The sequence below is a fragment of the Phaseolus vulgaris genome, chromosome 3 (genome assembly GCF_051622355.1).
Source record: "Phaseolus vulgaris cultivar YP4 chromosome 3, ASM5162235v1, whole genome shotgun sequence".
NCBI classification, from domain to species: Eukaryota; Viridiplantae; Streptophyta; class Magnoliopsida; order Fabales; family Fabaceae; genus Phaseolus; species Phaseolus vulgaris.
Window position 1 is genome coordinate 4,684,455 of NC_143500.1, and position 60,725 is coordinate 4,745,179.

At 30.9% G+C, this 60,725-nt stretch overlaps 4 protein-coding genes across 6 annotated transcripts; 1 reads left to right on the forward strand and 3 right to left on the reverse strand.

Moving 5' to 3' along the window:
- Positions 1-6,978: 6,978 nt before the first annotated feature.
- On the reverse strand, positions 6,979-7,696 carry LOC137806240 (small polypeptide DEVIL 6). The gene has a single exon (XM_068606244.2). It carries the CDS (start codon positions 7,391-7,393, stop codon positions 7,250-7,252), a length of 144 nt encoding a protein of 47 aa, XP_068462345.2. The 5' UTR covers positions 7,394-7,696; the 3' UTR covers positions 6,979-7,249.
- Positions 7,697-17,329: 9,633 nt separating this feature from the next.
- Positions 17,330-22,673, reverse strand: STN7 (Serine/Threonine kinase domain protein). Of its 2 annotated transcripts, XM_068606245.2 has the most exons (10): positions 22,033-22,673; positions 21,860-21,946; positions 21,029-21,148; positions 20,778-20,879; positions 20,116-20,284; positions 19,938-20,031; positions 18,993-19,086; positions 18,843-18,899; positions 18,072-18,485; positions 17,330-17,649 (listed from the first exon to the last, which is right to left on the reverse strand). In XM_068606245.2, exons 1-10 carry the CDS (start codon positions 22,471-22,473, stop codon positions 17,488-17,490), a joined length of 1,740 nt encoding a protein of 579 aa, XP_068462346.2. In that variant the 5' UTR covers positions 22,474-22,673; the 3' UTR covers positions 17,330-17,487. The 2 variants fall into 2 exon arrangements, with proteins under 2 accessions (XP_068462346.2, XP_090156619.1); XM_090300493.1 differs by lacking the exon at positions 22,033-22,673 and having other exon boundaries at positions 21,029-21,144; positions 21,860-21,944.
- A 2,743-nt stretch (positions 22,674-25,416) lies between these two features.
- Positions 25,417-27,451, reverse strand: GATL3 (galacturonosyltransferase-like 3). Its single transcript, XM_068606250.2, has one exon. It carries the CDS (start codon positions 27,092-27,094, stop codon positions 25,919-25,921), a length of 1,176 nt encoding a protein of 391 aa, XP_068462351.1. The 5' UTR covers positions 27,095-27,451; the 3' UTR covers positions 25,417-25,918.
- A 3,599-nt stretch (positions 27,452-31,050) lies between these two features.
- LOC137806242 (Di-glucose binding protein with Leucine-rich repeat domain-containing protein) lies at positions 31,051-44,169 on the forward strand. 2 transcript variants are annotated; one of them, XR_016519479.1, is made up of 9 exons: positions 31,051-31,575; positions 31,664-32,728; positions 33,290-33,440; positions 33,993-34,056; positions 35,830-35,898; positions 37,731-37,802; positions 38,344-38,421; positions 39,047-39,252; positions 43,646-44,169. XR_016519479.1 is itself a non-coding variant. In XM_068606246.2 (9 exons), exons 1-9 carry the CDS (start codon positions 31,482-31,484, stop codon positions 43,750-43,752), a joined length of 1,914 nt encoding a protein of 637 aa, XP_068462347.2. In that variant the 5' UTR covers positions 31,070-31,481; the 3' UTR covers positions 43,753-44,169. The 2 variants fall into 2 exon arrangements, 1 of the variants encoding a protein (XP_068462347.2); XM_068606246.2 differs by having other exon boundaries at positions 31,070-31,575; positions 33,993-34,064.
- Positions 44,170-60,725: the final 16,556 nt, after the last annotated feature.

Consider the following 60,725-nt stretch of genomic DNA (forward strand, 5'->3'; position numbering starts at 1 on the left):
TAATTTTAATTTTTTATGTCAAAGAGTTACATTTGGATAATAATAAATAATACTGTCTTTTGATCAATTTCATAACTTAATTAAGTATTATATCCTTATAAAAAAAATTGAATTTTTACACGAGTTAATGAGTTAGGTGTGTTGTTTATTGACAGTTTTAACTGTCCTTGTTTCTGTCAATAAGTTAATTTATTAAAGTTGATTTTACTCGTTTTTAAATTAATTTTAGAAAATATGTATTCAATATTTATTGGTGGTTGTAATAGTTAGCAAAATTATGAATTTTTTAAAATAGCAGCATCTGAATTCGTCATAAATGTTAACTTTTCCTAATTGTTCTATGTAACATCATTTTTAATTGTCATCATGATATTTAAAAAAGAAGCAAACTTTGTCCCATAGATACATACAATCAAAGAGAAAGAAAAAGGTTATTGGTTAACATGATCATTGGGTAAGGATCTACATCCAATCTTTAAGTCATTTTAGATGGAAATGATGCTTCATAATCTATTTATCTTATTTTTCATTAATCTGAGTTTGGATGATTGGAGGTGGTTATCGAGACGATCTACCTATAACATCAACTCTTGATGTTTGGAAGTTACGAATGAATGAGGGAGGCTCCACCTATAGAAAATACTCGCACGCTCAGTCAGTGGGACCATAAAATATGAGTGTAGTAAGTATTGATAGAATATGAATTGTTTTAGTTTTTGGGGGTCATCCTCTCTTTATAGAGTTTTTTGGCTGATATCCTCCCACTTATCTTTTATCCTCATAATAATATTTTATTTAATCTTCATGTGTTAGTTAAGAGCTTATATGCAAAGAATAAAAACTATCACACCAAAATTGAGTAACAAAATGTTATCAATTAATATATCTTTAATCTTTCTGTGTTAGCTATTTCAGCATAATATTATGTTAAAAGAATAAAAACGAACATAATATAATTAAGCAACTATATTTTATCCACTAATATATCTTTAAATTTTTTGTATTCTCGCAAAATCAAAAAACGTTTCCATGATATCTCGGGTAATTTCTAGGAGAGATACAAGGGACGTATGTAGGTTTTATAAAAAAACCCGCTCTTACATCGACCATGATTTTGAATTGAGATATCAGGTATCGACTATGTGATTGATTAAGATCACGTCAGTTCCTAATCCAATTAAGGTCACATCAACACATATTCGATTTGGCTAGGACGATACACATATATGAATATAGTTACCTGAGATAGAAGAATCAAACTTTTCACCTAGAAAAATATTGATTTGGTGTTTTGTCTGATTTGTTGGATCAAGTGCTTACAACTAGGCTAAAAGCTATAATTTATAGTTAACATGCAACTCTTTCTACTTAAAAGCATAATGACACAAGTGTCACGATTCAATTGTGACTTGGTCCACCTGTCTTATGCCACAAGATAATCAATGCAACCTGTAATAATCTCATCCTCAACAGTTGTCTCATCAGGAATCAGACTCTTTGACTGTGACTCAGTCTACTTGACCAATTGTGCAACCTACAACAATCTCCCTTTAAAAAATTGCTCCTATGGGAATCAAACTTGTGACTTTGGCTTTTATACCAATTGTTGGATCGAGCGCTTTAGGGTTGGTAAAGCAGGGCAGGCTCTACAAGCCGACCAACGACCCACTGAGAAAAAATGCGATGCAGGCTGCCTATTTCAACCTGCTGACCCGCTTTCTCGCCCACATAACCCGCAACCCGCACATGTCAAGTGTGGGACGGAGCGGGTTGGCCCGCATAACCCGCATATTTTAAAAAAATCTTTGTGCACTCCCATAATTTTTTCTTGCAACCTTATATTCTCAAAAATTCTAAAATTATCCATTCTAAATTCTATAATTTGGAATATAAATTTGTATTATGAATTGTTCAATCTAGAATATTGTACAATTCGAAATAAAAAATTTAACTTCCAAATTCTATAACTCGGGAAGTCTCTATATTCCACATTCTAGAATTAAAAAATAACATTCAATGAAAAATGTCAAAGGGTAATTTGAGTATTTTTTGAAGTATGGGGTGCAAGAAGAAAGACATGCAGATGCAGGAAGAAATTACTTTCAATCCTTAATTCAGAACAACTTCACGAAGTTTGATAATGGTTTTTTAATATTTAATATTTTTTTTGTCTTTTTGAAATGCATAAATTGTTTAGGTTTCAATACTCATCAAATGCTAAATGCAGTAGTCAAACCTTAATATTTTTATAATAAAATTTAAATATAGTATTATATATATTTATATATTATTTTTCAAATTAGAATAATAATCATGTGTTTATGTGTATTACCTTAAAAAGTTAATATATTTAATGAAATATTTATTAGTATGATTGAAATTCAAATTTCATTGAAAAAAAACATCTTATTATTCATGTATCGAGAGAATAATATTGTGAGATCACTTACTTAATTCATCTCAATAAGAAAAAATAACTTAATAAACAAAAAATAAATTTATTCAAAATTTATATTTATTTATTTTTCATTAATTTAAAAATGTATATTTTTTATGTGAGCTGGCCCACAGACTGACCCACATGCGGGATGGGCCAATTAAATTAACCCACACTTTCTATGTGGGAGGGACCAACTCGACCTGCATTGCCATCCCTAGAGTGCTTACCATAAGGTCAAATGTTTCTTTCTTTGTTTCATCCATTACTCCATTAATCAATCGATTGTATTCATATCTTGTGATTTCAATGAAAAGTTTCTAGGGAAAATGGGTATGATGTTGATGCTTGGTTGATTTTGGGTATCTTGTTTTGTTCTTTGAGTTCTGGTTTTGTTCTTGAAGTTTTCTATAGTTTTTTTTTTAAAGATTGCCTAGTATTAAACATGTTTTTAGAAGATTTGAGACTCATCATTTATATGCAAGTGTTATAATCCCATATTCTTTTGCTTGTTCATTGGATAATTTTTGTCCAGAATAAAAAAAAATTAAAACAAACCAACTCTCGGATATTCTAATTATTATTATGGAGACAATAAAATTTCAAAGAAATTAAAATATACAAGTTTAAAAAAGTTAGAAGAAAATTCTCTTGAAAAATGGTTACTCTCATTAGTTTGTCCTAATTTCTTGATTCATTTGTCTAATTGTCGAATTGTATCATTCAATTTTCTAATTTTTTTTAGTGTTTGTTGTTCACATAAATTTTGATCCTATTATATTTGTTGTGGTTTTGATGAATTCGTCTCATAGTATTATTCAATTTTTGTGTGATTTTTCTATTTTTGGATAGAGTTACAGTTCAATAATAAGATCTAAGAGAGTTGAATTCTTGTATTGTTTGTATAATAAATTATTGATATACCGATAGAAAATCATGGACAACTTTGCATCCGTTGGTAATTATTGACGAATTTGATCAACGAATCATTTATAACTAAGTCCAAACCAATATTTGTCAATAATATAATTATGTGAAACAATATTTATCTAGGCGTTAATATTATCTATTAGTAAAATTCGTCAGTAAATTCCACAATATTAATGTAATTATAATAATAATATTAACTAAGATAATAATAATAATAATTTTTTTATAATAATAATGCTAATAAATTTATTTTATATGTATATATAAAAAAAATTAAAATATTAATTTAATAAATAGATCTAATAATGATAATAATAATAAGGATAATAATATTAAAAATAATTATGAATAAAAATTATAATAATAATATTAAAATAATTTATGATAATTGTAATGTTAATAATTACATTTTATATTAATATATATTAAAGTAAAAATATTAATTTAATAATTAATAATAATAATTATAATAATAATTACGATAATAAAAATTATGATAATAAATATAATAGTGAATATAATAATAATAATATCGATAAAATTAATAATAACAAAAAGAATAATAATACAAATAGTATTAATCAGACCTTTTATCGCTAAATTTATCAATAAACATATTACCGATTGCTATTACTTTAAATTTTATATAAAAAAAATTTAAAAAAAAATAAAACATAATTCAATAATTAATTTTTTTCTCAATTAGAAATCAAAATAATTTGTCATGAAAATTATTTTTAACTTTTAGTCCTTCCAACAAAATTTTATCGGTGCATGAAATATAAGGAATAAAAGATTTTTTTTTAAAACCATATTGACTAAAAATATCAATATAAAATGGAACAATGTTTTATAACAATTTTTACAACTTAATCTTTCTCATTCGTATAATTTATTACATACCATAGTAATGGATAGGAAGACACAAAGGTGATGTTTTATTAAATTATTGTAAGAATGATCTTCTAAATTTGGAATACCAAAAACAAACCTACTCTAAATTTGACAAATTAAAAATACAACTAAATCATTAAATTTTGCAAGTAAAAAAAAGCACAATGAAAGAGTTTGAGATAATTTTTTACCAAATTTGTGTCTAATTATTATTAAAAAAAACTCTGTTACACATACAATCTCCATTAACAAAAGGGTGAGTAAAACTTAACTGAGATTCTTTTTTCTTAAAAGTTAAATAGATGAAAACAAATTGTAGTTGAAAAAAAAAAGTTCATTGAAAGTGATTCATGACAAAACATAATTGTTGAATGAATTGAAGTATATTTTGCACTAATATCATGTGAGCTGAAAGAAGAAAATGAAGACAGCTCAATCCTTGACCTTATGTGCATTATATAAATGATTAGATTTTTTTCTAGTGGTCATGATCCTCTCCCATGAGGATGCAGTATGGTGTACAACAATGCACACGTGAAAGTGGGGGTGGAACCAGATGACTCAGAGAGCCCCACAACACAGATTTGACCACAAAAGCATTTCAATTTGTTTCTTTCTTCTCTGAACCAATTTGCTGCTGTCTGCAGTTTCCAAATTTCTTAATCACCAATAACTCTCAAAACAAATCAATGTTTAACCATTCTCATTTCTAACATAAAGGTTGATGATACATGTGTTGTTAGGTTAAGGACAACATCTTTGTTTCAATCCTACATCGAGTAAAGATTAGGATATTTCATTCTTTGTTTCAAATCTTACATCGACTGGAGATTAGGATATTTCATTCTTTGTTTCAGATTCTACATCGACTAGAGATTAGGATATTTCATTCTTTATAACTGAATGCAAACCTCATCTTATAAGTCGGTTTTATGAAATTAAGTTAAGTTTAAAGTTCACTTTTTAACGTGATATCAAAGTCATTCAGAACCTGTCATAACGAGAGTTTGTTAGGTTTATCGTACCACCGGATCCATTTCTTTAACCATTCTCAACTCACATTCCTATTATTAACAAGATTGCATGACAACAATATCTCAGCAGCATCCCTCATTCTACCTTCCTACTGCTCTTGCTTTGGTTGAGCACATTCCATGTCTCCCTATATCTAACCATCAATTTTTCTACACTTAAAGAAAACAAATGTAGAAACATACCAAGTAATTGTTTTAATTAAGAACCTTATCTAACTATCAATTATTACTCATTTGGTTGCTACCAAATGTCTTTATGTAATCTCCTTACATGGGTTGACCCACTTTATGGATTCTTACAAGGGTTTGGTGTGAGAACATTTTTAATTCATAACTGCCCTTTGATCCTATTTTAAATACTTTGTATTAAAGTTAGTGTTAGATTAATAAAGAGGTTTCTGATTTTAAAAGTTGGCTTTAGTTCTTATATCTGTATGTTTTAGTTCCTTACAGTTAGAAACTAAACTCATCATAATCTGCATTTTTTCAACTTCTAGTTTCTACATGTGCAGTTTTATCCATTTTAATACTTATGTTTTATGATAAAAATTGAAATTAATTAAAAATTAGTAGTTTAAGTTTTGGAATAATCTAAGGGCTGAATGATTAGAGCAGTTATTAAGAGAATGACCCCACAAAGAACCATTTTATCATTTCATTTTGGTCTAAGCTGCAAGCACTTTATGGATATTACACTGTAATCCCTAAACTGTAGTGTCAATGAATGGCTAGCAGTTTTCACAGTCATCAGCAAAATCTTCACTTCAAATGATTAATGGATCAAATCATTCTTCCATTATTTCTTATTTCTCTCTAAAATTATGTAACTTTTTATATAAATAGTCTTATTTTAGCATCTAAGATCATTTTACATCATAGCTTTTGCAATAAAAGTGAAAGGAAACAAAACTTTACTTCTACCAAAAGACTTGTTTACCCCAAAGTCATTCATGAGCCAAAACTCTTCTGTTCATACAGTTTTACTAAGCATTTAGGTTAGGACTAGAGACAAGTTTGTCAGACAATTTGCTTTGAAATATACACACATATATATATATATGTATATATGTATATGTATATGTACAACATGCTGCAGTTGTGCGTGAGTGCAGTAAAAAGCACTGGGGTAATTCAAACACAATTATTTTTCCTTTATATTTATTTTGGTTGAATATTCAAAAGAGCTAATCTGCATTGGTGTTCTACACTTCATTCTCAGGAAATTTGCCAGGGAATCTAAGAAAACTAACAATGTTAAAAGACTTATTCTGGTTTTGGAAGATACGTAGCACTTGCTAGTTGCAACCATAACAAGATAGCAAATAAAAAATTCCCTTTTGTGATATTCTTAATAAAACCAGAAAAAGTCTATAACAGATTCAGTCTAGAAAGGTGTTTTGGGGGGGACTGGATTTTTAATTATCCATCCCTGAGTTAACTACCATAAGTATGTAGTAGTATTTTGCTAGATTCTTAAAATGCAGAGTGAGTTCATCAGATAAACTTATAGCTTTCATGAATGCTTTTAGTCCATGATTCTCATGGTTATACTACAGAAAACAAGGAAGAAGGCCAGGGGAAGAAAAGATGAAGTTATTGAATGTTTAAGGAATTTGGAAGACATGAACTTAATGGCTATTCCATTCCAAGTTAATCAATGCAAAGAAGAAAGAGTAAGATGGGTTTTTGAGATGTGATTTTGTTGACATAGCTTTCATTATAATCCATGCTATTCCGATATACATATATAGCCCAGCCATGTAGGCCAGCAACCCATAGTACAAAACTTGTTATACTCTCTCCCATGATATCTCGCCGATTCTATTTACACTCCACCATGAATCAGAAGGAGAAAGAAAAGAAAGAGAAAAAGAAAACAAGAAAAGAAACATAGAAAGAACCATGCTTTTTTCCATGGGAAGAAAAGCATGGTTGGAGTTGAAGTGTTGAAAAACTAGTCATGCCAACAAAGGAGCATGACAACACATCTTCTAATAATGTATAGCCTTGCCCTTTGCTCTCTGAGGACTCCTCCAAGTCCTCTGTTTGATGATATCCTTCTCTTTGATCCGGCCATGGAAGAACTATCCATCTTCATTTCTTCAATGAACTCTCTTTCTTTGCTTGCTCCAAGAAATGAAAATGAGGTTCTTGAGCTTTCTGAGCTTGAGTTTGAAGTTGTGTAACTTTTGTTGTGTCTGAGACTTGGTTGAGAAGTGGTGTTAGGAGGGGTTCTTAAAGAGGTCTCAGGGTGTGGTCCTAACACGCCTTGGTCTAGGAAAGGGCCAGCGATGAGGCATGAAAGGGTGTGCAGTGCCTCCAAACCCACCAGACAGATACCAATTGGACCCCACCTCACCACTTTGGAATTGATAAAACAAAACAGGCAATTCAGCCAAGCTTCTCTTTCTTGCATTGCCATGTCTCACTCTATATTCCTATGTGTAGGCAGGCACTACCCACCACCATAATGGGTCTCCCATTACAAAAATAAGGTATCACAAACCTCCCCTCAATTTCTGCATGCTAGATTATTTGTCTTCTTGTTCATCAGGACATCACCATTATCTCTTTATATTTTATAATGCTTCTGTCTTTTGTTTTCTTCTGTTTCTCTTTGGTTGGATCCACATAATCAGGGAAATGACTGGTGGATAGGGAGTTGGTTTAGTTGAATCCTACATAACAATTCATAACAGAAATAACCATTTCAGACTGCTTTCACTTACCTTCTTAATCAACTCTCATGAAAACTGCATGTACATGTAGGGTTAGGTGCTACAATTATCAGCATCAAAGTCTGCACTTCCTTGCTTAAAATAAAACTATGTCTATCCAATGGTACATACAAAGTCCTGAAATTCTGCACATATCAGGTGATAACTCAGGAAACAAGAAACCAAATTTGATGAGCCTAACACCATAATAAGGAAACTTGTTGGTTTCCTTGACTAGTGGAAAGAGGGTGTACTAAGATAATCCAATTCTAACCCTTTTTAATTTGATTGTTAGGTTCAGCTCTTGCAGTTACAGAATCTAAAGTTCAACCCCATCATTGATTACTTGAAAAATTCCACTCTTCTGATCCACTGCAGGTGCTACCTAGCTAGATCTAAATACACAGAACCTTTTGACTCATAGGGTTATAATACACTGATGCACACAGATACTTGAAAAATGGTAACGGACCCATATATTGTACCTATCTAAATACCGATATATGCGTTTGTACTGAAGTTTACTGTCTGATCATTAGAACTCTCACAGTGCTTTTTCCTTTGGATAATAAAAGGGATGATTATCATGACTTGAACATGACATATTTAGATTTAAATTTGACTATGATTATCCTTAATCAGTAAACTTTTCATGAGATTAAAGATCAGAAATAATACCATATGACAACCACAAATCGATGTAAATATCACTGCTACATAATAATGTGCATATTATTATGCAAACACTATGCTACATAGTGAGAGATGTAGAAATTTGAAGTTTAAGTTCAAATTTTGAATTTAAAGAATTGTGGTTGGAGATGTTTGATGACATTACTTTAAAATCAGAAGGAAAAGGCTGCAAAATTGATCTGTGAACCAGCTAAACATGCGACATGATTCTGACAGTTTATGAGGAGACAGCAAGAATATGGGAGCAACAATGAAATTTTTTGCAGAAGTATTTGAATCATAAGATGTTTTACACATGATGATCATAGTCCAAGGTTCTCTTTCTCTTTCACACTGCCACTTCTCAGCAGAAAACTCAAAATACTATAAGAAGAAAGAAAGAGAATGAGAATTGAAAATCCCTTGCCCCAAAAGGAAAATAAAATAAGGCAAAGTGGGTTTGCAACATCACATAGGGGGCATGAAAAAAGTAGGGAAGCCTGAGGACGTAAGTTTCAAGCCTTTGACTGAGATTCCATAACATGGAAGCATTAGAATAATAAGGCACACAAAATTTTGTGTTAAAGAAATCAAAATTTGTGTGAGTGATTAGTTAAATTATTGATAATTTGAAGTAGACTTAGGTAAAGAAATCTGCATGCTCTGCCTCGTGCTCTTCCCAACCCACTTTGGATTCCAACCTGTGTTTCAATGCATTGTTTATGCAGTTTTAAGCACTTGATATCGAATTAGGGGCTTGTCAGTGATTTTGTTCTTGCTTTTTTTTTCAGCCTCTTCATGTGATGATGAGACAACAAAGACACAGTGAAATACTCAAATCAAGTATTTTATTTTATTTAGATGTAGTAACAGGGATCATTTTGATTTGTTTATTCTACTCTATATGTTTGCTTTAGCCAGAATTATTATGTTTGACTTATTAAGTTTGAGGATTTTTTAAGAAAATATATTTAATTGTGTAAATATTTTTTAAGTATTAATTTGTTAATTAATGGTTTTAAATAAATATATTAAATTATTTAATTATCATTAATAATTGAAATTTGATTTGTGAGTCTTTCTTGTTTATTTACTTTTTTATTTTGTGTTATTTAAACAATATAATATAAAAATTATAATGATGTAAATCACATTCCTTTTAATTTAATCAATTAATTTTAATATTTTATACATGATATAAAATAATATGATGAAATACTAACCATTATTTTTGACAATTTTCATCAAAAGATTGAGAAAACAAAAAATACAGAAGAAATCGGAGATAAAGAAACTTCAATCTATCTTGATTAATGCCACAATTAAGAGAAATTGATGAGTTAAAAAAATTCATCATTTTGAATTGGAAATTCAATTATAAGAATCAAAATTCTGATGAAGAACTTAGAGAGAATTCTACTTTAAGAATTCATTCAAATTCTAAAATAAATAATTCTAAGTAAAAAAAAATTAAATGGTATGATGAAATTTATACTCACTCATATGTGGAATTATTAATAATGTTCATCCAAGCTTCTTAAAAATTAATTTCTACAAAACTAAAATATTACTTATAAAAGAACTCAAAACTAAAATAATCCAAAACAAAAATGTGTCTAAATTGGTATTTGAATGAGAGACAAATCTCTTACTAGTAATGCCCTCAAAAATCTTTCTTCATGATCAAAAGACTAATATGTAAAATACAACAAACAATTTCAAAATAAATTGTCTAGTCAGAATCAAACCAAGAGAAAAAACATACTCAAAAGCAATACAAAAGTCTCTTAATGTCTATACTATTTTTATTAAATTAAAAAAAAACATTAAAAACATATGCATTTATTGTCAAGCTTGTTTCTTCTTTTATATCATTTTCTTCTTGCAATTGTTTTTTTTTTTTGTAATTACTTCTTTATGCAACTCTTTTCTAGGAAACAAAATAAATTGAAATAAATGAAGAGATCTTAATTTTGCAACCCCCTTTACGGATTTTTTTACCAATCATTTTATGAGAGGATATTGTGTAACTCTTTTTCTTGTTTTTTTTTTCTAATATTTTTTTCTTCTTTTTCTTTTCTTTCTTTTTCTTTCTTTAACTTTTTCTTTTGTTTTTCTTTTTCTAGCATTTCTATATTCTCTAATTTTTGCAATGTTTTATTTTCTATATCTTTCAAGTATTTATAATGATTCTTGAAGTTTTGATCGATCATCGGCCTTAGATTTAAATTAGGACATTGATGAGTCTTATGTTTATGACTTTCCCATTTGTAGCATCTAATAAAACTTGTTATGATCTTTGAACTTGGTTTTTCTTTATGTTTGTGCTCCCTTCTATTATCATAATTGTACTGACCGGAAACTGAATGACCATCGAAGGTATCGGCACCCAGGTTGAACCGACTGACCTGGACAAAATCATTAAGTTTGAACAAAAGGTTAACCGAACCAAACAGTGATTAAGTATTAGGTAATACACTTTTAATTATGATCCAAAACCCTAATCTGAATCATTAATAAAGTGCCCATAATAATCATATCAATAGTCACGAGTTTTGAGAAAAAGGTACATCATCATCACCCATTAATTGCACAAAGTACCGAATACCGAGATCTCACCTAAGCGTCGGAGTGTCTTTTGCAGGTATCATCCGGACCGGGAGTTTGCGAAGGAAAGGAGGCTTGTGAAAGGAGAAGGAGGTTGTTCAATGAAGTAATGATGGGTAGAAGGTGACTGACCGATGGAGAAGGAGATAATAGTCTCTCAGTCTCAACCATTCGAGAATAATAATTTTTTCTTGTACGACCTTATTATTCTTGAAAGAAGTCTATGAATATATTCTTCAAAAGTCAAACTCATGTTTATAGGAAAAGCTACTTAACAACAAAAAAAACTAATACAAAAACAAAATGAAATAATTAGCAATGTAATATAAAAAATAAGATAGACTTCACCACTCATTAAGTGATTACATTCAATTCCCTCGTTTATCACTTTTTTAACTACTAGACACTCTCACTCAAATTCTTCTTTAGTTCCTTAGAAGAACATTCCATCAACCCATAAAGAAGTTTACATTCTAACTGAAAAAAATAATAAATCAAGGATCAACTCAAGAAGGTCACCGAAATGAAAAACTATAAAACAACACCAAGTAATTTTAGAGACAACTAAAAAACACAAAATAAGAAAACTAAGAATATGACAAAGAAAAAACCACTTTAAAAACAAGATTAATAAAAAAATAGAATCACTATTAGAAAATTAAAAAACAAAACTAACCAAGTAAGTTAAACAATTAAAAAAATCAATTTATAAGAACTGAATCAAGACTACTAAAACTAATGAAACTTATTTGATCATCGGCAGATAATTCAATTAAAAATAAATCTAAGTCTCCAAAAATAAATATATAACATGCACAATATATATTTTTTAATTTGTGTTTTTCGTTTCTCAAGACTTAAACTCAAATTTAAATAAATTCGCAAAACATAAATGCTAAAACTTAGCTCCTAGTTCCTAGTTTTATAATATTAAAATTTGATCTCAAACAATCAAGATCCTTTAATAGTATATCTTACAAAACTATATCTCACAAATAGAATCAAGAAAATTAAGAATTCAAAGGGAACTAATAAACAAATGACTCAAATCAAAATTACGATACGAAGAAAATATATAAAAACAAACAAGAATTTTAATTCTTCTCAAGAATTCAGATTAAATTTGGTATGGACATAACAATTGAAGAACTCGATTGATCTTACTGCCTTTGCGTGGCAAAATTCATTCACGAATAATATCTAAAAGTCTTGCCTTAATTGCAACAATTCACGTTTGCACGGTTTAGTGATCCATGGCTGAATCATAGAATTAGAAGTAATTCGTCAAACAATTTATGTCAGTGAAGCTTCAATCAATCATATTAAAGGATATGGATATCAGAGTTATAAAAGAAGAATCTTAATATTAATTGGGTGTTTTTTCTTTTTATAGAAGATAATAATTTTGTGTTTTTTTTAAAGTTTTTTTTTTTTATAGTGGTGAATAACTTTTATTTTTTCTTATGATTCTAGTATTTAATTATTGATTTTTTTTCCTCTTTAGTTAAACCTAGAATGAGTGTATTACTGGTATATATTCATATTCAGACCACTGGTTTTTATTTCAATAACAAGAAAAAGGAGTCTCATATCTTTTACCTTCCTTTTACTCTTTTGTTCATCTTTGTTCTCTTTTATTCGTTTTTGTTCTAGTTCGTAATATGGTATTAGAGTCATTTCAAGTTTATCCTAACGAGTGTTTGTTTTGGACCTATCGTGTCACCCGCTATCAAACCGTTATCAAACCACCCATAATATATAGTCTCACGCACGAGTTGACAATCTCGACGTGAAGGGTGTGTGTTGGAAATCTCACACCGATTAAAGATTAAAACCTTTCATAATATATAAGTGGGTGCAAACTACAACCCTATAAGCCGATTTTATAGGGTTGAGTTAGGTTTAAATTCACTTCTTAATAAATCAATTCCAACGACCAAAATTACACTGCTGAGAGTAAACTCGAGCTTCACGTAATTTCGTCGAACAGTTGGTACGCACACGTCTCGGAAATCACCGCCAGTATCAACCTGATTCAGTTCAATTACTACCATGCCAGCACATGCTTCCAAATCGTACTGATGTGCGCTTGCCACGATTCAAGAGCGTGCGGTTGTTCAATAATTTGGCTCCACCAGACAGATCAATGAAAATTTTGCTTCAATCAAACTCATTAGAAACTTGGCTCCATGTTCGTGCGTTGATTGCACTGCTTCCGCTATTTGATTAAATGCAAATTCAGTTTAGTGAAACTGTATCAGAAAACCGATTGTTTTCAGTTCACGAGGATCTGCTGCTGATTCGTGGACTCATCTTCTATATCGATCGTATCCGTACGACAGTCGGAAGTCTCAGCACTCCAATTGAGTTGACCGCTACAACTGAATTCATTATGTCTAAACAGAAGTTTAACAGGATTAATTACTGATCAAACATTAGGTAATATATTCTTAATCATGATCTAAAATCCTAATCCGGCCCAATAACAAAAGATCCATAATAATCATATAAATAAACATAAATTTTAAGAATAAGATACGTCATCTTCCATACTAATAGTACTGAGTGTCGAACATCAAAATCTCACTTGAATGTTGGAGTGTTATTGCAGGTACCATCCAGACTTGGAGTTTGTGAAGACAAGGACTAAGGAAATGAAAGGAAAGCAGGGAGACCATTTCAAGAAAAATGGAGAAAAAATAGATTGAACGACTAAAAAGGAAGGAAATTGATCTCTTGATTTCAACATGTTCCAATTTAATCGCTGTTACAATCACAAAATCCTATAATGGCCTCAACCATAAAATTTTAAAAAAAAAATACTACAATTATATCCTAATTCCAAGTCTCCTTAGTGATTATTTATTATGCCTCATCCATGACGGCATCATAATGAAAATAAGTTTATGGGACAAAGCGTCCTTTTAATCTCGAATGATCTTGAAGTCAAAGTCTAATGCTCTATTACAATTTCTAATTTGAGCTTGAATTAGAACATTTTTCAACATTTAATTGAAATTGAATAACATATAACAAGACCACACAAACTCAAAGAAGAAGGTTACCACTAAATACAAACTTAATCTCATAAGATTATATGAGTGTTATTTGTTTTCATGAGACTAACAATGAATGTTATCACATTACAAACATATTACAAGACATTAATCAATGTGAATGAACAAAAAATAGAAGAACAAGACAAAAACTCAAACAATGAACAAAAAATAAAACAAAAGGATGGATAAACTTATAGGAATGGAAGAAGAGTGACACTAGAAGATGGAGAACTCTTCATCTTCTTGATGAAGAAACACCACTTTCCTCTTAAGAGCTCAAGATAGGATTCGAGCAAGAAGTCACTCAAACAAGTGTTCTCACAACTCAAGTTTCATTCAATTTCTAAAGTAACTACACAAAAGCAAGTAATATGATGTAAATTATAAGGATGATCTTGTTGAAGATGGAGAAGAAGGATAAAGAAGAATAAATAAAAGAAACATGACAAGAAAAAATAAAAATGAGAAATAAAGAATAAATTTCAAGGAAAATTCACATATAGAGGCTTAAGAAATTAGAAGAAGAAGAAGTATAAAAACATTTAATTTTGTAAACTCTTAGATTATACAATATTCCTTGATTCAATTGGAACATTCTATAATCCAAGAGTCACTTTTAAAAGACACATGGTGAATGACCTTTCAAAATATGAAATGACACATGATATGTCGTTTTCAAGTCACATGATGATTAATTAACCATGTGACTTTTTCTTAATTTTAAGAGTCGCTCATATGTCTTGTTTAGTTAATAGTTAATTGATAGTATTAGTCTTTAAGATTATTAATTAGTTTTAATTAGTGTTATGAATGTACTTAGGATTCTGAATTTTTAAGACACATTAAAGTGTCTCTGCCACAACCTAGGTCGTGGCATCCTTTTATAAAAGAGAGTCACTCTCTCAATAATATATAATCTTGACAAAATAATCTAGCAGAAAACAAAATGAAAAGATTTATAAAATGATTGAAGGGAAGAACAAAAGTATGCAAGTCAAATAACAAAAAGATACACTATAATCTTGTAAAAAATTATTGAGAATTGCAATGAGCATCTAATTATAAGAACCTTTAATTTTCTAGGAACCTTTAATTTTCTAGGTTGAATGTACAACTACTATAATCTTTCATTTTATAAAGTTAAATATATAAATTTTGATACATATTATCATCAACATAATATAATAAAATTTAATGATTAAATTGATCCAATTTCGTAATTTCTATCTTTAATATATATATAAATAAAGAGAAGATTAAATTATATAAATATAAATTATGTTAAATATTACATTATCAATAACTGTGTATAATAAACAAATTTAGTTAATCTACTAGTTAAATTTTATTAAAATTAAATTAATATAGTATCATAATGATTGATATTTATATATATATATATATATATATATATATATATTAATCTGATTTTAATTCTTAAATATGTATTAAACAATATTTTATTAATATAAAATTTTGTATACATAATATAGAAATTTTAAAATTTACATTATATATTTTGTAGATAAAAAATCAGTTTGAATTAAAATTGAGATAATTCAAAGATACATTTTGAAATTTGACTATTTAACTAAATTAATGATATTTAATAATGTAACATTTAAGATAAATTAGAGCAATTTAATTTGATGGGTAGTTTTAAGTAGATCCTGGAGTGGTAAAATTAATGTCTGAATTGCACAGCTATCAACATGCTCTGCCCATGCTATATAATATACTAAACAACTCAGAGTTGCACGTGAACTTCTCACGTGTGTCTGTGTAAATTATTAATGTTATTTTTATACTTTTAAAAAAAATATTTAGGTGTTTATTATTTTAAAATTTAATTAGTTCTTTTGATGATAAATTTTTAATGCTTTTTTATTTAGATTTGTGGAATTACTTAAAATTTGAAATTAAAATTGAAATAAATTATAGAAAATATTTTAAAATATATTTTCTTTTTAAAGTGTAATTATATTTAAAACATACATTAATTAAAAAATATATAAATTAATTATTAAGATATAGATTGAAATTATTTAATTTATTAATTAAAACTATTAACGTAATTTAGTAAAATTTATTGATTTATAATTACTTGAAACTTGTATGTATTTATTGTTTTGTTATGAAAATTTAAATCTGAAGATAAATTTCAATTTATGATAAAACTAAAATATTACAATATATATTCTTTTATTGCTTATATGGATAATTATTATTTGACAAAACTAACACCTTTTTAGTTTATTTGAAGGTCAACTACAATTCTCCTTCCTAATTTATAATAAATGTATGTTTTAAAATATAATTTAGATTTTACTATTACGTTAAAACGAAAACATTATTTTAAATATTTACCATATTGTTTTCAGTATTTATTTCAACTTTTAAGTTATATAAACAAAATTCAATTTAACAAACTTAAGTTTAGAAAAACATTATTCAAAATTTATCAAGTGTGCATTAATTGGTAACTATTAATTTACAAGGAAATGATAAGTCATAGTAATGATAATAAAAGCATTAGAACTTTCCTTTTACATGGATGATGAATTAATTGTTATTTACTACTACCACTACAATAAAATTATTAAATAGAAATTATTTTAGAAACTAAAAAATAATAATTTTTAAATTAGTTTTTATTATTGTTATTGTTAAATAGTATCTAAATTGGTATCTAATTAGTTACCACCAATTATTTATATTCTAAATTTGGTAGCAAAAACATTGTGACTAATTGGATACCAATTTAAAAACTATTTATCAATAATTAAAATTAATTTAAAAATTAATAATTTTTTTAGTCTTTAAAATAATCTTTAATTTAATCATTATAATAAATAATTATTTTTTGTCTTTAAAATTTGTTTCTATTTAATTTGTTTTTATTTAATGATTTTCATATAATTATTAATGTGGGTGCACTTGCAGTCAAAAATTTGTATGCACCCATCAGATTTCAGTCAGTTTATGGAAAACAATATAAAATTCCACTTAGTTTATTTTCTACTTTTTTTAATTCATATTGAACATTGTTGTATCTGAATATGAGATTTAACTTTTTGATATACAGATTATAGACAAAAATTATGAAAAGAAAAATGGGTATTTAGTATTTACAATTTTCATTCTTCTCTTGGGATCCATCTGCTCCACCAAAAGCTTTTCCTGCGTCTGTTGAGCTCATCCATACTCTCATTTAAGGTTCTTAAAAGTTTCCTCTGAAGTTTAAGAGCTGAAGCTAGAGCATTTCTTGGTGCATTAGCCTTCTTTTTGGGTTCAATTTCCTGCATCATGAAAAAAAATGGAGTAATATAAGATCATAATTAGTATCTGGATAACCTTGTTATGGATAAATATATTTTTAATGCATGTAAATGTTTGCTTTCAATCCCTAAAAGCAACCATTTCTTTTTGTTGAATCATTATGAAAAATGTATCAGTGTGATCCTTCCTTTCACAAACAACATTTCATTGCTGAGAGATCAAAATGAGATGATTTTTTTAGAGACTAAAATCTAACACTGCCCTGTTGTTATGGTGCATTACAAAATCATAGGTAAGTGTAATTTTATGCATTTTATGCATCTAAAAAGTTTTCAGTTTTAATTCCTTCACCAAGGACACTGATTAGCATTTGCTTTATTAACCTGAGAAGCTACAAATCCTGATAAATATAACAGAGTGGTCAGAGAATTAAGATACAAACTCTCAGTTCCTGAAGCTGAGCCTCAGTGAATCCACCATCTTTCTGTGTCCCTGATTTTGCCATTAGATTAGTAATCCACTTGGCAGCTTCTCCATAGTCCTGCTGAGTTGCACGCAAGAGCTGCAGCCTCAGTGTTTGCATGAAAGACAGTGTCATCAATCCTTCTTTGTCAAAGTAAGGATGAGCCAATGCTGCTTTGGCACTCAGCCTTTGTCTTGCTTTGTACCTTACCATTGATTTTAGAAGTTCCCATCCTATTCCACCATCCAAATCCAACATCTCAAAACCCCTCCTCAGTTCAGGGCTGCATCTAGGCTCTAAACTTTTTCTCCATGCAACTATGTCATAGTCACACCTCTTTAATTGCCGGTTGAATTGAATGAGGCTATTATCAGACCGTAGACCAGGGAAGGCCTATAAGAGAATGTTATAAACTGTAAGCATTTCAAAATACCAGCTTAATCAGATAGTTAGTTGGATCACCCTTTGCAACTTTTAGATGTTTTTCCTGACTAAAACTCGCCTACAGAATTATGAAAAACTATTCTACAAGACAACAATAGTTCTTAATGGATCATTGCATCAAAATAGAACAAAGTGTAAATACATAGAAAAACTCATATTAACTCTCAGAATACTATTATGAAGTCTTCATTGTGATCAAAAGTGATTTATTACATTACTCTTCTTAATATTCATATAAATTGATTACAGATATTGTCTGGTTAGTTTCAATAATAGGAGCAGAAGTCGTCACCATTAGATACTTACCATTTGAAGAAAGATTAAACCAGCACTATAGATGTCAAATCTGTCTGGCAAATTCAACTGTTTAAAACATGAAATCCGTCAACAAAAGCCATCATCATTACACGATAAAGGAAGCTATATATGTTCTAATAGCTCAAAAGAATATTTAACCTGCCATAAGACTGGGGAAAGTGCAGTTGCAACTGGAACTGAGGGTGCTGAAGGAGTTTGTGTGCTCATGATGTACTGCTCTGGTGCAGCATATCTAAATAGGAAGAATTGAACACGTCATAAATTGCCTTAGTTGAATATCATACGTCTAACAAAGACATGGATAACATGTAGATAACAGGAAATATCCATTTTGAGGGAAACCACACATTCTTACCATAAATGTAAAAAATTAGTCAACTAATTAAATTGACAACAAAGTCATTCTAGCAATTACAGAAAATATTTTCTAATAATTATAGCATGTACAGCTCATGCCAACATATTCAGACATATATCTAAATTCTGCAGTGATACTAGTCATGAAACATGAGGCAAAGCTGACCAACAATAGACCTAATGGACCCACCCTTCCCTAGTCTTCTTATGGCAGGAGCTTTATAGCATTGGACCTATATTCAATTGTCATTAAATGAAATAGATAGGTGACTTAAATCAGTCTAATGAATATCTGAAGAGATGTAACTAAAGAAACATCCTATTGTAATCAAAGACATTCTTATGGTGTTCTGGTTCACAGAATGAGGATATTTACATAGCTGTATACTTTCATTCTTTCCTTTACGAGAAGGAAAATAAATTTATATTATCTAGATCAGATTCAGATGTGTACTTGTAGAAATGATTGAGGGAATTCAGATTTAAAATTCTTTTTATTTACATATACATGTTACAAAAGAAACTTTTCAAGTTAGGTTCTACAAAAAATTTCCCAGATATCTATGTTCATCTTCCTAAAGTTTTTCTTCAAGCATATCACATGAAAGTGCTTTTGTAAAACTGATAAGCTCCACCAATGTATTATGCACAAGAAACAGAACAATCAGCCGAGGATTGAGTTCAAAGTTAGTTGGCTACGTATATTATTAATGTCAAAGAAGATACCTTGGATCCAAAAGAAACTCCTTTGGAATGTAGTTTATGCCCACTCGCAGGTCTGTAGCAGCTCCAAGATCAATGATTTTGAATGTACGAGACTCTGATTCCCATGGTTTAAAAAAATGTGAGCATAATTTGGATCATGGATCTTTTTGCATTGGACAAAAGTCTTTAGATTCTTTACCTTCGGAGAAAATAATGTTCTGTGGCTTAATGTCCCTATGCACAATACCAGTTGAATGAAGACCATCCAGTGCAAACAATATTTGTCTAATGATTGTCTGAATGATTCTATTTTCTCTTTCCAATCCTTTGGGCAAGTCTTGAACCTCACCCAAAATTAATGTTTCAACCTGAAATTTGTGACGCCATCATTGGTCTGATATGCACACTTTACCGTGGGAGCACAAAATTCAAATAGAATATAAGAAAAAAAGATGCTTTGACTCAGAAAGATAGTGAAGAGTAGTTAAAGAAATACAAAACTTTCCCTCACACTAATATTGGAAATGAATTCTAACATACCCCCATCCCGAAACTGTCACACTAGGAAAGAAACCAGTTTGGATAACCCTCTTAAGAAAACACTTAAAATGAAACTAATTCAAATCAATCAAAAACATAAAATAAATCAAACTTCTCACATAAGTTCAAATCAACTGCGATATGACAGTAAAGTTTTACAATTGAAAAGCTCACGTAATCTAGAAGCTAATACAAATTTGGTCATACTTTCTTCCTTAAATACAAGTAAACTATGTAAACTTTATCAAAAAATATAAGGCCAAAATACTATAAAATTGAAAAATTATCAAGCACAACCAACTGATTAAATAGAGTACCAACATTATATGGAAACTCTCTACTCTGCACCAAGTCAGCTAGGGTGGCATCCCCTTCAAATCGCCATATAAGCCAGTATTCAGCAGCAGATTTCTTAGAAGAGCTCTGCAAACATTATGTGAGAACTGTTGTATTTGACGTGACTGAAACTAAAATGTTAAATGATATGATGAGAATGTGTTTGGTTTCCCCATACATGTACGATAATGATACCCAAAATTCATTAGGTAGTACTAGTCTTAATAGAGAAACACCTCAAGAAAACCATAGACAAAATCTGCACAGCTGCTTGCACAAGCTCTTCGTACACGCTCATTCATCCAAATTTCAACAGCACCATATTCAGTCGCCTTCTTCAAGACTAAGTCACCTTCCTTCCAGTGCGAACCAAAAAGAACCATAAGTAATATTTATACAGTTCAAACTATCTTACACTGAAATCTCAGAAGCAGATATGTCATATAAACATGTGGGTTCCTCATTTTATTTCCTCAAACAATGACACTAGAGAAATTGAAATAGACAAGGGCACTCCAATATGACTATTGTTCATATTACAGGAGACCACATGACAAAAGAAATTAAATATCAACATGATGAGAAAAGACTTAAATCGACAAGGAAGATCTGTTTGTTCACCTTCTCTGCATGAATATGAACTTCACAAAAAAGAAATACTAAGAGTGATCAGATTTTAGATCTTTTTGTATCCTGTTATATATCAATCTGACTTGTATAGATGTTTAAAAAATTCAAATTTGTTTTTAATACAAGTGTCTTTTTGTCTGGCCTACACTGGTGTCAGCTCAGGCATTTGAGACACCAACAACTAAATTTTAAAAAAAACCCTGGAGACATGAGTCATATGAGGTGTCAGTGTCAGAAACATGTTACACCACCACGACAGCTCAAGCGGGAGAAGTGTCCGTCTGTGCTTCAATAATGAAAATTAATGGCTATCTTGAAAATAACTTGTGTGCATGTGAAGTAGTTCATAAAATATGCAAGCAAGAATCAGTTAGTACAAAAGAACAAGTAAATTTTCAAAAATTTGAGGAGCTTCCAAATAGAATATAGAGCAACACCTTTGAAGAGGGTTTGTTGGCCAGTGACACTCTATAAACCACTCCAAATGATCCCTCCCCCAACTTCTTCCCCAGAACAAAATCATCCTGCCATCATAAACCAGCCTCAGCAACAACTGCCAAAGGAAACAAATTTCATAAAAATTTCAAAACTTCAACTGGAATTCGCATACCTTCTTGTAACTGGGTCGGAAGAACCTCTCAACAAAGGCAAGAACAAACATGTCAAAGAAACCAGGTGCCACACCAGGTGTGGCCCAAAGGTAAGATAGAGTCCCCAAAGCCAGAATCACCCCAGGGACAGTGAGTGTCAAGGCATTGGACTTGGGAAGAGTGCTCCTATAGATTACATCCCCACACTGCATCACACTGCAAGGAAGTCCAACCCCAACACCCACAAAAAGGTTGTGAACTGTGTCAATCCATTCACCCCCTAGTGCAAAAACTTGAACCACTCTTGGGGTTGAGACATTGAATCTTGCACTGCATTGAGCCTGCCCAGAGGGTCTAATCCTAAGCCTCTGGCCAAGAAACAAGGACTTGTGCTTTGGTTTTTCGAGCTGTTGGAGCTTTGTAACTCCTACACCAATTCCTGTAGTTGCAACAGTGGCCATGCCAGTTCAGTTTGGCTTTGCTCTCTCTTAGAAAAATCTTGAGAACTTCACCTGCAATCCCCTTCTAATTTACACCACAACTTTTTTATATTTAATTTAATTTACAATAAGATATGATTTATATATATATGTGTGTGTGTGTGTGTGAGAGAGAGTGTGTTGGTCGTTGTATCAGATATTTGTTGTGGCTGCAGTGACTTTGGAAGTTTGGAAATTGGATTGAGGATTAATATAGGCCACAAATAACACGTAGATACTAATGGAATTTAGTTTGGGCCTACGTGATTTGCATCTTATACTAGGAAATTGCTTTCTGCACCCTCCTCAATTTGAACATGCACCTCATCAATTTAACATGCACCTCCTCAATTTCTGAAATACCAAATTTGCCCTTGCAAGATTTATTTGAAAGGAATACCTCCATGGAAGAGTGGGTTGGTGGTGCTGGCTGAAGGTGGGTGGTGGAGGTAGAGGATAGCTCTACCGAGATGTGGTGGTATTGTTTAGAATATGTGGTTTTATGTATGAAGTATTTATGCTTTTAGTAATTGTTCCTACAAGATCTAAACCCTGCAGAACACTTCCTCTTGTGATGATGTTCTCGTCTTTCCGGTCTTTCTGTTAGTCTTCTTTCAGCTGGATCGCCTTTGGTCTGGACACGATGGGGGAGTACCTGCGAAAACACTCCGACGATCAAGTCAGACCGAGAGCTAAGTACTAGAAGAGTGAGGAGTGAATAGTTACCTTGGGTGTTGTGCCTCTTCTGCTATTTATACTGCTCTAGATGGACTCTAGCTGCTATGGGCCTGCTTTAGGATCCAAACGAAGGCCCAATTGTGCCTTAACCGTGCTTATCATTTCAGTTGGCTTGTTTATACCTAATTACGTGTTTAGCTTTGCATCTTGTCGTCTAGTCGACTTTGTCGTCTGGTCGACCTTTCGACCACCCAGTAGTACAGTAATGTTAGTTCAAATAGTGTTTCTAGATATCAGAGTATGGAAAAAGACTTTTAGAATGTGTTTTTAGGACACTATATGGATTTCAGAATCGAGTTTCCAGAATTGTGGGATACGTTCTGGAAAATGTAATCCATAATTGCTTGTAGTGTTTCTCATTGTATTTCAGAATCATCTTTTTAAAATTGTATGATATTTATTTTGAAAAGTGATTTCCAAAAGTTAAGGACATGCATTCCAGAATTTGAAGTTTTGAAGATTTTTTTAATTGTTGATTCGGAAGGTTATGGTGATATGTGTTGTGGAAAGTCAATTCCATAATGAAAAAAAATTCTGAATTGATGAATACCAAACAAAAACAATGAATATTAATTATGTAATTCCATATAAGTGTAATTTTCATTCCATAAACCATATTTCGAAATAGAAAATTACAATTCTTAAAAATCATTTTCATGACTCATTTCATTATTTTACATTTTGAATTCTGGAGTTTATTTTTTCAATTCTAAAATTGTCTTTCTAAAATTCATTTTTTTCAATTCTAAAATTGTCTTTCTGAAATGTATTAAGCTGTGTTTTTTTTTGTCTAACTTGAACAGAAATTTTGTAGAAATATTATGCATCAAGGGTTTTACACATAAATATTATGAGGTTGACATGTGGGTGGAGGACGCTAGATGATGTTGATATGGATCAAATATTTTGTAGTGCATTAGATAATGAATGTAAGACTCGTGAATGTATTGATGTATTTATAATAGATGAAGTAAAGGTCACTGTCCCATAAGTATTTACCCTTAATGTGTGATAACACCAATGCAATCGAGTGAAACATTCTCAAACAAAACATATTGAAATTAGACATCACTTACTCTTAATAAGATTAAGCGAAAAAGTTAAATCAACTGGTAGATTTATTCAATAAACCTTAGGCTAAAGACAAGTTTAATTTCTTAAAAAATAAACTATGTATTCTAGACTTTTTAAGTTTGCTTAAATCTCTCAATCTTCAGTTTTCGAAGTATAGTTGTATGACCGAGTTTGCCACATATTTGACATTGTGGCTTGTGGTTTTGCCAAGAAGATTTATTTGAATTCTTGAAACCATAAAACTTTTGATTATGAAGGATTATATATCTATTATTTTTCTGATAAGAAGGATTGTACTTGGTATTGTTGCTGGTTGTTGACAAATTTAGAATAGAAACAAGATTAGCAAGAATATTGGTGTGATCTTGCATTTTGTATTTTTTCAATTGTTCTTATTGAGATGAAAGTAAAGCCCCCATTTCTTCAACTGGTTAAGGATTTTTTCATGTAAGCACATATGTGATAAAACCATCATATTCTTCAACAAGACCATCTGAGATAACTTCAACATGTTGTTAAGTGAAAATATGGGAATCACTCATAACCAATGTGTCAACTATCTTCTTGATATCAAAAAGATATGAAACAATAAATTTGTCTTTCTTGAGAGTGTGCAATTCTATTTTAACTTTTTGGCCTTTGTTCTTGATTGTTAAACATGATACACATTGAGCTTATTCCATATTTGAGAGAAAGAAAAAATACATACTATTTGAATAAACGTATCCATTGAAGCTAGTAATTAAACAACTAGGAGTTGATCTTATTAATCATAATTCAAATAAATGATATTGTCACGACGATTACAACACTTCAAGTTTAACATGAGAATAATACTATTTCAAGTTTAAGATCAAGTACGTCTAAATAAAAAAAGAAGTAAAAGGTTTTTTTTTTATATAGAAATCTTTGTATAACTTTTGTTGCTAATAAGTTAAATTTTTAACTTAATAAAAATAATAAAAAACGAATTTAACACTAAAATCAACTATTTTAAATGTGCTTACGGAAAATTTGATACATCATACCCTAAAATCAATTGTTGAGCTTTATCATTTTTCTGTGTTGAATAAAAGTTGATATTCTCACACTAAATAATTTTTAAATTATATCTAAAATACGAAAAAGGACAAATTCTTAATTCTCTATTTTTGTCTGACACAAACATAATGATAACTACGATTTCAACCATTCCAACCCACACTTCATTCCTTTATTTATGAGTAAAAATTAAAGAACGCTAGAACTTAGCCGAAGAATCTTCAATCCAAAGCAAGTATACAGAATCGGTGAAGAGTGCAGGATGCGCATACCTTGCCACGAATACTGTAGAGTAGAGTAGAGTATCTACATCGGAATACTGTACATTATACACATCCAATCATCCTCATCCGAATCTACGATACGACGACACCAATTGTATCCCATCGTATATCGTATAATCCAAACACACACCAGCGTCACCCTTCATCCACACGCTTAAACAAATTTTAATCACACTCGCGTGTCCTTATGTGTCATTTCATATCGCACCCTTCGTTCAAGCCGGAGGAGTAACAATCTTCTAAATCAGTCCCCACGGTAAAACCATGCACCTTCTTTCACAAAACCCTCACTACGAATCGGAGAACAACGAGAAAGAGTGGCGAAAGAGATCGTACGGCGCCCAAAGACTATCCAACGGACAAGGCTTCTTCGAGTCGATTCGCAGCCACGGTTTCCCCTTGCCGCTCCAGTGGAGGAGGCTCACCGGACCGGGATGCAGGTCGCGGCAGAGACCTTCCAGATTGTCGCCGCCGAGACCATGCTGGTTCCACCGGTGCCCCACGCGCTCCACGTCCCCGGCGAACACGAGCAGAAACGGCGGCAACGATCCGAGCTCGTAGATCCGGTTCCGCTTCTGGATACGCATCCACGACTCGAGCTTCTCCGTGTATCTTCCCTCACGCCACTTCCACAGATCGATCACCATCACACCAGTGTTGAAGTAGCACGCGTCGCGTCCATTAAACGACGCCGCGTAGCTCGGGTTCGACCAGAAGCGGTGCGTGAAGTAATTGGTGAAGTTCGCGTGGCAGTATTCGGGCGCGCCGAGCACGCGAGCGTGGAGGTCGATTTTCCAGAGCTTCGCCACGTCGTCGACGACGATGAGGTCGGAGTCGAAGTAGATGATTCGCCGCACATTCGCCGGGAGCAGGTCAGCTAGGTACATCCGCGCGTAGTTCAGCGGCTGGTCCAGCGCACGTCGGATCGAGTACGAGATCTTGCCCCGCACAAGGTTCGCGTTGAAGTGGTAGAGATGGAAGGCTAGGTACGGGAACGTCGTGGTTATGATATTCCGGAGCTCCGCGCGTCGGTGCGTGGTGGCGATGAAGTGGAATACGACGTTTTCCGGACACGACGTGTGCTGCAAAACGGAGAACACGCCGGCAATGGAGCCGCGGAGGTAGGTCGCGTCCAGCGTCATCGCAATGTGAAAAACGGACTCTCCGTGCGCGCGGTTGCGGCATTCTCTACCGTTGCGGAATGCAGGCGCTTCGCGGAACGTCGGAAACTCGCCGGCGATTCCATTCGCCGGCAAATGCGCTTCGACGACGACAATAAGCAGCACCAGCAACAACGCAAGGTAGTGTGCGAGTGTTAACGAGAGTGTCGGTGGCATGGCGAAGAAGCGGAGGAATGGAAAGCAGAGAAGGAGAAGTTTGGGAGTGTGATTTTTGTGAAGGTGAAGGGGTAGTTTCGGAATTTCGGGGTAGTTTTGTTGGGTTGTTGGTCCCAGAGTGAACATCATGGTAGGAAGCCAGGCTGTAAAGACCTGTCTGGCATTTTTAACTTGGAAATGTGTGCTTTGTAGTAACGTTGTGTAAACTGATGGGTTGTTTTTGCACCCTTGGATCTATCATATGGTCAGAATTTGACAGCTATGATTTTACGGATCAAAGTACTTGCGTGAAATTGCGTGTAGCGGGTTTGTCTGCACTTGATGATCGCGATTCGCGTCGGAATCTGTGGTTGTTGAAGCACATATTTTTTCTTACAGCATAACTTTTTCGAAAAAATAAAATTAAAAATAGTGTTGGCAACGTTATTTTAGGAGCTAGACCCATTTATTGTATATGTTGGAAATTCTATGTTCTCGATGAGTTTATTGTCCACATAAATGTCACCTCTGAAAACCACCTTGGAAACCAGAATTTCATTTTAATTTTTTAACAAAAAGGAAGAGAGAAGAAAAAATATTAAAATTAATTTTAATTTGACCCAGAAGAAAGAATAAAAAATAATAATTTAAATCTAAATAAAATATAGAAAAATTGGTATAATTTCAATTTAAGTATTGTAATTTAATTTAGAATAAAAACTAATATTATTATAATAATCTCTGTAAAAATTCAATCAAGAAGAAAGAAAATTAAAAAATTGTCTAATATTATTATTATTAATATTTTTATTCATAAAAAATTGAAATAAAATGCGATAGGAAATAAAAATTAAGTCCAAATATGAAGTAGACTTTTAAAATTTCTATATTACTTTTTTTTAATAAAAAAAATTATAAAGATAATTAATATCTCAAATAATTAATTAATAAATAAAATTGATAACATATTATTATTATTACTATTGATGAATTAAATTATTTAACAATCTTATTATGTTGAATTAAAAAATTTAAAATATGGTATAAAATAAATGATTCTTGATGATGATGAAGAATAAAGATTAATTTAGGTATAATTACTTTTTTTTGTCATTGCATTTAAAGTTAATATTCAATTTAATACCGTGGTTTAAAAAAAAATTAATTTAGTCCAAAGGTTTTTAAAAAAAAAAAAAATTTAGTCCCTTCTGTTCAATTTCCACCAATGGCGTTAACTGTTGATGACGTGACACACACAATCATATTAGTCTACACATAAGAGGTTGAAGCTATAGTCTTCTTCCATCGTTCAACCTTGTGCCGGTCACATCCATCATCATTCAGATGGTTTTTGGGGACACCGTGGCCATCGCGCTCATGGAGACAAGGAATCTCACTAAGGAGGAGTATGTTGCAAACCATCCCACCGGCAAGATCGGGAAGAATCTCATATTCAAGGTCTTTTTTCTATTCATTTGCATTTGCGTTTATTTTCCCCTAATTTGTTGTTGTCTGATTCAAATTTGAATTGCAGGTGAAGGTTATGATGAAGAAACAAGAAGACTCCCTGAAATACATTGATTAATTCATCAACTCCTCTAAAAAGACTATCTGACACCTATGTATTGATCATCTGTTGTGTACCGTCCTGAACTTTATTCAAAATTAGATAAAAGCTGTCTTAAAAAAGCCTAATAAGTCATGTTGAGTATTTGATATACCTTCATGAAGAAGTTTGCATTTAATGTTGCATGCAAAAGATTTCTTGCAATTCTCTTCATCAACAGGGACATACACAACTTGAAGAACGAAGAACCCTTAAAGACTCCACAACAACTATAAATGGTTTGTAATGACTACTTTTTTCAAGACCTTTATATATTTAAGACATCTTGACGAATAAAGGTTGATGCCACATAAAAATCTTTAAGTGATTTTTTTTTGTGTTGTAGCCTATGCAATATGTTTGACATAACACTCTAGTGCTCTCTAACAATCTAAAAGAGTGAACTTAATATATATATATATATATATATATATATATATATATATATATAAGGACATAAACTCTTTTTTAATCACATCTTAATGATCTTTTGATCACTTTCTTTGTAAACCTATTTTAGTCAAGAATGATCGTTGTTCCAAACAATACTCCAACGTCTAAACAAGAATGACTAATGCTCCAAACAATACCAAGTTGTTAGCCAAGATTGGTTAAACTCTAACTAATACTTAGATTGTATCTTGCACTGTAGATATGCTTAATGAAACTTTGATCAAGACATAAATAAACCAATATAAAAATTAAAAGCGTAAAAATTTCTCATCCTTTTCAAATTGGATATTATCAATCTATTGCTCAACATGCTAACGAAATTTTTTTTTCTTACAAGGTTTGCTAAACCCTTTTTTTTACCATGAGTTTGTTAATAAAAACTACGTTTGATAAGTGTTAGTCTTAAAACATTCCTTTTACCTTATTAGATGTTGTTCTTGCTAAATATGTGAACATTTGTAATATATAATTCATTATTCACTTATTGTGTATTTAACCTCTTTTCACAATTAAATATGTGTTTAAATCCAATTTTTCAAATTTAATTATACTCCTTAAAATACAAGTAAGGACATTTTTGTAATTGATTATACAACACAATTAGTAAGAATGGCAATGCGGGCCAGTCTGCCCTGTATGAGGGTTCACTCGTAGGCTTGCGGACCAAACCCATAAGATTTTTTTAAAATTAATGAAAAATAATTTTTTTAAATATAAATTTTGAATAAATTTAATTTGTTTATTAAGTTAATTTTTTTTCTTATTTAGATGAATTAGGTAAGTAGTCTTACAGTATTATTCTCACGACACATGTATAATAAGATATGAGTAAAAAATATTACAATGATGTTTTGATTTTCAATAAAATTTGAATTTCAATTGTATTAATAAATTGACTAATAAAATATTTCATTAAATATATACACAAGATGATACATGTAGAGACATAATTACTATTCTAATTTGAAAATTAATATATATATATATAATACAATATTTAAATTTTATTATAAATAAGACTAAGGTCTGCCTAATGCATTTAATATTTGATGAGTATTAAAACATAAACAATCTATACATTTTAGAAACTCAAAAAAATACTATTAAATATTAAAAAACTATTATTGAATTTTGTGAAAGTGTTATGAATTAAAGATTAATGGTAATTTCTTTCTGCACCTCAATGTCTTTTATCTTGCACCCATACTTCAAAAAATACTTAAATTATTCTTTTGACTTTTTTTATTAAATATTGAAAGTGAAATTTAAAGAATTTTCAAGTTATAAAATCTAAAAATTAAAATTTATGTTTAAGATTATATAATATTTCAAATTACACCGTTAACAATATAAATTTGTATTAAAGATTGCAAAACTTAGAATGAAATTTTTTAATTTTTTTAAAAATATGAGATCTAAACGGACCAATAGACACTAATCCCATTTTTGTAGCGAGCCACATACCCAACCACCTACTTTACTATCCCTAATAATTACTTTAATATTTCTTTCTTTTCGTATCAATTACAGCTACAAGTCATTTCCACTCATCTTTCCTCTACTCAAACTATTCACTCTTAACTCTCTCTTTCCCTTTCTACCTAGATAGTGGACTGAATGACTTTTTTTAATATGATAATATAATTATTTTGTATTTAAAAATAATGTGCAAAATAAAATTTGAAAAATAATTTGTTGTTAAAAATAATTTTAAATGTATTGAGTGGAGTTAAAATATATTTTACAATATAATTTTTTTTTATAAAACCTTAACAATAAAAAAAATATCATATTTTAAAATATTAATGATTATTAAAAAATTATAAATTGAATTCAGTCATACATAGTGAATACTTTATGGGTAAAAATGGATTGTCTTTCGTTCCTTATACATTCAATACTGAAATTACAAAGGATTATGTAGACTTAATATTGAAATCAGAAGGAAGAGAAGAATTCACTTCATAATTTGATATTATAATTTGATATTAGAACTATTTTCGAATGGAATTGAATTAGATTTAAGTTGAGTCTTAATTAATTTAACATCCTATCTCAAAGTTAGTATCCATTGTTGGAAAAATGTTCTTGATGGATTTCTCATTGTCCGAACGGTGCTTGGCTTGGTCACGTGTGGAAACCTCATCATTATGACAAAAAGCTCCATTTATGCATTTCAACATCAACTTCACCAATAACTCACACCACTCACTCACGTATTGCACAGTAATTAGGATTTTCTAATTTAGCTGCTTTCTGAGTTCTCTGCTACTCCCATTACCCACCCCTTCACCTCCTGCGTCAACCAGAAGCAATAAATAGTTGAAGATCAGAGCACCCTCTCACACACGCCACACTAAACACCCTAAAGCTCTGTTTTCCTTACATTATAGAATCATTATTGCATCATTACCCACTCTCCACTCTTTACCTTTCGGAACTGTTTCTCTCTTTTCTTCATCATCATCACAACCCCAAATGGCTCTCTTTCTCACTCTCTCACTCTTATGCATCATCTTCGCCACCACCACCACTTCCACCAATCTTCCTCATTCCTTTTCATTCCCATATGGTAAGAGCATTTCCACACACACACACACTAGAACACTCTTCATCATTGTTTTATTTTATTTAATGTGTTTGATATTTGAAATTCGAAGGTTTGGCGTACCACATCGACTGTGGGAGTCCCACGAACACCACGGACCCCTTTAATACCACGTGGCTGTCAGACCGCTACTTCAGTGGCGGCGCCACTGGGATCGTGTCGGAGCCGCTCCACTTCCACCATGCGCACGAGAAGACTCTCCGCTTCTTCCCAATCTCCTCCGGCAAGAAGAACTGCTACGCCATCCCTTCCCTCCCGCCCTCGCGCTACCTCCTCCGGACATTTGTTGTCTACGACAACTACGACGGCAGGTCCCACCCTCCCTCCTTCGACGTCGCCGTCGGCTCCACCGTCGTCTTCTCCTGGCGCTCGCCGTGGCCCTTGTCCCTCGCCCGCGACGGCGCCTACGCGGACCTCTTCGCCACAATCCTCTCCTCCGAAGCCCTAATTTGCTTCTACAGCCTCGCCACGGACCCGCCGGTGATCTCCTCCATCGAGCTCTTCGCGGCCGATCTGGCCTCCTACGACGCCGCCGCAATCGCCGACAACGGCACGGTGCTTGTCAACTACGGGAGACTCTCCTGCGGCTCCGACCAGTGGGGGCCGGGCTTCTCCAACGACTCTGATCCGTTCGGCCGCTCCTGGCAGTCCGATTCCGAGTTCCGGACCGGCCGGAGCAAAGTCGTAGCCGTATCGACGCGGAGCAGCATAAGTGGGGCTGAGCAGAAGCCGAATTACTTCCCGGCGAAGCTGTACCAGACGGCGGCGATGACGGCGACGACCGCAGAGGAGGGCGGCGGGGTTTTGGAGTACGAATTGAATGTGGACGCAAAGCTCGATTACTTGGTGTGGTTGCATTTCGCTGAGATTGAAGGGAGGGTGAGGAGGGTGGGGGGGAGGGTGTTTGATGTGTACTTAAACGAGGTAAATTTGACCAGGGTTGATATATACAAGCAAGTTGGGGGTTTTGCGGCGTTTACTTGGCATCACACGATGAAGAACTTGAGTAGCAGCGTGTTGAGCGTGAAGCTCGTGGGGGTTGTGGGTGCGCCTCTGATCTGTGGGATTGAGAATTACGCTCTGGTGCCTAGTGATCCTTCAACTGTTCCTGAACAAGGTGAGTGGGGGTATAATTTTCGACTTTTTTTGGGAAATTGAGGGATTGAGAAGTATGATTTTGGTTATTTTAAATGCTGTGATTTTGGAAATTTGATGGATAGAAGGGATCGGGTTTTGTTTCCCTGTTTTGGGGCGGATTTTCTGTTTTTGATTAATTTTTTCATGGATGCAAATTTGGAAACTTTGATGCCTGTATGGAAATTGACTTCGGATCCATTTATTGGTTTTTCGGTAATAACTTTGTGGGGGGAATTGATGTCATAAGATAGTGTGTTATTGGAAATTTAGTTGGGGTGTTATGATTTACTAATTTTGTATAAATATGCTAACCGATTATTTGGGTGGATGGTGTGTGCGTTTTTTTTTACAAATATTTTGGTTGTGAATTTTGTGCAAATATATGTAGCGATTATTTTGGTGGGTTTTTTTCTTGGGTGATGATTTTTATTTACATCAATGTGCAAGAAGGGACTTGGTCAAAATTTTGTTGACTGGAGAGAAGCCGCAAAAGAATTATGGTCACTGAATGACCTTTTTTTTTTTCTATGTTTGGGTGCAGTGGTTGCTATGAAAGCATTGAAAGATTCACTTCGGGTGCCTGAAAGAATGGGTTGGAATGGTGATCCATGTGCTCCTACGAATTGGGATGCTTGGGAGGGAGTTACCTGCCGTATGAGTAAAGATAATTCTGCTTTGGTGATAAGTCAAATGTATGCATTGCTTCCTATTCTCAAAAGTTATTGAGCTTCGACTTGGTTTTTGGAAAGAAAATTATTGCTACGTATACAAGGAGTCTTACTAAAAAAGTCTCTTAATAGTTGACATTTGAAACTTTATGCGTAAGGTTAGTGGTATTGTGGTGGGTAAGGTTAGTATACTGACTACTGAGCGTGGGTGAGTTTAAAGTGCTCATGATATGTTGTGCCCATATCATTGTATCAGAAAGGGTTCTTATAATTCACCATAACAAGAAAAAGAAATAAAGAAAGGCTTCTTATTCCTTTTTTGTACTATAAAAAAGTATTTTTCCCTCCTCTTAATTATTCTGCCAATCACCTTTTGGGTTTATTAATACTCCTTACCCTTAATAGCTTGGTAGGTAGGGGATTATGGTTTCAATTCATGCTCTCTGAAACTAGAAAAAGAAAAATAAAATGGGGAAGTTGCAACTTGTTTCTTGTTCAGACAATAGTTCTTCAATCATTTATGATTTAGTTCCTCTCCTAAATTTTTTATTATCCTTGTTTCAATCTTGATTTCAGTGATTTGGGCAGTCAAGGCTTGAAAGGGTTCATAAGTGACCAGATTAGTCTTTTGTCAGATTTGGTAAGCCTGTAAGTATCAGCAGCCAAATGTTTATATATATATATATATGCTAGTCTTCTTTCACATCATGTGGTTAAATTGATACGATATGCCTTGTTGTAAATGTTATAAATATAGGCATAGTTTCCGGTCATTATAATGTTGTTATTATATTTTGTTTAGCTTATATATGTGTTTGTTCTATGAGAACCAAGGCTGTCAACCCAAGAGTCTATTTAAACTTCATGTTTACGAAGATTCAAAAAACTCAACTCAAAGTCATAAAAGTTTAACTACTGCAAAAATAATATTTTCTAAAAATGTAAAGTGGTGTCCTTCTAGCAAGTATTCCATATACTCTGCTTTAGTGGTAGCCAAGGTTGGTTGGAGAGTAGCTTTCCAACTCACTAATGATTGCCAATTGCGAATGTGTAGCCTGTAACGGACTGTTTAGCATCCAAGTCCATAGTATAATCAGAGCTTGAAAACCTTGCCAAAGTAAATTGTGAACCACCCTTGGAGATAATTTCAATGTCCTCGGTCGCTTCATGGTTTGCCAATGCTCTTTCCTATGAGTGCTCACATCGACTTACTAAACTGGATGCTTAAATAAGGTTTGGTTTAGTGCATACATCAGACTTCCCACTTCACTAGTATAAGAAACACATGACATGTATTTATTCTCCTAACCAGTTTGAGTAGGATTGAGTTCAAAAAGACGTATGCCAAAGTTGTGCTCACGACTTTAGCACCTTCCATTCCACACAACACCTCTTGAATGTACCACCTTTGACATAGAAAAAGCTTCTTCTGGGCTTAACCCTTTTGGTCACCATCTCAAAATCTTCTCAATTGTGTCCATATCTTTCATTTCAAATTCACTAGCAAGTAGTGATTTCAACCTTTTGATCTCATCCTCACCATGAAATGCTATCAACATGTCTACACACAACAACAGGTAGACATGCTGACCATTCTTCACCTTCTTATAATTGACACATGGATTAAGGAATTTCGCTGTACCCTTGAGAGAGATGAACAATTCAAACCTCTTATACCTTTGTTTAGGAAATGTCTGGGAGATTGTTTCAGCCCGTACATAAACCGCTTTACACAGCTACTCCTCCTTACCAGACCCCTCTTTGGCTAACACATTAGAATGTCTTCCTCTAGGTGACCATGGAGCAAGGTTGCCTCCACATCGAGTTGCTTGAGTTCTATGTCTTGATTTGCTACTAGAATAAGCAAGACCCTAATGGACGTATATTTGACTATTGGATAGAAAATCTCATTGTAAATGGGTACAATACTAGGACAGATTCTGCCATGAAAGAACTTTGACAGTGAGTGAACTCTATTTGACTACCTAAAGTTGTAAACGGGTACAGTACTATGAGTTCACTTGCTAGTTTGACAACCATCACTTTAACTATATGAGTTAATATTCTTTTGCAAATATGATCATCTTTGGTACTTTCAACTACACTTATTTTCTTTGCGTGGCTTCAGTGTTTATATTCTGATATGACAAATCAGGTTGATGCAATAATGATAAATGGAAACTATTCTTAATTGTTGCTGTTCTTGAGCGTCAATAAATTCCTTCAATAATTTTGTGCTAGCCCTGTTATACACGCATCGTCTCGGCCAGAATTTTGCATCTAGATGCTCATATTTTCTATAGTAGATTGTATTTCATTAGGTTTATGCTTTTAGTATGCGTTTTCCTTGAGAAATTTAGTCATGTTTTTGTTGGTTTTTCTATCATCAGGTAACATCTCTTCAATTTTACAGGAATTTGAGTTCTAATTTGTTGACGGGTGAAATACCTTCTGGACTCGGTCAAAAATCCCTCATACACGTGTAAGCTTTGGGTTTTTGTTTTCTATAAGTCATGCAAAATATTTTACAGAACTCAACTGAACTTCAGTCCTTTGTTTGATTAGTTGTGGATAAGTTTTGAAGTTATTTACACACTTAAAATTGATAGTTTGTGAGAGATACTTCTTTCATTTATATTTGTATATGCTTTTCTGGAAGCTATGAAATTTAACGTTTTGACACATCGTATGGATCATTCACTGACAATTAAATGTCATCAGTTTTATACTTTTAGTTACTAATTTGGTATCACTATTAGGTATAAATTTGATGGCATAAATTGAAACTGAATGATCGATTTGTTGGTTTATATTTAGATATGAAGGACCTATATGGATATGTACTGGAATATTATCATATATCTGGATATTATATATTTTTCTTGCATAGGTAGCTCATTCAAAGTTCCAACAAACAAGTTATTTTTTAAAATTTTAAAACATCTTTTTTATTTTTATTTTGTAATCCAAACACAAGACAATATCCATTTGCATTTCTATTATTTCTATAAGATACGATATATTATTGAAATAATAAAAAATAATGATTTAATATTTATTTAAGATACAATATATTTTTGAAATAATAGAAAAAAATTATTTAATCACGTATTCCCATTTGAAATATATATTTTTTCATATAGATTCATATGATATTTTCCAGCAATTAATTTATGTCAAGAACTTGTATTCTTATTATTAATTATGAAAAAGAAATTCAATGCAATATTAAATAATCTTTTGGACAACTAAAAAAATATATTTGATTTCTTATTTTGATTTGCAAAATGTGCACTTAAGAGTATTTTTCTGAAAGTAAGAAAAGTAGAAAAAAGATTAATATTTCATAGAAATGTAAAATGGAAATTTATATAATATATGCTGGTTCCAGTAATAGAAAATAGAAGTGAGTTTTTATTTATTTTTGTTTCACTTCATAAATAAGATTCAAGAATAAGATTATCAGATGAAAGGAGAGAAGCATGTTTGAGGATCTATGGGAAGGAGAGAGAAAGGAGATTATTTGTTTCTTGAATGTACTTATGAGTATTCTCTGAAAGTAAGAAAAGTAGAATAAAAATATTTTTTATAGAAATGTAAAATGGAAATATATGATTTCCAGTAATACAAAATACAAGTGAATTTTTATTTTATTTCATTTCTTAAATTAGATTATTTGATGAAAGGGGAGAAGAATGTTTGAGGATCTATGTGTAGGAGAGCAAGAGCGTTATTTGTTTCTTGAATAAGTTTTTAAGTAGTAAGGTTATGACTTACATGTGTTTTAGTATCTCAAAATTGGAGTAAGTTTTAGTCCCCTAAATTTAAATTTTTTTTTAGCCCTATAGTTGAAAAAAGGTGTCTTATTAGCCACTTTGTCGAAATATTATTAAAACTCTTGCTTATATGACTAACAATTGCAAGTTGTTTCATGGTAACCTATTTCAATTTTGTATTCTTATTATCAAACACCTTATTACTTGTTTGTTTTCCTTTTGAAGTATTCATTCTCACAATGCTTGGGTAAAAGCCGTTTAGAAATAGGGACTAAAATAAGTTTTATTTTCATATCAAAGAAAAGATCAATTTTAAATTTGAAGGACCAAAATCGCAATTTGCTCAAATGTGGGGACTTAGAGAAATTTATGGAATTGAAAGGAAAAGCCACATTGTAAATCCAGGAGCAATTAATGGTGTTGTACAATTTTTGTGTGAAAAAAAGTGTAGTATTATGATTCAGATGTTTATCTATTTAAAAATATCTAATGTTTATTTATTTAATACATTAATTGTTTTTTCGAAACAATACTACAGGGACTTGTCAAACAATCAGTTAACGGGCTCAATACCTGATAGTATAGCAGCCTCTACAAGTCTGCAGCTCGTGTAAGTATCTACTGCATTATATTTAGGATTTTGTTTACATGTTCCTTCAGGACACGTGTAAGGATAAAAACTATTACATGAAAATCAAACATAAATACTTCTTCCTTCAAGAGAGAGATCTTTCATTATTTAGAGCAAGCTTGCTTTGTCAAGGAAATGGTTCCTTTCCAGGCTTCTACAACCAATAAATCAATTAGTACGATTGAGTGGACATAACCCTCTACGATTAATGTTACATTCTTTGTATATCTTAATTCCCTTCAATTACTAACTGCCTAACTAACTGTCCTCTTCTTGTGTGGACATTTAGTATCCTTCTCTTTTGATCCCAACACAAGAGAAAAAGTTATGTCCAGGCATCTTAATATTTGTCAATGAAGCTACTATTTTTCTTCTCTGTTGAGTGGTTTGGCATTGTAGAAAAGAAATGGTAGATAACACTTGACCTCTAGTGAGTCTTAAGCATGTTTCCCTTCTACCCTACTGCCAATTTTTGCTTACTTGGTTCATTTTTCTAATCCATTTTTTGAGTCACTTTCAGGCTATTGAAGGGTAACTTATTGGAAGGACAAGTGCCAGAACAACTTTATTCGATTGGTGTGCATGGTGGAGCTATAGAGTATGTCATTTTAATCCAATATTTTTATTCTTTAATCTTCTGAATAATGTGTTCATTCAGACTGAAATAACTTCCATACTTGATTATCTATAAGGTCCTGTCTGTACACACTTATTTAAAATAAGCTGCTAGCAAAATCACACCCATCTGGGCTTATGATGTCATCTATCATCTGCATTTAATACCAAAATTAGCTTATATGGTAGATCTTTATGTGAAGTTTGCGGCTCCTCTTTATCTTTCATTTTGTTTTGCTTTTATTTTACAATAAGGATATCTGAATTGAGTTATTCACGTAAGCTGAAGTAAATTTAATGAATTCCTTAAGCTGAAGTAATCTTTAAAGGATGAATTGTCAATGATTTTGTTTTACCGAATGGTGAAAAGTACATTATAAAGCCAATTTTTACATGGATGCTCCCGCTAGGAATTTTTTCTTCTTTCTGAGCAATTTGTCAGCATTAGTTGTTGCCTAAGTTGCTTGGGTTGTAATAGGTACTAAAGTAGTAGATCACCAAAGGATTGTGTACCATGGCGCACTTATTAAAGCTGCAATTAAATTGTAGTTATATAATTCAATGGGAAATATCTTCTGACACCTTCAATTTGATTTGTTTTACCTCAGTCTCTCTGGAAACAAAGGTTTGTGTGGTGTACCATCTCTTCCAGCTTGTCCTATGTTCTGGGAAAACGGAAAATTATCTACTCACGGTAAAATTGCAATAGGCTTGTCCTGTTCTTTTGTTTTCTGTGCGATACTGCTGCTGGTCTATATTTTCATCAGGAGGAGAAGGAATGACTATGATTTTGCTCTGCCTCATGAATTAACATGTAAGTATGATTTCATTTTGATTGTATTCAGTTTGAAGCCAATCAATACAGCGGTAATTACTCTCCTGACGTGGTTTCTTCTCTTTTATGTTACATAATAGAATTTTTCTTTATTACAAACATTGAAAATTTTAAATGTTTTTCGAATGATGGCAGAATTAGTTCATTGATGGTGAAAAGGTAAAACTATTTATACAGTCAACAATCAAAATTAAATCCTATTTAAGAAAGTATGCAAAAAGCATCACCATATAACATATGATCCCAACTAGGTTGAATCACTCTATTATATCAATCATCTGTAGTATACCCAAATAGCATAAAAATAAAGAAAATAAATATAGCAGGGGGACTATATTAAACTCTAATCATGAAACAAACCTATAGTAAGGTCGACAACCCTATTTCTAAAGAAAAGAAATCATATCTAAGAAAATTTGGAATGTCATCCTACCACTAGTCACCTCTTTCTTTTACACCAAAGCATGCAAACTTATCACTATAATGATTCCCTTCCCTATAAGTACGAGAAACATGAAATCTCATGCTTTTACATTTAAGCTTCGTATTGTGCCATCTAGATCAAAGATACCAAAGAATAATATGATCCTTTTGAAAAGCTTGTACTACCAAAATCAAGTCACTCTCTGACCACAAGCTATGCCAATCTTTATCAAAAGCAATATCAACTGGATGAATAGTTCTCATTATTTCAGCATGAATGATTGAACTCCAAGATAAACAGAAAAGCAACCCAAAACAGCATCTACTTCATCTCAAATATACCCCCACAAGCCCCATGCTAATTGTACCTTTGGTTGCTCCATCTATATTGCATTTCAACCAAGAACAGGGAGGAGGATTCCACAAAAGGATAATAATCATAGGAGTAGCTCTGAGCATAATATCAATTTTAAAATACTTAAGAATACAAAATTTCAGACACTTTAGATTTCATAGTATAAGTGCATAAATTACCAATTAGATCTATCTCTGAATAAATCCTATCTTTAAGTCTTGAATAAGGCATATGTTGATTATCAAACCGAATAAGATTTATACTATATCAAATAGAATTGTTATATTGACTAGAGATATGACCAACTAATAGTATATAAGTGAGTGCAAACTTCACCTTATAAGTCTGTTTTATAAAACTCAGTTTGACTTAAAAGCTACCTTCTAAGATGGTATCAAAGCCTATCCTAAATTTGTTGGACCTATCGTGCCACTCATTATTGGATCACCTACAAAATGTCTAGTCTCGTTCGAGATGTCTAGTACTTGGTGTGATGGAGTGTGTTAAAGATCTCACATTGACTTGAAATATAACCAAATTAGAGTATATAAGTGGGTGCAAAATTCACCTTATAAACTAGCTTTGTGAGGTTGGGTTAAACTTAAAAGACCACCTTCGAAGAATAATCAATAACCAAAAGACTCACATCTTCAATGACTAGCTTTACCAAATTGCTCCAATTTTCATCACTGGTTTTCAAAAGGGATGTGTTTGGAGATCTCACATTGATTAGACATATAACCAATTTAAAGTATATAAGTGGGGGAAAATCATACCTTACCGAACCGGTTTTGTAGGGTCGAATTAAGTTTAAACACACTTTCTAATATGGTATCAAAGCCATTAAGTATCCCAGTCGAGATTTGGGTCTATCATTCGGCCTCCCCAATTCCCATGCTTGATGTTGTCAACATGAGGGGGTGTATTGGAAATCCAATATCAATTAAACATATGACCAATTTACAATATATACGTGGGGACAAACCTACCTCATCATACTGAGCTGGTCTTGTAGGGTTGATTTAAGCTTAAACTCACTTTCTAATAGGATGTAATGGTAGAAAAGCTAAATTAATCTGTATACAAGAATTGAACCAAGACCATGATTTTAAAAGGCAAATGGATAAAATAGACAAAGGTGATATGTTGATTCAGGAACTTGCTCACAATGACAGCATTGAGATACAATAAATTCATTGCAATTAAGTTTCCCTTAACCATAATCAGTGACTAGTGACAACAATGTAGCCTTGTTTTAAAGAGTAATAAAAAGAGTAATTTCCCTTTTGTTTTAATTCACTCTAATTTTTGGGGGATCTAATTTAGAATCTATCTTTGGGGAAAATGGTTTGGTACTTTTATTGACGATTGTACTTGTGTCACATGGGCATATGTTATGAAAAGTAAGTCTTAGGTATTTCAAATCTTTATTAATTTTTTTCATCTTGTAAAAAAACAATTGGAAAACATATCAAAAGAATTAGGTCAGAGAATGAGATTGCGTGAGTTATGAATTCTCCAAAAGTATTATCCATGAACTAACATGTGTTAATTCCATAACAAAATGTGGAAAGGAAGACTTCTCATCTCCTAGAGGTAGCTAGAGCTATCCTTTTCTTGATTTTTGTTCCCAAAACGTATTGGGGAGAACTTGTGTTAACTGCCACTTATCTCATCTACGAATTACCCACTTGTGTCTTAAATGACACTAGTCCTATTCAGTCTCTATTGTCTTTTGTTCCTTCTTCTCCCTTAGTGTCAAGTCTACCTTGTTTTTTTCTTTCACTTTCATAATCATTATTGCAGGAAATTTGATCCCAAAGCTATTAATAATGTGTTTTTATTGGTTAACCTTGTAAAAAAAAGGGATACAAATGTTATTATCCTCAAAGTTGTCTTTTGTTTGTCATAATGGATGTCACTTTTCATAAAACAAAATCTTTTTTTGTCAACCCTCCACTTCACGAGGAGAAAACACTTGAAGCGGAGGAGCTCTCCTTGTTGTTACCATATCTATCTTTGTAGGATGCCAAGATCTTAGTGATTGGGCCACCACAAATGGGAATAGACCAATTGATTGTAAGGAGGAAGAAGAAAAATTCTCTGGAAAAAATATAAAGGAAGCCAACCCTCTTTGACTCTGAAGCAAGAAGAGTTGTTTGACTTAGAGGTGAGGAGTCTTAAAGGTAATAGTGGGGAGGTAAGTGTTATCGAAAATTTACCCACAACGTTGAGAAAGGGAAAAAGATCGTGTGTTAAATATCCTATTTCTCAATATGTCTGCACTGACAATCTTTTTAATGGACATCAAAACTTTATTGCTGCCACTAATGCCACAAAAATTCTAATCTCATTCCAAGAAGCTATGAAAAGTAAACATTGAACTCAAGCCATAAGAGAGGAGATAGATGCATTAGAAAGAAGCATAACATGGGAGATTGTTGACAAAACCAAGGGTTAAAAAGATCATAGATTGCAAAATATTTATAGTGAAACATAAGGTAGATGAGTAAGTAGACAAGTATAAAGCTAGATTGGTTGTAAAGGAATATATTCAAACTTATGGAATTGAGTATGAGACTTTTTTCATGTAGCAAAGATGAATATAGTTTGAGTTGTTTTTGCTTTAGTAGCTCATTTTGCATGATACTTACACCAGTTGGATGTGAAGAATGTTTTTCTTCATGGAGCTTTAGAAGAAGTACATATAGGTTTCTCCAACATTTGAACCCATAACGAAAGGAATAAGGTAATCCTCTTAAAGAAGGCCTTATATGGTCTTAACCAATTGATTAACAAAAGCAATGGTTTTCTTATGATATAAGCAAAGACCAATCTCCAAGAGCATGGGTTGAGATTAACAAAAGCAATGGTTTTCTTATGATATAAGCAAAGTCATAGTGATCATACTTTATTCATAAAACACTTCGTTAAAGGTTAACTTATATCATTATTGATCTACGTGGATGACATGATTATTGCAAGAGATGATAAAATAGAGAAATTGTCAACCCAAGACCTTGGAAACCTCAAGTAATTTCTGAAGGGTAAATTCCTGTATTTTCGTGATCAACTTATCGAAGAGGACCCGATCTGATTACTTTGGTATATGATTTCCCTTTTAAAATTAATACCAAATACTTCAACGTAATTATCTTTTATTTTTTACTGCATTAACAACGGGTTTTAGTCTCTACGTACACCGCAATTAGGCTATAGTATTTTCAAACAAAAAATGCACATTAGAACTTGAAACTTAGTTAACTCATGTTAGAGGGAATAATCAATTTAGGAGAAGGAATTTAAGTCCATCTTTTGTAGTGGGCTTGTACATATCTCTATTCTCATATGTCTATGGCTCTGTTGTGAGTTCTATTCTGGAAATTTTTACTTATATAATTAATTTAATTAACAAAGATGAAAGGGATATTTATATTCTAGACAGGAACTACTTAAATATTAAATCTAAAATGTTGAGTAAGGAATCGTTTAAATTCCTTCAAATGAATTGAAATGTTGTGTTAGAATGATGTGGAGTATGTTTGATGGTTAAATCCTCTGCTGAGTGTTGACTAGTTATGGTTTGTGATGCAGCATTAGCAGCCAAGAGAAACCGATATCAGAGGCAGAAATCCTTGATGGTTCTTGAGATGGAGAGTCAGCACGCCAAGGGACTACCTTCACATTTTACTACACAATAACATTTATCTTAATGGAAATGAAATATTGATTGTCACAGTTCTCTGACAACATAGAAGGACAGAGCTTCAGAAATGGTTTGAATGGCCTTGCCATGATGTAAACAACACTGCGGCTTTAGGAAAGAAATGGCTTTTCTCGTACAACTTTCTTTGTCTGGTCAAGGTTTCTGGAAGCCACTTGTTGTACGGGGCATGCTCCCTGTGACAGTGTTTCTTGACCCATAAAAAAAAGCATATACCCTGTGATGTCAATACTTAGCCGCAGCTTTTGCTGAATATGTGATAGGTACAACCCATTAATGTATCAAATTTGAGCCACAAGTTAGTGTAGATTTTTTCTTGGTACATAGATTCTGGTTGAATTCTTGTATATCGATTTATGTAGCAAAAAGATAAGGCATTGGATTTTACTGTGTACATTGCATTTCAAAGATTTTAATGAGCTAATACCCATCATATTTTGTTACCATTGCTATATTATTATTATTTATAAAACAATGAATGACTAAGAGAGGTTGATTGGTTTAAAAATTAACCTCTAGATATTTTAAATATTTCTTCTTAAAACTATTGTTGACGAGGGTAATTAAATGTAGTAATTGATTATCAATAACAAAAGAAACCTAAGATAATTTTGAGAACAAAAAGACAATTTTATGGCAGTTTGATTCTATATGAATTAGCATCCAATTAATTCAAATGATCTCAGTTGAATTTTCTACTAAAATGTTGAATTATCTAATTACAAACCAATGAAACAAAGTAATGAAGCACTCAATTATCTATACCCAAACACCAATGCAAAGTTACTGATTCAGATTACAAAAGAAAAGGAAAATATCACTTAAACTTAAAATATGATAAATTTATAATGAAATATTTATAGCACAATCATCTATTTTGGAGAATTTTGAACACTTATTTTTTAATCAAGATGTCTTCTTTAGAAAACTACATAGTTCTTCTAAAAAATATTGAAAGGTGTGTTTATTAAAAAATTTGAATTTTTTTTTTAAAGTACTTTGAAGGAATTTTATGATTATTCTAAACATCAATAATTTGTTCTTCATGTAATCTAAAAAGTATTTTAATCAATTCTTATTAATTATAATCGAACTAGTAGAATATGTTTAGTTTCTGATTAATTAATCAAGTATCACTAAGTAGACTAATGCTGCAAAGACACAAATGAGAATTATTTTGACCTCAATCATTCTTGGTTAAAACAACCAAGGTATTATTTCAACATGCAACAACTTTTGGCTAAATAACCTGAGTATTTTTTGGAATACAATCACTCCTTGTTAAAAACTGAGTATTGTTTGGACCTTAGTCACCCGCTAAGTATTGTTTGGAACACAACTACTCTTGGTAAAAAACCAAGTATTGCTTGAAACATGGCCACTCCTAGCTAAGACACTAAATTTTTTTGGACCGCAACCACTCTTGGCTAAATATGGTAAGTGATTGGAAAATGATTGTGTCCATCCTCTCAACAATACCATTTTCTAGAGGTGTACTTGCATCGTCTTATGCCTCCTTATACTTTCTTTCTTGCAAAAATTATTAAACTACTTTGACACAAATTCTAATCCATTGTTAGTTCTAAGCACTTTAAGTTTTTTACTTGTTGATTACCGATTATGGTGTCTCACTTCTTAAATCTATGAAAAGAATCAGTTTTACTTTTCAATATTTAAATCCACACCCTCCGTGAATAATCGTCTATGATAATGAGAAAATAAAATCCTTCAACATGAGTCTTAGCTTGTGTTGGACCTTACTAGTCTACATGGGCATACTCAAACGGTCATCTGGATACATACTTATTAGTCTCAAACTTCAATTTATGATACTTTTAAGTACCATTGATAAAAAAACTCTAGTTCCTCCATTTTATCATCTCTTAACAAGTTCTACTTGCCTAGCTGCACTAAAACTCTCTCACTAATGTACCCGAACCTGAGATGTCACAACTTCATCTTATCTTACATAGTCTAACTAGACACAAACACATGCATGGTCATTGTAGAACCATCCAATATGTAAAAATTGTTCTTTTTCACCCTTGACAACTGTAGATGCTTTTTTTTTTTTTTCTAAATCTTTATAATACATTTTCTATCTTGGTTAATAACCTATAAGATAGAACATACTAATTGAAAAAAAAAAAATATTCTCTTTAAATACACCTCAAATCTTGTAACAACATCTCCTATTCATCAAATATTTTCAATCTGATTGACCCCATGCTTTGCGCCTTATATGCTTTATTATCTCCAAGAAGAACTACAACTCCTTCTTTCAACTCTAAGGTCTCAAAGAACTCTTTCACGGGACACATGTGATAAGAGGAACTCAAGTCCATAACCTAATTTATCTATGTAATGGACACTTATGCCACCAACGCTCCAACGGACTCGTATCTATTGGATGCTACCAAAACATCAACACATTTTGTTCTAACATGAGAATTTTTACCCGTGTCATTATTCTCCTTCTCTGGGAAGTCTATCCTGTAATGACCTCTCTTGTCGTAGTTGTAGCACTCAGGCCCTTTATTCGCCCTTTTATCAAATGAATACTTTGACTTCTTCCCTTTCACCTCTCTCATTTTCTTACGCTTTAACTTTGTAACATTTAAGCACAATCCATTACCATCCATCTTAGACTCTTGAAGCTACTATAGCTCCTCGGTCTAAATTGAGATATGAACCTCCACCATTCTTATTCCCAAACAAGAAAGTGTTTCTAAAATGCTCAAACGTCAAGCGTTAAAGAAGTAGTAAAGTTTTATCTTCATCTTTGAGTTTCACTTCAATGTTCTCTAGATAATCTATAATCTTGTTAAGAAATTCCATCATCATTCTTGATTTTGTCATCTTAAATGAATACAACAATTGCTTGAAACAAAGTATATGTGCCAAAGATTTTACCATATATAGTGACTCAAGTTTCATCCACATTGATGTAACAATTCTCTCCTTCGGAACTTTCTTAAGTGCCTTATTCTCAAGACACGTAATTATGACGCTTCTAGCTTTGTTGATCATGTGTCTTTGTTCTCTTTTTGGAATGACAACACTGACATATTCGTCTCACCCTTTATCGCACTAACACATCCTTGTTCTATCAATATAACTTCCTCTTGATCCTCCATAATTCGAAGTTGATTTTATAAAAACCTTCTCAATATGAAACTTAATGGTCATGTCTTCAAACAATTCTCTTCTTGACTTTTTTTTTCGTCTTCTCTCACAAACATCACTAATTATTAAGTCCATAATAATTCACAGAAAAGATTGAAAAAAAATAACTATATTATAACAAAAGGTTATTTATACAAAGTATTTGATAATACATATATATTAATGTCATAAAATTTTGCACATTATAATTATATATATATATATATATAAATAAGAAAAATATATAACAGAAATAATTAAGACAAATACCATCTAATATATATTAAAGAGTTTAACTAAACCTAATATTACTAAATATGCCTTAGGAGATGATTTGTTATACTCTTATTAAATCATCATGATGTATTTGATTGTTCCTTTTTTATTAAATCATCATGATTTAGAGCATCACATATCTTTGGTTGTTCATTGTTTTAACAAAGAGTTAGTTTGTGAAAAGGAGAAATCAAGTGGAAGCTCTTCTTTCCGACACATACCTCTGTGTTTTTGAGAGATCACACGAAAGGATCTGTACAAAATGCACACTTTTTTATGAACAATTAATGATTATTTTGGGATGTTCTATTACTTGATTATATCCAATTAACTTTTTTTTTTCTACAAATTAATCTTGATACACACTTTTATTAAATTAAAGATTCTTCTAACAGAATAAAATCAAAGCTTCAGCGTGGAACTAAATATTCAGAAGGAGAATTTGATCATGATAGTAGTTTTTAGTGAGTTGAAATAGAATTATCTAAAATAAAATTAAAATATTTAGATAAACCCATAAAATAAACATGAAGGCATTGTTGAAGAGATTTAATTGGATAATTGATTTGAGATATTGACAACTAACGTGGGAACAATATAACACAATCCGTATGCTTCCACAAATCAACCAACAATGCACATTACACTAACCACTCAATAATAACACTTTCTATGCATCACAATTCAGGGAATATAATAACAGGTGTCATAAGATTACAACAAATTTCATTACTATACATTTCAATATCATCTAGTATAAATTAGATTTTTGTTATAATTCACCTTTTTAAATTGGTTACCAGAGATAGAATTTTCAATACATTTCTCTTACGTTACGACGACGTGATACTTATCAGGTTTGGTAATGTACATTAAAAAAAATCATAAAATAAAAATTAAATTTTAGATACCAAAATAATTAGTTGTAATAATAACTAAATTAGAGACCATTTTAAAAATTAAAAAAAATTGGTTTCTAAATTAGTTTCTATTATTGTTAAATAGTTTTTAAATTGGTATCTAATTAGCAACCAAAGTTTTAACTACCAATTATTTAGTTTCTAAATTTAGTAACAAAAACATTGGTTGCTAATTAGATACCAATTTAGAAACTATTTAACAATAATAGAAACTAATTTATAAACCAATTTTTTTTTTTTAGTTTCTAAAATAGTCTCTAATTTAGTTATTATTGTAAGTAATTATTTTGGTCTCTAAAAATTGGTTTCTATTTCATGATTTTCTTGTAGTGGTATATGTGGTTTGATAACTGTCCGATAGCAAGTGACTTGATAAGGTTAACAAACTCTCGTTAAGATATATTCTAAATAACTTTGATACCATATTAAAAAGTGAATTTTAAGTCTAACTCAATCTTATACAACAGATCAACTTTTAAGGTGAGATTTACATTCACGTATATACCATTTAATGTTCTTATCTTTAGTCAATTAGTCAATGAGAGAACTCTAACAAATATTTATGCTAAAATTTCTTAATTAGTTCAATATATATATAAATCATTTGCTATGATAAGGTAGTTTGTAGAAGCTCATAATTAATGCAGGTATAAATTATTGGAGCTGACAGTGCAACTAATGAGAAACAGTTTAGTATGAAGCTGCAAGTACATTCAGAAAAAAAAAGTGGGTTTGAAGTTTGATGATTTAACTTGAACGTTGACAAAAAAAAATAGATGATATTTATAATTATTGATCTTGATCCCCAATGTCAAGTTTCCATGACGACAAATCCATCATGTGCTTAATTTTGAGTGTAACACCAAAAGGTTGTAACCTAGTTTTGATGGTGACAACCCAACAACAAACGTTTCATTATTAATAATTAATTGTTAGGTTCAAATATGTGTTGATAGAACATTACAAACCCTAACATCTTCTCTTCCATACACTAACTACTTATCATTTCCTTCAATTTCGGACGTGTGAAAAGACCTTCTCCCAATCCTTCACCCATCATATCAAACACATGTAGATACCCTTTTTAGATACAAAATCTGGATTATTTTTAAGTCGAGATTTTTACTTTCATATGCTATGTTACTCACTTCTTCCACACATTATCATCAAATATTAAAAGAACAATTTGGTACAAGATTTTTAGTTTACCCAAAAAGTTTAAGGTTGAAAAATATCTCCTTACATTTGGTTTATGTTATGTCTTTTTGAAAAATAGCTTTTACTAAAAAAATTCATAAAAATAGTTTTATCATATATTTATAGTTGGAGATCTCGTATCGACTAGATACAATGATATTTTATAATATAAAATTGAGTGCAAACATTATTTTATAAGTTGATTTTATAAGATTGAATTACAAGAAAATCATTAAATATAAATTACTTTTAGATACAAAAAAATAATTAGTTGTTGACTAAATTAGAGACCATTTTAGGGGCTAAAAAAATTTTGGTTTCTAAATTAGTTTTTATGATTGATAAATAGTTTCTAAATTGATACCTAATTAACTACCAAGATTTTTGCTACCAAATTTAGAATCTAAACAATTGGTAGTTAAAATCTTGGTAGCTAATTAGATAACAATTTATAAACTATTTATCAACAATATAAACTAATTTAGAAACTAATAATTTTTGTAGTCTTTAAAATGGTCTATGATTTAGTCACTATAACAAGTAATTATTTTTTGTCTCTAAAATTAATTTTTATTTAATGATTTTCTTGTAATGTAGACTTAAAATCTAATTCTTAATATGATATCAGAGTTATATAAAATCTATCATAATAAGAATTTGTTGCAGTTATTAGACCATCCGCTATCGGATCGCTATCATCAAGTCATGATAGTGCTTGATAAGAAATTAAAGGTTTTATTAAAAATAACACGTTATTTTTTTATTTAAGAGAACATTATATTTTTATCAATTTTTAGGATTTGCTATTTTCAGTTGGATTTGAAATTTTTTATTTCATATCTATCGTCTAAAGGTAAAGATTTCTTTTTAAATGACTGATTAATTTATTTGAACTCAAGCTTTGTTAATGCTTTGCATTAAAATTTGGGAAGTAATAAGAAGAAGGTTGATAGTTGAAGTGTATATTGCAATTTAAATGTAAAATATTTGATGGAGAAATTATGAGTAAGAAAAAGAAATTATAATAAAAGAGTGCAAAGAAACAAATAGAGAATTGACAAACATATGATATGAATGAATGAATAATTAAAAGGAGTAAATAATGAATAATTGAGTATAAAAATTGAACAATCACATCCCCAGACAAATATGAAACAGAGGTTTCCGTATACAACCATGAACATTCATCTCTCTCCATTGCATAATGAGTTGTCAACATGTATTGTTAAGGAATATTAAATATTTTCTATTATTAAATTTATAAAAAAAAATCTGAAATAAAAATCAATTTTTAGAAATCAAAATAATTAGTTGCAATAATAACTAAATTAAAGACCATTTTAGAAACTAAAAAAAATAGTTTCTAAATTAGTTTCTATTATTGATAAATAGTTTCTAAATTGGTATCTAATTAGCAACTAAGATTTTTGCAACTTAAAACCCTGGTTGCTAATTAGATACCAATTTAGAAACTATTTAACAATAATAGAAACTAATTTAGAAACCAATTTTTTTTTTAGTTTCTAAAATGGTATCTAATTTAGTTACTATTACAACTAATTATTTTGGTCTCTAAAAATTGGTTTTTATTTCATGATTTTCTTGTAGTGTATATAATTAGGGAAATATTATTTTTATACTTTTCGTGCAATAGTTTATTTTTTTCCTAAAAAGACATGAGTTAAAATACTTCATATATTAGAAAATTTCAAGTTAGTTTTCGCTTTCTTATTGATTGAATTTTTTTAGTTAACTTTTTTATGATAAGTTAAAGTGTAGAATAAAACTTAATTAAGGATTTATTTTAAATTTTTTTATTTAATTTTAATTACAATAATAAAACATTTATTTCCAATTTTTCGAGTAAATTCAATGAAAATAGGAAATAGTAAAGGGGTTTTTTATATTTTAAAGTGAAAAATTTTTAAAAATATTTTCCGAAATCAAATAACCCCAAAGAATTTAAGTAAAATGCCAATACATGTTAGTACTTTTAGAAAGAAAAGTAATGAATGTTTTTATTAGTTTTCTAAATTGATAAATATTTTGAAACAGATTCATAAAGAGGAATTTATTGTTAAGACCGGGATATTGTAAAAATGCTTAAGTTGAGGAGACAATTTGTGATTTTGTACTATATTATGATTTAAAAGTCTATGATAATAACTTGTCCAAAACAATCAAAGTTTATATTTTTTCTGAAATTATTCTAATCATTACTTAATGGAAACAATCATGATCTGAACAAAAGGGCATATCTAATTAAAGTGCATCAACTCCAAATATAAACATCTAAACTAGCTAGCACTATTAGTATTAGTAGTGTCTTTGATATGGTGTAATTAAGTTTTTTTTTTATTAGAAAAAAAAATATAAATTATTTTAGGGTATTCCAACGCTTATACATGGGGTAATTAGGTTATTTGACATCCAACAAAAATAGTTATTTTGGGTTGAAAACAATCTATGGTTTATGATTTAAATTTGCAATCCATTTCAAATTTGGCTAATATTCCCAACTAATATTATTAAAGATAAGAAAATATATCATTAATTAATAAGGTAAAATGAATGTAAAAAACTATACAAATTTAAATTAACATATTTATGCATCTATTTTTCTAAATGTATTCATGCTTATAAATTAAAAAATTCATAATTTCTCTCCTACAACTTTATATTAATGGTAAAAAGTCGATGTTAACATTTTTTAAATTTTAAATAACTAAAAATGAAATATAATCTTACATTTTTAAATAATATATACATCTCAACATCTTGTATCTCCCTTATGACCGCATATCTTATTTTTAACCAACTTTTTTTTCTCCAGTCGTAGCGTTTGAGAGAATAATTTTATCATTTGAATATGTTTGTGAGATGGTTGACAAGAATATTGGTTATATTTGATGTTATTCAATGTAAAGATAATTTGTTTTTGAGTTTTGTACTCCATTTTTGCACCTCACTAGTTTGTTTTTTCTGGTTTTTGTAGTTTCCAAAAAAATGAAAAAAAAGCGAACAAAAACATAGTCATCGTAAGTAAAAATACCACAAAACTTATCTCAACTACCCATGTTCATCACTATCCAACACAAGAAACCACCACCACTTGAAAATGAAGAAGAATACACCACATTCTCCAATATAATCATATTATTAAAAAAAGTATAAAAGTGCATGAAGAAGGTATGAAGGTGCACGAAGAATTTGTCAAATCTTTCAACAATATATAAGTATATAGATAAAAAGACTCTTATAAATTACAAAGTAATTAGATAGGTCATGATAATTATATTAAATGCAGTTTACTTGGATTTTGGACCATTAATTTCGGCATTTCTAGTCTGGTTCGCACAACTTTTGGCACTTTTCTTTTCTTATTTGATAATTGAGACAACCAATATTAACATAACATCTTTATTGAATACGATAAGGCAAACTACAAGCTTCCAAACACTGTTCTTATCTAAGTATTGTCTTTGAGATCTTTTAAGAATTTATAGAGTATAAGTTTCACATTCAGTATAAATGAGTAAATAAAACAACATAGGAGAAGAAGATGCAAAAAATTATTATCTTAAAAGTTTTGAGTTGGAGGTGTTGGAGATTCCATAACCCGATAATGGGTGGCCTGATAAGGCCAACAAACACTCACTAGGATAGACTTGAGATGACTCTGATACCATATTAAGAAGTGGACTTTAAGCTTAACTCAATCACATAAAACCGACTCATGAAGGTGAGGTTTGTACCCACTTATATACAATGAAATGTTCTAATCTCTAGTCGATATGGGATCTCCAACCGAAAAAGATATAGATCTTTTATATCAATTTGATTTATATCTCAATCGTATTGAATTTTTCTAATACATTTTTTCTTGAAAAGACAAATCATTAATAATATCAAAGTTAATATAATTATTTTGGTGACAAACTTAAACAATTATTAACTCAAAGTTTATTAGTAATGAATTTTACTAAAGAATTGCTAGGTTAAATTAGTTATCATATACATTATTAATAATGTAATCAACTTTTAACCTAAAACATATTATACTTTTTTAGGTAGAATTAATCTTATTCAACCATATTGCCAAAAAAATTATGGTTGAAAAAAAAATATGGTTGAAAGTTGATTTTTCCTTTGTCAAATCTTTAATAATTTTTTTTATTATGTCCTAACTTTTCAAAAATAAATAATAAAATATTAAATACTTGTGCTACTATTCATTGAGTTTAAAGTTTATTGCATCTTTTAGAAAGGTACGTGCTTATCTTAAGTCTAACATAGCGGTTGCTAATAAATTGAACTTATTTTCTTTTAGTTTTATTCTTTACCCATTTTCAATTGTTTTATGAATCATTTTAACCTTCCAAAATTTAGGTTTTCTTAATTTTAAAGGATGATTTTTTTTTCTTGTTTTATATGCCTATACTTGTTTTATATATTTTTTTTTCTTTTTTTATAGAATTTTAATTTTATGTGATAGGAAATGATTATTGAAGTTTTAGAATATTAACATAATTAAGATGTTAAAGCTTAATAGTGATTTCAAACATTATTTATATATATATAAAAAAAATGATACTATCAAGTGAAATACTATTATGGTCATCCATCAACCTTCCATCTAGAATACCTCTACCTTTTTTAATGAAACATAAGATTGACTTTGACTAATAAAGCAAAATGAAAGGGTAGAATAGCATGTGTGGAAATGACTTTGTGTAACAAGTTAATAATCTTTTGTCCCTTTGTCAGCACTATTTTCTCTTCCAGCTACCCATACTTTGACTGGAAACTGGATTCCAAACTCCACACTCAAATATAAAATAACTGCCAACTATGCATCCATTCAAGGAAGAAATATTGTATGGAGTATTTTTATTACTTTCTAATGTATAGAATGAATATAAAATTAGGATTAGTTTGTTGGTATCTGATGAATTTACGTAAGTCAGGTATTGAATGGATTGATTTGATATAATGATTAAAATATTTTTAAAGTATTTTATTTATTTATTATTGATAAAAAAAATAATATAAAACACTACTTATTAAAATGATTGACTTTAATATTTGTCTGATTTTCTTAAAAGTTTAACTTTTTTTTTCCAGCAAATAGCAATGAAATTAAATGAGACCACTTTAGAGGTGGTCCAACCCTTATAGAGCAAAATGATGCTCCCAAAGACCCTTTCCATCTACATATCAACCAAAAAGACCTCCTACTGTTTATCTCATCTCTATCAATAATAAAATAAACACAAGAATCAACCTCTTAAATAAAACTAAATTGAATACATACATACCAAGGGTTCAAGACACTAATCAGATAATGATAAATTAGCTGACGGTATCTTTGATGAAATTCAGGACCAAACCTTAATCTATGTCAGAGAAAAAAATTTAGTATGATCAATCACTCCCTCTTTAAATAAACAGTTATTCTTGTGTCTCCATATCTCATTAACCAACGCAATCCACAAGTTGCCCATAATAAGATTAACTGAATTAGGTGCATCCAGAATCTTGAAATGTTCAAAATGAGACCCAGGATCCATACAATATAAAATGGATTAAGTTCAAGATAATAGGCTCAACTTATAAAATGGATTAAGTTAGAGTACATATTTAAATTTTTAAGTTGTTTAACCTAACTAATCAAAGAGTCAGTTGGGTTAGTTTGGTTTGTTAAATGAGAATTAAAAGAAATACAAGCATTGTTTAGTTAAATCAATTTTTGTTAGACGTAATGCTTTGTAAACACTACTAGTGTTTTCACGTCGTTTTTGCTAGAAGTATTTAACACTACTAAAGAGCCTTTGTGCCAACGCGATTTGGTAGAATGATATTTTTGTAATTATATTATGTTTGTGTTCAATGATTTACATTCTTTATTTATTTGGTATGTTAAATTATGAATTATATATAAAAAAAAATAGGGGGAAATTATGATTTGGTAGGTACCTATCATAAAAAAAGTCATTAAATAGAAATCAATTTTAGAGATAAAAAATAATTAGTTACTATATTGACTAAATTAGATATTATTTTAGAGACTAAAAATTTATTAGTATCTAAAGTAGTTTCTATTATTAATAAATTTTATAGACCAGGAACTACTTTAAATTCTAAAATAATCAAAAAAAATTTAGTGTTTCGTATCAGATGTGTTCCTTTGGTTCAATAAACAGTCTATATTATGAAACACAATATTTATTCAAGATGAAAGAAAGTGAGTCCATTCAGTCAATGATAGCAAGCCTGTAGATTATCTTGGACAACTTCATAACTCTAAGGACCCTAAGTCAATATGACATCAAATGCAAAAATTATGCAAAATTTTCTAAGCCAATAAACAACTTCTAAAAGAACACTCATAGTGTTAACTTCAAAAAGCTAGAAGAGAGAGCATTAATCTTATATTCGTCAACAGACAATTAATATCTCCAGTGAAAAAAAGCTTGTGATCTACTTATCACCATGCATACAACCTCCACAACTTTGTTAAGATAATAGTTGTTTGTCAAAGAATACTTGGTTATTGTCTAGAACTAGTTGTTGTTCAAAGAATACTCGTTTAAGCCATAAATGATTTGTGAAAGAATAATTTTCTAAGACAGAAATGGATTGTGGAAAGAATACTTGAATGGGGGTTAGGCAGAAGTGACTTGTGAAAGAATACTTAAACAATGTCATTCAGGAGTGGTATTAAGCCGAAAGAATACTCGTTAAGCCAGGTATGGCTTGTATCAAGAATACTCATTAAGTCAGGAGTGACTTTGATAAAAAATACTCAATGGGTTTGCTAATAATGGTTACGAGCTCAAATGATACTCATTGAGTCTGTTTAGTGGATTTCAATTAGTTGATTGAGAACTAAACAGAGAGGAACTAATATTAAAATATTGTGTGTATTTTCGTTTTGTCTCTATATTGCATGTTACTTATATTTTCACTAATGAAGAAGAAGAATTGTTGAGTGAACAAGGGCAACTAAAACATTTAAATAAGTAAATTTGTTAAGTACTAAAGTAGAGCTAGATAATCTTGATCAAATAGGTGTACTACCAACGAATGACTTATATATACATAACTTTCGTCTAACTTACATGATCAAACACAACTACCATCATCTGATAATATAACATATGAAATTATCGTTTGAATATTTCCCATTTGTCGATATTTGTAAAAAGTGCCTAAATTTTTGTGTGTGTTTTGAATTCGTCTAACACTTGAGTATGACATTGGTCCATTGAATTTTGTAGCCGACTTTGTTTGCTGCTTGATAAGACCTTTGAATGATTATTTTCATCATCTAGCACTTTCTTTGAAGACTTCTACTGCCACTTGTTTTGTTGGTCTTGCTAACCTTGAGTAATTATTTTCATACTCTTTGTTAAGTGAGGACATCGTATATCACTTGAATCATCTGGTGCTCTCAATATGAGCTTATTTTCTCATAAGCACGTTGTTTGTCTGATAACTTCAGCTGATGCTATAATCATTATTTGTCAAAGTCTATAACCATTTTTCTTTCTCTTCTCATTGTTTGATGTGAGCTCTTGAAGTGTTCCTTAACACTTGTTTAACATGAATATTCATAGCTTCGTCGTCTAGTGCATCTTGTATTTGTATCCACTGCATCGTGTGTCTTATGTATGGTTTGATGTATTTTTTTTTTTGTACATGAGTGAACTTGGTTATACATATAACACATCTTATAGTATTTTTTTATCATCAAAACACATAGACGTTCATATCATGAGATCGTCTACTAACCTAACATCTTTTTCTATGTTGCTAAAGTATTTCAAGTTTTTGTCCTTTTAGTGTTCAAGTGTTGAATTGGTTTGTTTCCTCTTGGTGTGACCAAATAGTAGGACAGACCCTCTTGATTGTATTTAGGAGTTGATCTTGTGTTGTTTGATGTCTTGTATATGTTTTGCATGTGTTGAGTGCTTGTAATAAAATTATAAAGATAGTGGATTCTAGTTATTCTAGGGTTGAATAACTGAGATTGGATTTAGGATAAGTGGTGATCTAAACCAGTATGAAATCTTGTGTGATATCTTTTTGCCTCTATCTCTTTTACATCGTTATTGCTATAATATTTATCAATTTTGATTCCTAAATCAATTTCCTTTATTTTTTCTAATTGAAATAGTTTGTCAAAGAACTTCAAGAACGGGTAAATCTTTCTAAAAAGTTTTCAAAACTAATTCATCTCTCATGCGGGTTTAGCTTACCCTTACATTCTTTTCTAACAGATTCATCGATATTTTAAGGGGTCACTTGGAAGAGTTTCGGTATATAATGGAACTAGACGTTCTACCAAAGAAGCTCCCTATAGAAGGATTTGTTGACTCAGACTTTGGTGGGTTTTAGAACATAAAGAAATGTCTCATGGACTATGTGCGTAGTGCTTATGGTATTATTGTCAGCTACAATGTTAGTCAATAGAAGGTAGTGCCTTTTTCATCCACCAAGGTAGAGTACGTATAATGCCATGATAGAGGCATTGAAGGAAGCCTTATGGTGCAAAACCAGGTTGCCATCAACTACAGTGACAACAACAGTATATAGTTATCCAAGAACCAAGCCTATCATGAAAAAACTAAGCACATTGATGTCAAATTACATTTCATAAGAGAGATGAAGGTCTCAACCAATCATAATACTTCTTATATGATCATGAATTTTTTGTGTGACAGTAAGTTCTTTCATTGCTTGTATTATATTAAGTTGATTGGTGATTAAGCTTGTGATAAGCTTAGTGGTAATGAGTGTTTTATCACTTAGAAGGTTTTTGTTAAACCAAAATGGAGATTTGTTTAGATTGGTTTAGTAAAATCTTGATTAAGTATCTTAAACTATCTTATGTTTATTGTTTGATACTTCAAGAGCATTTGGTGGTTCAAGACAGTCTATCTTGACCAGTTCATCTACCTCCTTCATGCATTGGTCTTCAGATCATCAAATGGTATTATACTATCTACTTTACATTAGTTGTAACTTCTTTCATCTATTACTAGAGGGTCCACCTAGTTTGACGTTTCAAGCTCAATTGATGAAGCATTATTCACTTATATTTTCCAATCGTTTTGACTTGATTTATGGAAGTTAGTTTTGACTGTTATTTTTTGCATAATAAGACTTTGTATGAAGTGGTGTAACCAACCTAAATTTGTATGGTTGTTCTTCCCTCAAATACCTTTTACTTTTTATATAATTTTTTATTTTAATTCACTTTTTTTTTATTTCTCCCTTTACTAAATAAGTATATAAGTATAACATGTGAAGCTTCACAAATTACGCCCAACATATACTAGTTACAATATAACTATTTCATATAATTGGTGCTTACCTAAATTGTTGAACCTCATCATTAACATATGTTATAAAATCGTACATCAACATTAAATTACTATAAAATATATCTGTTGAATTTTTAAGGTAAACATTAATCACAACTACGAAAAAAAATACAATATATATCCAATTCTGATACACAAGACACACCCTCATACTTAACTTTGTATTATTGTTCATGTTGGAGATCCCACATTGACTAGAGATTATGATATTTCATTGTATATAAGTGGCAGCAAATCTCACCCTATGAGCCAGTTTTATGAGGTTGAGTTAGACTTAAAGTTCACTTTCTAATATGGTATTAGAGTCATTTTGAGCTTATCCTAACGAGTGTTTGTGTAGGGTGTTTTGGAGATCCCACATCGATATAATGCAAACCTCACCTCATTGATGGGGTTGAGTTAGGTTTAAAGTCCACTTTATAATAAATCGTTTTAAATTTAAATAATTGAGTGAATAATACATGTAGTATATAAAAGCAAAAGATACATAGATATTAAATAGGTATCATTCAAGAGTCTACTAGTACTTCTGAAGAAAACATAAACCATTATTGTAATTAACAAAGGTACGTAACTTATAACACTAGTCATTTTCAAACTAGGGTTTTAATCATATATTGCAACGGTAACTATCTGGTTTCAATAGCATGATTTCTTAGAAGGTTACCAAGTTAGGTAGTGATACTGATCTTAGCCAAAAACTACGTAACTTTCAAAAGCAATTGGCCAAATTGCACAAGCTATATTCTCTCCTACACTAGCCTAACTATATTATCTTATATGAACAATCCAAAAAAAAAAATCAAAAATGAAGGCCAATCACCAAGTTGCTTCGTTGGTCGTTTCAAAATATTTGTTGACCGTTGATTTTAACTTTAAGTAGTCTTAGTCGTCCAAGTAATTAGTTGACCACTTTAATTTAGGTAGGGGTTGACCATGATGTGGTTAATTTGTTCTAAATTATTAACAACCAAATGTTTCTTTATTTTCTCCCATCTTTCTCGTAAAGTTAAATCATAATTTAACTAGGCTAATTAATTATTTTCCATATTCTAATTAGTAGTTTTACCCAAAATCTAGCATAAAAGACATCCAAAATAGATGATATTTAGAAGTTATATTGAAGAAATTTAACCCTTTTAAGAGTCATTTCATATATAAGGATATCTTCATCTAATCAAGGAAAAATTAATCCATAAAATTATATGACCCATACTTAATTCTGGTGTTTACGACAACTTTGATATTAATATTGAGACAAAACTGGTTTACGCAGGATTGATTTACTGATAATATTTATTTAGTTGAATATGGTATCATATATTTTATGGGATTTCTATAAATAAATATATATACACTACAAGAAAATCATGAAATAGAAACCAATTTTTAGAAACCAAAATAATTAGTTGCAATAGTAACTAAATTAGAGACCATTTTAGAAACTAAATCAAAAATTGGTTTCTAAATTGATATCTAATTAGCAATCAAGGTTTTAACTACCAATTATTTAGTTTCTAAATTTGGTCTCTAAAATTTTGGTTGCTAATTAGATATCAATTTAAAAACTATTTAACAATAATATAAACTAATTTAGAAACCAATTTTTGTTTTAGTTTCTAAAATGGTCTATAATTTAGTTACTATTGCAACTAATTATTTTGGTCTCTAAAAATTGGTTTCTATTTCACTAAAAATTGGTTTCTATTTCATGATTTTCTTGTAGTGATGTAGGTAAATAAACCTATATAAATGTAAATAAATATTCAAATGTAATTTTTTTTCCAAATCTTAATGCAGTTAAGGAGAACCTAGAGTTGAGTGAGTGAGTTGCGGAAGTAACATGAATAATTGGATCTTATAATGTCATGAGCTGGAATATCTTGAACAAAATGTCAAATTTGACTTGTTCCTATATCAAGCATAATTATCCTAAAAAAGATTTTGTTTTATTGCTACAATTAATTGGGGTTTTATGGAACTATACATAACAATAGCATATT

Excerpts from the sequence above, each read along its gene's own strand:
- GATL3 (XM_068606250.2), bottom strand. The coding sequence starts at position 27,094 with ATGATGTTCACTCTGGGACCAACAACCCAACAAAACTACCCCGAAATT.
- LOC137806242 (XM_068606246.2), top strand. The coding sequence starts at position 31,482 with ATGGCTCTCTTTCTCACTCTCTCACTCTTATGCATCATCTTCGCCACC. Across the intron at positions 31,576-31,663 it reads TTCCTTTTCATTCCCATATG|GTTTGGCGTACCACATCGAC; the intron begins GTAAGAGCATTT and ends TGAAATTCGAAG. Across the intron at positions 34,065-35,829 it reads TTGTCAGATTTGGTAAGCCT|GAATTTGAGTTCTAATTTGT; the intron begins GTAAGTATCAGC and ends TCAATTTTACAG.
- LOC137806240 (XM_068606244.2), bottom strand. The coding sequence starts at position 7,393 with ATGAAGATGGATAGTTCTTCCATGGCCGGATCAAAGAGAAGGATATCA.
- STN7 (XM_068606245.2), bottom strand. The coding sequence starts at position 22,473 with ATGGCCACTGTTGCAACTACAGGAATTGGTGTAGGAGTTACAAAGCTC. Across the intron at positions 21,947-22,032 it reads TCCGACCCAGTTACAAGAAG|GATGATTTTGTTCTGGGGAA; the intron begins GTATGCGAATTC and ends TTATGATGGCAG. Across the intron at positions 18,486-18,842 it reads GTTTAATCTTTCTTCAAATG|GCCTTCCCTGGTCTACGGTC; the intron begins GTAAGTATCTAA and ends ATTCTCTTATAG.